The 50940-nt window shown below is 32.2% G+C and overlaps 4 protein-coding genes and 1 long non-coding RNA gene across 5 annotated transcripts; 2 read left to right on the plus strand and 3 right to left on the minus strand.

The window, feature by feature from the left end:
* The first annotated feature begins 17482 nt into the window (after nt 1-17482).
* On the plus strand, nt 17483-19359 carry LOC133834581 (large ribosomal subunit protein P2B-like). Its single transcript, XM_062264247.1, has 4 exons — nt 17483-17638; nt 17745-17833; nt 18804-19033; nt 19130-19359. The coding sequence occupies exons 2-4, from the start codon at nt 17746-17748 to the stop codon at nt 19154-19156; spliced, it is 345 nt and encodes a 114-aa protein (XP_062120231.1). The 5' UTR covers nt 17483-17638; nt 17745; the 3' UTR covers nt 19157-19359.
* Nucleotides 19360-20229: 870 nt separating this feature from the next.
* On the plus strand, nt 20230-21766 carry LOC133834582 (uncharacterized). Its single transcript, XR_009893375.1, has 2 exons — nt 20230-21060; nt 21456-21766. It is a non-coding gene; the product is annotated as an uncharacterized LOC133834582 (long non-coding RNA).
* A 5934-nt stretch (nt 21767-27700) lies between these two features.
* On the minus strand, nt 27701-32559 carry LOC133834583 (polypyrimidine tract-binding protein homolog 2). Its single transcript, XM_062264248.1, has 11 exons — nt 32410-32559; nt 31912-32116; nt 31264-31473; nt 30428-30490; nt 30271-30344; nt 29823-29918; nt 29561-29618; nt 29070-29174; nt 28856-28937; nt 28459-28571; nt 27701-28380 (listed from the first exon to the last, which is right to left on the minus strand). Exons 2-11 carry the CDS (start codon nt 32095-32097, stop codon nt 28012-28014), a joined length of 1356 nt encoding a protein of 451 aa, XP_062120232.1. The 5' UTR covers nt 32098-32116; nt 32410-32559; the 3' UTR covers nt 27701-28011.
* Nucleotides 32560-42605: 10046 nt separating this feature from the next.
* Nucleotides 42606-44538, minus strand: LOC133834584 (uncharacterized). Its single transcript, XM_062264249.1, has 3 exons — nt 44051-44538; nt 43129-43380; nt 42606-43027 (listed from the first exon to the last, which is right to left on the minus strand). Exons 1-3 carry the CDS (start codon nt 44405-44407, stop codon nt 42689-42691), a joined length of 948 nt encoding a protein of 315 aa, XP_062120233.1. The 5' UTR covers nt 44408-44538; the 3' UTR covers nt 42606-42688.
* Nucleotides 44539-49035: 4497 nt separating this feature from the next.
* On the minus strand, nt 49036-50193 carry LOC133778918 (uncharacterized). The gene is made up of 4 exons (XM_062218929.1): nt 50158-50193; nt 49486-50100; nt 49261-49337; nt 49036-49177 (listed from the first exon to the last, which is right to left on the minus strand). The coding sequence occupies exons 1-4, from the start codon at nt 50191-50193 to the stop codon at nt 49036-49038; spliced, it is 870 nt and encodes a 289-aa protein (XP_062074913.1).
* Between the last annotated feature and the right edge of the window lie 747 nt (nt 50194-50940).

Genomic DNA, 50940 nt, shown 5'->3' on the forward strand with positions numbered 1-50940 from the left:
AATCCAATTGTAATTGGATATCTAATTTTTTGTAATTGGATTGGTTCAGAGGAATTTGATTAGTTTGGATCCTCAGCACCCCTAGATGTAGGTAATTCTTTCAGGCGAACCACTATAATTGTTATTTTTTTCTACTTCATTTGATCAACAACCAATTACAATTCATGGTCTTACTCCTTAGTTTAAGATTATTTATAAATATTTTAATTGACTTTTGTCCTTTTAAAAATCATAATAAGAGAAACGTGGCAGCATCATATTGGTAAAAAAATAGTTTAATTTAATAATTATTATAAAAATAAATGAAAATATATTTTAAAATATTAAATAATTTTAAAATGAACTATTTTTTTAAAATTAAATAAGAAATCTCATTATTTTAATGTGGGATCTGAAATTTTGGAAATAAAAATTAAACCAAATTTTTATAAATAATTTTAAAAATAGAATAAAACTTAAATTAATTTAAAAGTAATTAAAATAATCCTCAACGTTGATAAGTGATTTATATATATATATATATATTCAATATTATTTATTTTTTTATTGTTTTTGAAATCATATTAAGTTTAATTCTATGTTTAAGATTATTTATAAATATTTTAATTGACTTTTGTCCTTTTAAAAATTATATGTAGAGTTTTATTCCTCAAATTCCAAATCTCACGTTAAAAAGAATATGGTATTTTGTTTAATTTTTAATAATATTTTAGTTGTTTTTTTATTATTTAATATTTTAAATATATTTTTATAATAATTATCAAATTAAGCTATTTTTGGACTAATATGATGCTGTCAGGTGTCACGGGCTGACATTTTGACAGCGGAAATGCCCGTGCGGCACCTTGACTCCTCTGAGCCAAGGTCAGCCTTCCAACCAACCGAATAACAATGGGCACATTTTTCGCGCTACCGTGTGCCTCTGCACATTTCCGTCTCTCGAACAACTTTCGCTGAGTCATGCTCTCAAGCATCTATAAGTGCAATCATGCATCAAGGCTATCTAGCCAAGACACTCACACTGCCCATAGGTTTTCACTATGGCAAGGCAAATCCCAACGCTCACCCAGACATTCGCAAGTCTAGGTAGCATGTGTGGCTAAGAGCCAACACCAAGCTGACGTACCAACACCTCCTATCATGTCCCATTCGATACTATCCGATTAGCTCACGTCACAGACCAAGGACTCCCATACGTCCATGGTCCAATCCTCAAGGCACCATACCATCATGCATGTTGGCAAGCCCTTGAGACTGGCTGCCAGACTAGTAGCACACACTGGACCTCTGTCCTACTCAAGCATAGTGCACCCTCCAATGCTTGCATGCTAACAAGTCCCACGAATGACTTCCCGTGCCATCTCGTGTCGAGATTCATGGCCATGGCACACCACGACATCTCTCGAAGGTTTGGGCCACGTCCCATGCAAGCAGCATCTCGGCAAGCCAAGGGAACCGTACCCTTAAACCTCTGGCAGCACACTTCGACGCACTACCGGGGCGGCCCGGTAATGTCCATAAGTACTCCTACTCATGGAGACATATGAGTCCCCTCGTGGTCCTCATATGCCCGCCCTACTAGTCCTCCCAACTAGTAGTAGCTCACTTGACGCACCAGCGCCAGGGGGTGGTGGAGAGCTGACACCAGGTGCTCCCCCTACAAAGAGCCTTCTGAGCTTTTAGCCTTCTACTAGGAACATATATAATTTTTGCTTGGGAGACATATTTGGCTTCCAGCTCGCCAATTCTCTGAATCTCCCAAATCTGATTGTACCATTGCGTTCATTGACCCTTCAATATGAAACCTACCAAGTCCCGTCCATTTCCGGGAAATATTGAAGATATTTATGAAAATGCCACTGCCGTACAAACTAGGCATCAGCATGCTCACCAGCCTGCACCCTCGCGTGCGCATCTGACCGAGCGCCATCCTAGCTTTTAACATGCCCTCAAGGCCGGCATGTTACACTCTCCCCCACTTCAATTGTCAATGCCCTCATCGACAGACCGCTGGCCAATCTTCCTGCCTCAACTCCTAAGCTCACTCCATGCTTCTTCTGAATCTTGAGTCTGCACTAGTCCCTCTACCACTGTAGAACCACTAACTTGGTGATGATCTCCCACGTCCACCCTTGGACTCGATCAAGGACCCCATGAACTAATTAAGGAGTTTCACCGTAACTATTCATTTTTTAAATATATACATTGATGAAAAAGGAGAGGTTGTGATAGAAGAAGATGTGAATGCGAATGAAGACGAGTGGCGAAGCTAGGGTGACTCAAAGGTAGGGTTTAGGGTTGTAGCATAAGAATTGGTTGATGATGTATTGAAGGGGAAGAGAAGGTAGAATTTTGCAAAAGAGATAGGAGAAGATGTGAAAGAAGAGGGAGTGGGATTGTATGATCAGAATGCAAACGAGGAGTTTGTTAAAGAGGAGAAAGAAGGGTTTGAGAATGAGAAACATGAAGACCATTGAGTAGTGGTAGAAAATGAAGATTTGAGCAAGAAACCTCATATGTTCTCTATTTGTTCTTTGTTTGAGCTCTTTGCTTTTGCTATGGAGTTTTAGTTACAGAGAGAAAAAGGGAGAGGAAGCGATGCAAATAGGGAGTTTGATGAGGAGGAAGAAGGGTTTAAGAATGAGAAATCTGGAGACCATTGAGTATCGACGGTGGGCACTTTCTCTGTTTATTCTTTGGTCTGAGCTCTCTGTTTTTGCTTTAGAGTTTTAGTTTAAGAGAGATAGCAGCAAGAGAGAGGGGATATATAAGGAGAAACAAACAAATAAATAAATATTCTTTTAATTGAAGGGTGTCACAAATATTTTGATCAAATTTCAGTAGATGGGGTTATTTTTAGTTATTTGACAAAATGAAGACTCCAAAAGAATTGAGCCTAAAAAAATGATAATTTAGCTCGAACTGACAAACCGAAATAGCACAATCCTAAATTTTATTTCATTTATTATTTTTATATCAATTATAATTTTATATTTCCATTTTACAAGAATACATAACATATCTTTCTTTTTTTCCTTAAATTATTTTACTTTAAATGAATGTAAATAGGCAGAAAAAACATCACATCATGTGTAAAAAATAATTGCTCTATTTTGTATAAACGAAGAAAATGGTGCATTATGTTATTACTCTAATTTTTTTATTAAGAGTGATTTGAAGCTACCTCATAATTAGAATTAAGTGTAATTCGATATAATTATTAGATTTGGCATGACTTTTATGAGAATGAGAATTGGGTGTAATTTTGTTATGATTTATTTAGTCTTAGTAAATTATTGTCGAGTTGATAATAATTAGTCAGTGATAAGATTTTTTGTTATAATTGATATAATTTTAAAATAATGATATATTTTACATGAATTATGTGCTTGATTTTTGTTTTGATTACTGTGTAGACTTGATTCTTAATTTTGAACTTACACACACGATTGAATTTAGCTAGTTGCTAGTACTTAGAGTGATTCATGCAAGCTAAGATAATATTTTTATTTAGTCTCTAGCACTCCAGAACTTATTTTATGATTATTTAGGCGAAATTATAAGTTACACATGATTAAAGATATAATTTAGGTAATTTCTTTGAATCGATTGAGTCTTTCAAGCTAACCTTAATTATTCCCTAATTCCAATTTTAAGCCTTATTCATATATCCTTTCGTTTTTTTTTTAATTTAACTCTTATACATGAGCCTGGTGAACGAAAAAAAGAGAGAAAAATATCTCTATCTTTAAATTCATCACACCATAAGTATTTAGTGATTGATTATTTGTTTGTTGTGAGCGAGATGTAAAGTTGAAAATATTGTAATTAAGGGTTATGTATTAGGTTGTGCTTGAAATGTATAAAATCTCTTATTTATCTAAAAAAAAAATTGCAAGTTCAAAAAAGAAAAAAGTGAAAAAAGAAAAATATTTGCAACAATTCAAGTGTGGGGAAATAATGAAATATATCTTTGAAAAAAGAAAATAAAAAAAGGAATATTTTGGAATCTTTTGGGGAATATTTGTAAGGATCTAGTAGAAGAACGTGTATCCTATGATATGAGTTGAGCTTAAAAATTGTCTTTCTTATCTACATTTAACCTTAGCCATACATTACAAGCCTATAAAGTCCTATTGATCTTTGATTGTATGTACTTATATTAGTGGAGAATGATTTGATAATGGGCATATAGAATGGATGTTCATGAAAATAAATATTTTTATAAGAGATAATTTTAAATTAATTTTGGCATGTATAAATTGATTTGGGTGCGAGTGAAATAGTGAATTTAATTGTGCACACATACGAGAATTGAGTTTAGGAGGTGATCATACTTAAGTTGATATTCTAAGGAGTATGAATCTAGATACTTCTTAGAATTATATATTTGTGCAATCTTTGAGACACATATTATGTAACGTCCCAAACTACCTAATAAGGCTTAGGGCCTTGATTTGGGTAATGGGAATGATTATTTGATGATTTATTGGGAGTTAGTGAGATCAGGAGAAAATTCTGGGAATTTTGACTATTTGGTCCACAGGGACGTTTTTGAGACCCCAAGAATTGAGTCTTACTTAAGGTTACTTAAGCTCGAAGTAACCTGACAGAAAAAGATATACGTTCAAAACATTATTTCTCTCTCTCTCCTGTTATCCATTTTTACCGTTTGTCGCATTTTCGAAAGAAACTCAAGTTTTAGGACTCGAATTCAAGCAAGGATCAAGTCATAAAGATTCTAGGAAAGATGAAGCTTATTACCTGGGGGATTTAGCGAGAAACGACCTAATCAGAGGTAATTTAAGCTTTGAATTTTCGAGTTTCTGTTTCCTAAAATTTCTTAAGTTTTGAATTTGGATTTTACGTTTTGAGGAGTTTTTGAATAATTTGAAGTTTTGGGTTTTGAGGATTTTGTGCCATTGAGATGATTGGGAACTTTGTTTTTGAGATTTGGGTATGTTTGGATAGGCTTTTGGAAGGATTTCAAATGGGAAAAATGGAGTTTTTGGCTGTGTTCGTGGTTGGGTCGCGGCCCTTTTCTTGTGAGTCGCGACCTAGGATTGAAGAAGGAGAATTCGGTTGTTGGGGGCACCTTGGGCCGTGACACCTTTTAGGTACGCCGCGACCCGCGGTGCAGACAGAGAAAGGGTTAGCCCCTGTTCTTGAGCAGGTCGCGGCTCGGGTTTTTGGGGCCGTAGCCCAAAAGGGGAAAAATGACCAAAGTGGGTTTTTAGTGATGGGAATTAAAACCTAAGGGCTCGGGATCTGTCCTACTACTCGGTTTGGTAGGATTCGATGTCCCGGAGGCTAGAACTCGGTCCAAAAGCATTTATTTACTCATTATTGACGGGATTCTATAATTTATTGTGACTAGGTTATCGCTAGGGGCTCAGGATTAGGATTGTGTTTGAGGGTCGTTCTTATTTTTCATTACACCTGGTCTTGAGGTAAGAAAACTGCACCTATTATGTGACATACGTAATTAGGGCTTGGCCTGAATCCTGAATATGGTTTTGATTGGGCATTGGCCCTATAAATTCGCATGATTATGATTATGCCTGTGATTGTTGATGAAGCATGTTTAGTACTATATATATGGATATTTGTTATATGATGAATACTTGTTTGCATAATATATTTGAGAAAAGCACTGACTTATTAGTCAAGGACGGCTAGCTCTGAGCGCTAGTCGTAAAGCATTGACTTATGATTCAAGGGCGACAATAGCGTGTTGAGTGCTGGTCAATATGATTAGATCTAATCAGGAGTACACACTCGTTTGACCCAATGGTTGTAGAAAACTAAAGCGCTTGGCTAGCTCTATGGCTAGCTACTCAAAGCTAGGGCAAAGGACCCAGGTTGGCCCTATGGTCACATAGCTAGGGCAAAGGGCCCCAGGTTGACTCTATGGTCATCTATTCAAGGAAAAGGGCTCCAGGTTGACTCTATGGTCTTCTATTCTGGGCAAAGGACCCCGGGTTGGCTCTATGGTCATCAGATTAGGGCTGTGAGCCCCAGAATGATTCCATAATCATTTATTTGTACCTGTATGCGTGCATGAGTAGGTTATTACTGCTGGACATGTTAGATATATATATATATCTGAATCTGTATATATTGTTCATGCACTTGTATTACGTTTTCTTGCTGGGTCTTGGCTCACGGGTGCTACGTGGTGCAGGTAAAGGGAAAGGAAAGTTGGACCAGCCATAAGTTGGAGAGCTTAGGTGGTGATGTGTACATATGTGGCCGCTTGACCACCACGGCCAAGGTTTCTCAAAGGAACTAGGGTGTAATTCTATTTTTGCCGCTTAGGTCGGCGGGTTGTAACTTTTGAATTGTAATGACATTTTTGGAACTGTAAACAACTTTGTAAATGTTACTATGGGATCCCATGTACAATTTAATGTTTTTAACGAAACATCCATTCCTTTTAATCGAAATTTTTAACCCTAGACTAGTAATCACACTTAGATGCACGTTTATGGCCTAATGACTCGTTTTGCGAGTTAAGCACTATTTAAAATACACAGTGTAATGGTATTTGCTAACAAGGGTGTTACATATTATTTTTGACAATACCATGGCTTTGTTGCTTCATTGTTTTTGTGTTTAGTTAATTTTAACTTTTGTGTTTGCTAAGGGACTAGCAAAATCTAAGTGTTGAGAATTTGATAAATGCAATTTTAATTATATACTCTTAATTTCCTCCGACTTAGAAATTGATATTTTTTATTTATTTTATTGATTTTAATTTAGTTTGTGATATTTGGTGTTTTTTAGGGTATAAAGAAGTTTTGATAGTTAAAATCCACATTAACATAGATTTAGTTTTAATTAATATTTCCATGAATTTAGTTAGATGTATTTTTAATTTGGAAATATTCATTTTAATTTGATTTATTTGGTTTTATATGAAAGTGTGGTATTTTTTAAGAATAAAATAAAAGAGTTGGAGTCTGAATCCGAGCCAGAGTTAAAGCTGAAACTTCATGTGCAATTTTTGACATTGTTGCAACCATATTTTGAGAATTTTGGCAGAAATAAAAATTGTAGATCTTTTTCTAGCTTTCTATACCATGTTGAATCGTTCAAATCCAAGTTATATCAAGAGCTTTATGGCTAAAATACGATGAGTTGCGTTGGAAAAATCAATTTCTTGGGGATCACAAAAATACCAGATTTTAACTCAAATTTTGCAACAAATTACCAAATATTTTTATACCAAATTCAAAAATTGGAGATATGACATAAATATCAAAAACTAAAATTAATATTTATTAGTTTTTAAATAGTTTGTAACTAGTTTTAGTATTCTATAAATAGAGTGTTAACTCTGTTTTTAGAGACACTTTTTTCACAGAGAAAACTTAGTACTATTTTGAGTTAATTTTAGAGAGTTTTTGTGTTTAAATTTTATTATTCTTCATCACCTTCTCTATTTTATATGAAATCCTTGTGCTTATTTTTTTTATGTCTAGCTAAGTTTTATTTAGTTAAGGGTGATTTCAAAGTCTTGAATATGATTTCTTGTTTTTAATAAATTTCATTGTTATTATATTCCCGTATGTCAAATTACTTATATTCTTCTATATGCTTAATTTCATGATTGTTGTTTTAATCTTATTTAGATGGTCACTAAATAGGGATTTGCTATAGTCTATTATCATCTTAGGGTTTCTATTCACCTAATCGTTTAGAATTCTAAATTTTTGTGATAATTTGCAATTAAGGGTAATGTCAAAGGTGTCTTTAACTGTGAAGAAGAATATAACCTAGGTTAAATGAACCGCAGGCTTGTTGAGTTTGTTGCTTAGATTAACTCATCTCTATAAAAATTAATACTTTTGCTAGATTAAATCTAATGTATTTTTCCACTAGGTTGTTTAGTAAAAATAATTTATTAAGAGCGCTTTGCCTTATTGAAGTACATTAGGGATATTTGGGATAATGACTGCTTACGTGTTATTTGCGGGGTTAATAATTTGATAGGGAATATAAATCAATGTTATTATTAAAATGCTTGAATGAATTTAGTGGTGGAGATTGACCACTTAACTATTTTAATCATTAAATTTATTTTTAATTATTTTTATTGTTATTTTTATTCTCAATTCATCTATTTTATAAAAAAAATTATTAACTTTTTTTTAATAATAAATTGAATTAATAGCCTTCGTGGGATCGACCATTACTACAACTTTACTAATAATTTAGTGAGTAATAAAGAAATTATTAATTAAATTTTGTACAGCTAACACGCATCAAGTTTTTGGTGTCGTTGCCATAGACTATTTTATTTAATATGTTATTCTTTTTTTAAAATTTTACTAATTTGGTCTATTAGTTGTAGTTCTTGCTTTTTCAGGGCCTTTGTAGAACTTGTTTGAAGACATGACGATGTATTATCAACAATTTTATGATCCAATAATCAATATCTTGCCACTACTAAATAGATATAATCCCTATGTTGAAAATTATGATTCACAATGGAGGAATTATTCTAATGCTTTATATGGTGGAAATCAATATGTTGAGCAGAATTACTACTCGTCATCGTAATATAATAAGTTTGTGCCACAATGTCCAGTTCCATCAGTTGGAAATCTCATGAGTGCCTTGAATACCAACAATCTCTAACTTGAACAGATATCTCAGCAGGCTTATGAGTCTTGTCCTCAACAACCTATTCCTGCAGCCCCATAAGATCAAGAGCCATTTCTTGCTAAGATGCTTAAAACTTTGCTTGCCACTAGTATTCAGACTCAAACTATTCTTCAAAACACTCAGGCATATTTTTAGAATATAGAGAGTACAATAGGACAAATTGCTACATCTCTGAGCAATCTTGAAGTTCATAATTTTGGAGAATTACCCACAAAACTGTAGAGTAATCCACTAGAGAATGATAGTGCCCTAACTCTCCAAAGTGGTACACAAATTGGCTCACAACCTCACCCAGAAACAACACCTTATATAATTTCAACTTAAGGAGTCAACAATTCAATCCCAGAAGGATCCTCTCAACAGGAGGTTGAAACTTCCACTTCAGTTGGGCCATCATCACAGAAAAGGTCATACAAATCAATTGTCACAACTTATGAAAATCATCTGCCTTTTCCAAGTAGACTAAAGAAATCTAAGAAAGAGGAGGTTAACAATGAGATCCTTGAAACATTTTGCAAAGTAGATGTTAACATTTCACTCATTGATGCAATCAAACAAGTACCTCACTATGCTAAATTCTTGGGAGAGTTGTGTACTACCAGAAGGAAGCTGAGAGATGATCAAAAAAATAACTATGGGGGAGAACGTTTCTCTTGTCCTTCAAAGGAAATTTCCACCCAAGTGTCAGTATGAGAGAATTTATGAGAATATGATATTGTATTAGTACGAGAAAATTAAGGTCATATATAATGAATAAAATAGTCAGTAGCACATGAAAGTATGAAATCTTTAATGAATGGCTACTAGTACGGTTTGATAAGCATACGAGATGCAAGTAATCTAGATTCAGATTACTGATGTGGATAGACATCTTAGTAAATGTGTTGTATATAATAGAGATTATATATGACAGGACCGATGAGAATTAATTATCTTTATAAACTTGTCGTTTGACATAAAGATTTAATTTTTATCATAATAGATGATCATTTGTAGATCAGTCTAAACCCAGAGTATTCACGAACTCCTGTTTTTGTTTATTGGATCTTTTGATTTACTCATTAAGGTCTCTTAGAATAATGAGGCTAATGAATTTTGTTTTGGAGATTCAATATCATGGATGGCTGGGAACATGAATTACAATATTGGAATCCATGCTTTCCTAACAGGTCGAATATTGGTTCCATTGAGGGTTTATTCTGGAACTGAATAGTTATTGAACTCAAATCTATAATTAGATTATACATTAATTATTTGCTAGTGAATTAATGGTACTTAAGGATCAAGAGGTAATTGTTGGGGTTTTATGCCCTAATTAAAACTCAATTTCTTTGTAACCTCATTTTATTATCAATAAAAGAATAGAAATCATTTTTTGACTTGGTCAATCACTTTGCTCACATGTTTTATTTTCATGATTATTTGTTTAATGTAAACTTCTATTAAATCTCGAGCATATAGCTAATCGTATTTATAGTGACGTAATCACAGTGGAATATAAATATGATTATATGTTCAAAATAAGTTAGTCCTAAGATTAGTCAGTTCACAAGATTTAACTGACTTGCCAATCTACGATATGATCTATTTACACATTGCAGTGTTATGTTCTTTCCTGAACATTAGCAAAATAGATAAGATCGAATGTATTTGTTACATCAGACTGAACCAATATTGACAGTAGATAAGATAAGTAAACATACCGTTATTATCTATTCTAGTCATATCATATAGTTGACCATAGGTCAATTCAATCTCAATTCTGAGTGGCTAGTATTCTAACTGATTATATTATTTGAGTTCTTTGACTTGTTTGTTACCAGCTTACCATACGAACTAGCCCATACTTACATCTTGGGAATTCGGTAGTATAATTGAGTTGAAGTGTTAATCATAGATATGAACATCTATAACTTCTAATGAATAAGTAAAACGATGGTTTCCTTTTAGTTTGGTTCAAGATGCTAAATGATAGAGATCTCATTTCAGTAATTAATATTAGTTTACTGAAATATCATTTACAATGAACTAAGTGTTTTAAGGATAAAATACAATGAGTTGTAAGACGGTATTTTAGTCCCATCTTGTTGTAGACTGTCTATAGAGGATTGAGTGACAATTATGGTTGTAACAATAGATAATTAATAATGTATCTATATTGCTTATAGAGCGTTCTATGAATTCAAGAGTGCAATTTTAAGTCTTTAGTGGAGTCACGAGGAATTAATAAGTTAGTAAATTTATGATAACTTATTGGAGCTTAATTTCATAGGCCCATGGTCCCCACTGTACCTTGGATAAAATCATCTAAGATAGTCTCAATTAATTGATTTGATTATCAATTAGAATTATCAAAGTTGACCAGGTCAAATTTGGATAGTTTCACATAGTTATACAATTTGGAGAAGAAAAGAGATTTTAGGGCAGATTTATTAATTAAGACAAATTGGTGTCTAAATTAATAAATAATTTAAAATCAATGTTCAAATTATAAATAATTAATTTGATAAAGGATTTAAATAATTATTTAATTAATTAAATCAATAAAAAATAATACATGCCTTGATTTTAAGTCCAATGGGCTTATAATTAAATGGGAAATTTCACGGGCCTAAAGTCCATGAGAATTTTGACCTAATGGCTGATATTATCTATTATTTTATTGATTTTTTAATTAAAATAAATGACATAATTTGAGTCTATAAAAGAATGCTAAGTGAGAGTTGAAATCATATTTTTAAATCACTTGTTTTGAAAAGATCTAAAGATCTATTCTTGATGCTCTAGGTTTTAGATTCTCTCTACAACATAAGTCATTTTCTAAGCCTCAATATTCTCTTCTATTCTTCTTCTCTTTGTATCTATCTCATGTGTTGAGAATTTCTCACTCTAGTCTAGGTGATTCTAAGGATACTTTGGAAGACTGTTAAGAAATTTGAAGATCGGTTTAGTTTCTTGGTGATACCCTACGACAAAAAGGATTCAAGGGTTAGAGAAACTGAAGGAATGACTGATACATTTCACTACGTATACTGTAAGTGTTCTTATCATTATCTCTATTTAAATTCAATTGTAGAAACATGTTCTAGGTTGTCTTATATTAATGTGTTTAATATATGATTTACATGAAAATAATTAAGCTCATGTATAAGTTTTCCCAACAGTAATTAGAAGGGTAAACCAGTAATTTCGACCAGCTCTAATTTAAAAATCAATAATAGAGGACAAAACTACATATATTGATTATATCAATGGACTATAAGAGAAAACTCTATAAATACAATTCTATAAATACTTAGAGTGCAACTCCATATTTATAGTGGAGTAATCATGGAATTAATAAATAAGATTATTAGATTAAAAATTTTAATTAATAATCTGGTTTATTGGAGCTTTGTACTATAGGTCCATGGTCCCCAGATTACCTCAGTCCTACACATTCAAGGTAAGGATATCAATAGAAAGATTTGTAGAGAGAATGACTAAATTGCAAATGAATTAATTTTCTAGGGTAAGGAAATAATTATGTGATAATTATGGGTAATTGATTAATTGTGAATTAATTAATTATTTAACTATATAGTTTTTATTTTGAAAAACTATAGGTTAAAATTAATATTAATCTTGTTTGGATTAATATAAAGAGAGAATAATAAATATCTTATTTAGAATATGATATTTATTTATTTATTTTAAAATTGATATTTTAAGATAAAGTTAATTTTGAATTAACTGATATTTATGTTGGGATAAATATATTGTCTTAAAAGTTGATTAAACAAACAAATGAGAAAATTAGGAAAACCCTAATAGGGTTGGCGACACACGTTGTACAACATAGTGTGTGGCGCATAACTCAGGGATTTTTATCCGTGAGATTTGAATTTTGAATTTCAAATAGATTTGTTTAACCAATTATTTAATTATTCTTTTAAAATATGATTTAAATAATTAATTAAATATAAATATCAGATAAGTTTTAATTTGAATTTTATTTTTAATAAAATAAAGATTATTTAATTAGATTAAATATTTTTATATGTCTGATAGTATGTGACTTTCAGAAGAAGCTTTTCATTATTTTTATGAGATTAAAAATATAGACTCTCTCTAAAAAGCGATACTTTTCTCTAAGCCTGAAAACTATTCTAAATCTCTTCTCTCAGTCAAACTTCTCTAGATCTCATGTGTTGAGTACATCTAGATCTAGAGAGTCACATAAATCAACATTTTGAATCCTACGTGCCCACACATGTCATTGTGTGTTTGAGGATTGGTCTAGAAGATCAATGTGTGAGCTTTTAGATTATTGGATAGGAAGATCGTTGATTTTATACAAAAAGATTCAATGACACTTGATAGGCTACAAGAGGTAATCACTAATCTGTTTTGTATGTGATTTAATGTTTATATATGTATATGATTATGGCTGATATTAATATTTATTAAAATGGGTCCATATATTCCGTTGCGCACCTTTGATTTAATCATTTAATATGACCCCAACTGTGTAATCATTTAATATGACCCCAATTCAGACCTTACCTCAACTGTGTAATTATGACCCCAAGCTGCACCTAACCCAATTCCTAGCACCAAGATTCAAGTTTCCCAGCCTTTCTCCTCAAAAATTAAAAAATCTCTAAGTGCCTCAAGAGAGAGAGAAGGTGAGCTGTAACGACCCAAAATCACTAATAAGGCTTAAGGGCCTTGATTAGTGTGTCAGGAGGGCATAATTAGTTTACGTGTGATTTAAATGATTTAATGCATGATTATGTGATAAGCATGCTTGTATGATTATATGGATATGTGAAATGCATGACTACGAGTATTAGTATGCATACATGCCCTGTTTAGCTTATAGGGGCATATTTGTAATTTTGGCCCGTTGAGGGCATAAATATGATTATTTGTGATAAATTGTTGAGACCACATTATTATGTGGATATATTTGCAGCTTATGGCTCGAGACGATCCTAGTGAGTAGTTTAGCGTAGTAGTCACAGCGGGGATTTATACCCGGCTCGGGGGAAAGCCTGGGGGTATTTCTGGGAATTTGGGAAATGTATTGGAGATTTTTAAACGTTGGGGAAAATAATTAGTGATTAATTAGATGACGGGATTTAAGTGGTAAATGTTAGAGACACTTGAGGAATTAGCGGGAATTGGGAGCAAATGACCAAAATACCTTTGGATTAATTAAAAGACTTGAATTTGGATTGATTAAAATACCTTTGGGTTGATTAATTGGGAGGGAAAAATGCTCTTTTGGGTTATTAAGGGATATACTTGATTTGTTTGATGTTTTTTTAGAACATAAGGGGAAAGTGGTAGAAATTGAAGGAAAGAAAATGGAAAAAGAAATAAAGAAGAAAAACAGAGCTCTCTCCCTCTTCCTCACGATATCTTCCCCTCTCACTCTTCCTTGAGGATTTTGAAGCTGTGAACTCAGAGGAAGTCTAGGCTTGGTTTGGGGTGTTGATCCTTAGAGTAGCTAAGGGATTCAATTGGGGTTAGTTTCTAATTAAGGTAAGGTTTATGGTTTTTTCTAAGTTTACTGAATTTTGTTAAGATTGATTTTTGAATTTGAATATTGGATGGGAATTTAAGGACTTGAGCTTGGGGATTTGATGAACTAAAGTTTGGAAGGGCATTGAAGGCAACCTAGGGTCGAATTCACTCAACTGAGGTAACAATTTCTGACTTTGTTTGTCTGGGTTTTCTGGTTTAGATGGTGTTCTTGAGCTTCTGAGCTCAAGTTTAGTTTCTGTGTTTGATGATGCTTGTAGCCAAGTCTTTGATGTTGTTAGGTTGTTTTATCTGAGGTATAGTGAGTTATAAGGTCAATTTTGAGATTAGTTGAAGTTTGGAGTGGGTTTTTGGAGCTTTGGCTCGGGAAAGTTCGAAGGAAAAACCCAGAAATTTTGCATGTGCTGGTTGTAGCACTGTAGCGCTAGGATAAGAGTGCTACAGCGCTATGCTTCATTTTCTGGGGGGGTCTGGCTTTTTGACTGTAGCGTTGTAGCGCCCCTCTTGTGGCGCTGTAGCGCTACCCTACCTCCAGAACTTGGTTTTTGAGATTTCTTTTAGGGTTTTTGCTTGGGGGCTCGGGGGTCGATTCCACCACCCCATTTGGTGGAATTGGGCTTCTCGAGGGCTTGGGATTGGTTCCGAGGTTGGGCTACGAAATTGAATGTTAATGAGGGTTCCATTTTACGGTTGTGACTAGGTGTACGCTAGGGCTCAGATGGGATCGTGCTCGAGGGTCGTCTCAATTAGCCAAAGCGCTCGAAATCAAAGGTAAGAAAACTGCACCCAGTTATGTGGTTATGTTGAGACTAAGAGTTCCCTATACTTGTATGTAATGTTGTATGATGATATTATGCCATGTGAACATGAAATAAATGGTCTAAGAGTGCCGGAATTAATATTGGCACACAAGGACGCGACTCGAACACTGGTAGTTGAGGTTAAGTATATAATCACTGAGCTTGGCCTAAGCCAGCCGGAGTCAGTGGGATAAACAGAAGGTGCGGCCTAAGGGCGTTGACCCTGGATATTGTGTGATATGTTTATTGTTATTAATTTGATGATTATGGCATGTTTATTACCTTGATGATTGGTTATTGGTTTGCAGATTGATAACACTGATTATGTGAACAATGTGGTCTGCTGAGTATCTGATTGATGATTTGTGAATTATCTGACTATTGATTATTGATTATGCTTTGTAATATGGTTTTCTTGCTGGGCCTTGGCTTACGGGTGCTACGTGGTGCAGGTAAATGCAAGGGTAAGCTGGACCAACCCTGAATTGGAGAGCTCTGGGGGCGGAATGTACATAGTCAACTGATCGGCCGCCACGGCCGAGGGATGGTACAGGGACAGGAGAACCTAAAGTGTCTATTTTGCCATTAGAGTGGCTTGTGGTTGTACATAAACTTTGAAATTTTGTAAACTGTCCTTTAAAACCTATTTTGGGATCCCATGTATTAAACGTTTAATTTAATGAGAAATTTCATGTTTATGACCAAAATCTTTTAACCATAACCTAATTACGACTTTAGGGTCACGTTTTTCAACTATATGACTTGATTTGCACCTTTATAATCACACAGTGTAACGACCTTGGTTATCCAGGGTGTTACATGAGCTGGGTTTTTTCTTTGTTTCTAATTTCATTCTTAGTTTCTACAGAACTCTAGTGACTAAGTCACTTCCTTGGCATGAAAAGACCAAAATACCCTTTGGTCAAGCCTTACTCCTTTAATGCCCTCAAGGGCAAAATCGTCATTTGCCACATTTACCACTAAACCTCAAATAATACTATAAATTCCCAATTAATCTTGAAATACCCAAATAATCACCAAATAAATTCTCATTACCCGATAAACCTCGACAATGTACTAAATTACAAAAATACCCCTAAGCTCATCCCGAGCTGGGTATTTAATCCCATTGTCACTTTTCCGCTAACTTGCTCACTAGGATCGTCTCGTGCCGAATATCGCAAATGTTTCCACATAATAATGTAGTCTCAATCACATAACACATATAATTACAATTAAACCATCAACATGTCAGAATTATAAAAATGCAATTTTTAACGAAAATGGGCCCACATGCATATTTAATACACATAAAAATGCATAAGTAGTCATATCACAATATAACTCATATATTCCACATAATCACACATATATTCAATTAAATTTATATAATTTGCATATAAATCTAATTAGGCCCTCCTGGCACGCTAATCCAGACACTAAGTCTTATTAGCGAAATTTGGAACGTTACACCCAACAAGCGTGCGATTCATTTAACCTAGGTTATATTCTTCATCACAATTAAAGACACCTTTGACATCACCTTTAATTGCAAATTATCATAAAAACTTATAATTATAAACGATTAGGTGAATATAAACCCTAAGATGATAATAGACTATTACAAAATCCTATTTAGTGGCCATCTAAATAAGATTAAAATAATAATTATGAAATTAACCATAGAAGAATATATGTAATTTGACATACGGGAATATTAGGACAATAAAAATTATTAAAAACAAAAAATCATATTAAGGGCTTTGAAATCACCCTTAATTAAATAAAAACTTAGCTAAACATAAAATAATAAGCACAAGAATTTCATATAATGTAGAGAAAGAGACAAAGAATAATGAAATTGAAACACGATAACTATCTAAAAAATTATCTCTAAAATTCACTCACAATAGTATTAAGTTTTCTCTTTGAAAAAATGTCTCGAGTTAACACTCTATTTATAGAATACTGCCAATAATTAAAAACTATTTAAAAACTAATAAAAATTAATTTTAGTGTTTGATATTTTTGTGATATCTACAATTTTCGAATTTGGTATAAAAATATTTGTCAATTTGTTGCAAAATTTGAGTTAAATTATGGTATTTTCGTGGTCACCAAAAAACGGATTTTTCCAGTACAACTAATTGTATTTTAGCCATAAATCTGCTGATATAACTTGGATTCGAACAATTTAACATGGTATAGAAAGCTAGGAAAAAGATCTAGAACTTATATTTCTGCCAAAATTCCCAAAATATAATTGTAACAATGTCAAAATTGTACATAAATTTTTTACTTTATTATTAACTATCTTTCCAAACATTATTAAATAACACAATTAATTACTAAAAATTATCCGCTATGAATAATAATTATTACTATATAAAATTATATTTTATTATGTAATTATTAATAGTCTTAACAAAAATTAAGAATTTACATCTAATTACCACTCCACGTCCAAAACAAACTACATGCCTAATTAAAAACCTAAAACGACATAATTTTGGCTATGGTTTTTGTAGCTTGAAAACCCTAGCATTCTCTCTGTTCACTCTCTTTTTAGGCAGTCGTCTCTCTCGCATTCTCATCCGCACTGCCTCTCTCGCGAGTTCGTCTTCCCTCTTGTTCCTCAGGTTTCTCTTCTCTCTAAACTCTTTTTAGATTTCTTTTGTTTCGTTCTATCTCATACAAGAGATTACCACCGACCTTCATTTGAGAACTGTTTTTTTTGTTGGACAGAATGAAGATTATTGCTGCTTACTTGTTGGCTGTTTTGGGAGGAAATGCTTCTCCTTCCGCTGCTGATTTGAAGGCTATTCTCTCTTCAGGTATGCTATTTCTTGCAATTAGTTTTTTTTTCTTTCTAAAATTCATTCAGCATTTCTTTATTTTTCTTCTCGATTGATTAAGTATGAATTTTTTGCCATTTTTTGATTGGGTTGAAGTTGTGCTTATGGCGGGGAAATATATTAAATTTATGGCTGTGCTTTAAAGCACTTCAAATGATGTTTGAGAAACACCAGAGCTAGGAAAAACTGCAGTAGATAACTAATATTACCCCTGTTAATATTGAGTGTAATTTGTTTTTAGCTTTTTATATATTAGATTATGTCATTTCATATCTATATTCTAATGTAAATTGTGCATATGATATTTGATAACTAGTATAGGAGGGGAAGTGCTTGTTTTAGTTCACTTGAAAAAGTTGTATAAAGAGAGAAAATGTATTGAGAATGTTATTGGAAAGTTGGGAATTTTTTTTCTTGAATGGTTAAGTTTTTTGGATATTGCTGTTGAAATCAAGCACTTCAATTTTTGGTGGGAAGGCTTGTCTAGATGTAATTTTTGAACAGAATTCATTGAAGAAGTATTAATCTTTGTTTGATTAAGATTCTTGGCTAGTGTTAAAAAAAAATCAGATTTTTTCCTTAATATGAAGGAATGAAAATTGGAATAATGTTGAAAGGTTGGATAAAGAGAGAAATATATGGAGAAGGTTCTTTGAAAATTTAGGGATCTTTTTATTTGTCATTTTAATTAAGTATTTTGGATTTGTTGAAATGAAATGCTTTAGTTTTTCTAGTCATTATATTTTTGTTTATAATTTTTGGTGGGAAGTCTTGCCTTGATTTAATATAGAATTTAAATCATTGGAGATGTAGAGTGAGATTATTTTGTAGTGTTAAATTTTTTTGCATATTCTTTCCCTGCAATGAATGAATGAATATTGTTTATTCTTTTAGTTATATTAGAAACCTCGTGACATGTGAATTGAAAAAATATATTGTTTGGTTACAGTTGGAATTGAGGCAGAGGATGAGAAGGTTAACTTTCTTTTGACTGAGGTCAAGGGTAAAGATCTCACTGAGCTAATTGCTTCTGGAAGGGAGAAGCTAGCATCAGTGCCATCGGGTGGTGGTGCAATAGCTTACGCTGCTCCAGCAGGTGGAGCAGCCGCTGCCCCAGCTGCTGCTGCTGCTGAGTCAAAGAAGGAAGAGAAAGTGGAAGAGAAAGAAGAGTCAGATGATGTAAGTTTAATTCATTTATTAAGTTATCTGGTTTTGGCTGTCTTAACTATTTGCATTTTTTCTAATGGTTAGTTGTTTCTTTATACTTTGTTTCAGGATATGGGTTTCAGTCTCTTCGACTAGTTGCTTAAGCTTTTATACGGTGATTTTCATGTTTTGAAGGCCATTAAGTTTTTGGTCTGTATTTGGATCTGTTTTTGTTTAGATGTTTAGAGGAGGAAGCAAAATTTGAGACATTTCAGAGATAATTTTTTGTCAGTGTTTGGAATTTCGTTTCACATGTACCAATATCTGTTTCAAATATTAGAACAGGAACGGCACACTCACTTGCAGGTATTCCCTACAAAGTTAAAAGCTTCACACACACAAATTTAGTTAAAACAATCATGAAACAAATCTTTAGCATCATGTAAAATAAAATAAAAAGCTTCAAAACCAGAAGCTGAATCTAAAGTTTCTATTGTATGAAAGCACTTTAAATAGATATGGAACCTAGCATCGATTGAACTTGCGATTAAATAGATATGGAGTCATTAGGTGTACTATCGGGGAAGACGGATCAAATGGAGAGGATCAACTCGACCAGAATAAGAATATTCTACGACAGGATCATTTTGACCGTTTGACCTGAATGGATGGAGTTAAGAGGAGAAAACGTATTAGAAAATACTGATCTGATTGAATTAGGTGGGACGCCTTGCTATTTGATATCTCAATTGTATTATTTAATTATGATTTTATACTTTTTTTTGGACCGTGTTCTGTCTCATTACCTGTGTGGATCTTATGTTTTGAAAAGTTACTTTTTTGACTTTATATTTTGTAAAATGGTTAAATTAGAATTTTAAACTCAATTTTGATAAAGAAATAATTGAATATAATAACATAGTTTTTAAGTAGAATGATTTTTTTTTTTTTTTGAATTGTTAGTTTAGTAAATTATTTGTGATTTTAGTAGAGAAATAACCAAAATCAGATTTAGGGTTCTATTTTAACCATTTTATAAAATATAAGGTACAAAAAATAATTTATTAAAATACAAAGTCTAAACAGGTAATATGACAAAATACAGGCCTAAAAAAGTATAAACACTTTAATTATAATTATTGTTGATGTAAAAATATTTTTATTGTTTGAAAATGTAATTGATATCTACTTGTTTATTAGCATTTTGATGTTCACGTAATATTTTATAGTAGATATTTATTTCCTATATCATTAGTTGAGTATCATTAGCAAATAGATAGTTCAAGTTAGATATTTATATTTTGCCACTTTAGTGTAGTAATCTTTGACTTTCATTATATGTTCTTGTCCATTTTATTGAAGAAAAAAAAAGAGTAATGCTATCAAAATTTATAAATTACATAGTAATATTAGCTATTTTATATTTATGTATATGTTAAGAAGTGTGCTCGATAAGACATGAGATATCATCATATGGTTAGTTAGCGATAATCTATAATACTTATTAAATTAAAATGTGTGGGACCTGATATTTATATCAATAACAATATGTCATCTTTTTGTGGTAATGGACACCTCTGATGCATCTTAGCATTACTCTTGTGGAAATATTGTGGAAAGAGGTCTCTTTTTGTTTTCCGCACATGGATGAGTTGTAACTCCAACGATGTACATTCTAGTTTTAGGAGACTTTCCACAAATTATTGGAAAATTATGGATAATTTGGTATGATTGGTATAGAATTTAGGTATAACTTTATGAATTAGAAAACTGAAAATCTGTAGGGCCATGAAAATAATTGATTGGTAGCTAGTTTTTCAAAACCAGATCCAAATCTATATTTGGACTTTATGTTGTAAAATAGAAAACGAATAAATCCCGTTTTCTTCGTTTTGTGAAATTTCTTCCTAAAAACCCTAAAAACAAAATCCATCTCTTCTCCCCTCCAATATTTGCAAAAGACAGAGCTTCTTCATCTCTCTCCCATCAATGGTGATTCGTTGCCCCTCCTAGCAGCGCCTGATCCACTCCAACTCCACATCTACCATCAGCCACATAAGGTATCTCTAAAACTGGTTTGAATGTTTATATATATATATATTTATGTTTGAGAGTTTATCGTTTTAGTGATGTGAAATTTGTTCTAAAGCCTAGAAGCTCAGTCAGAACAGGTACAATAATTCTTTCATTGTTTTCACAAGCTTTTATTCTTTTTATACTGTATGTTTCTTGTTTTTCAGTTAGTAGTTTACATTTTCGATACCCATCGACCATTAGTACATCAAAATTTTCAATTGCTTATTCTCTTGTGATATGGTCATAGGAACTTATACCTGGTGTAATATGCTTAATTTAATTAGACTTGATTTCTAGCCTCTTTTTCTTTATAAGATTGTAGAGTTTGGCATGGTCATGGTCAATGCTAGCTAATTGATTCTGTTTACTATGTATTAAGGTTTTCCTCTTCCCTGAAGAGTTTAAAAGAAGAAGTCATCAACCATTGACAAACCTTAAGCACCTGAAGGTCAAGACTTTCGAAAGCTTGGAAGACGAATCCAAGTTGAAAGACTCTTTATATTGGGCTTCACCTCATTTGGACACACCACTAATTGAAGAAGGAACAGAGAGTGAGTTAATGTTATTATAGTTTGCTTTTCTTTATGTCTTGAAAGATGTATAATTAGAAGATTGTAGTATGTGTTGCATCAAATGCTGAGTTTTCTTCTTATTTTTTATATTTTGGAATAATGTCAATTGGATTCTACATTTAGTACTGCTCATTATAGTTGGAATTTTTTTGGAGTAATTTTATGCAACAATGCTTCTGGTTTAAGAAGAAAGAAACAGTGCATTCCACATGTTTGGGAAAATGCCTTAGAGACATAATGTATAGTATATAGAATAGAAATTTATATGCTTTAAATCACTATGGCTCAATATCAACTTGAGTAATTTTAATGTTACACTTTAATCCAAAAGCTCTAGTGCTTTTTTGTTTCTTTTGATTCTATACTTTTCTCTAATTTTCTCTTGCTGAAAGTCTTTCATTTCATTGTAGGCTTAATGTTTAATAATCAGTTGAATAAAGTTTTCTTCACCATTTTTGTATACATATGTGCATATCTTAATTCTCAGTTAAAACATTAATATCTTCTCTTCTTTTTTTTGAAGAAAAAAAATATTTATAATCATACACTTTGTGGTGATCAAACTATTACCAAACAAGAACAGTCACAAAACAAGAAAACTTCATAGATAAATTGCAGAAAACTGAACAACTACCTTTGGAGATTACAATGGCAGTAGAGACTTAACTTTACAACTGTGTGAACAGAGATCTTGATGACAGAAAATGAGAGAATTTACAACTGCTTATTGCAAATGTTGAGACGTTTCAAGAAACTAAAAAACAATAAAGGAGTCATTATACACGCAAAAGAGAATCAGAAGCAATATATATAATATTGTTTGATTCTATTTTTATATTTCTATATCTTTATTCAATTCTCTTGCTTGCATATTTGGTTAATGGACTTGAATTATGGTTTGTGCTCTTATTTGGTCAAATTTGACAATCAGGTGAAATTTTTAAATGCAAGTCTAAAAGCTCTCTCTTGCCTTTAATTCTGATTTGGCAATCTTGGTTTTTATTGTGGGCTTTCACCAAATAAGCATCTTAGGAATAGGATTTTTATTCAGTTGCAATTCTAGAGTAAGAAGTTTTTCAGAAATTAATTTTGAGTCCTTCAATGGTTGCTTTCTTGTAAAATTGGAATGTCATTGTAGATAGATAAAATGCCAAATTCCACCTAAAAGTGGCATGGTATTCCATAGAGATAAACTTACATGTATTAGAATGGAGGGGTCCCTCTATATGTGTATTCTGTTGTTGTTGTTGCAGATATACTTTCTTGATGTACTCTTGTGTTGATGTAATAATCAATAACCATGCATCAACTACTATTGCTGATATGAATAACTATTCTTTTAATGACCTTTACTAAATATGCTTGTGTGTATACATATATTTATGCACTTATGTCACGCATCACTAAAGCCATGAAATAAAGAAATAATTCCTAATCATATATGTATATCCAAATATCCAAATTTTGACATTAGATTATAGATCCACCAAAATTGTGATAAGACATATTCAAGTGTTTGAATCACTGCTTATCAATATAATTAAATTTTACTTAATTAAATTTATTGATAAATCAAAATTTAATATTATACATAAATTAAAATAATGTTCAGATTCAGCTGAACCAATCACATATTTAGTTTCTGTTATATTTTCAAATTTAATACCAATCACAGATTCAGTTTTTCAAAACTCAAAAACAGTTTACTGATATTGAACCAATCACATTTTCAGAAGCATGTTTTTAGTTACTAAATTCAGATTTTCATTTCAGAATCTCAATTTTAAAAAATACAGATTTCTAATCTCGAACCAATCAGACCCTATCGAAATCAAGATTCAAAGAGTCTGTTGCATATATATTGTTTTTAGTTTTTATACACGTCTGCAGTTTGAATCCTAATTTTGACACTTTAAATTATTTAAAAAGATCCATATAACTACAATATATACCATCATATAAAAAAAAATCAAGGTTATAACTTATCCATGTGTCGTAAACAGAAACCGACAAGTCTATTGTAGTCTTTTCACATATATATATATTTAGAATAAATATCATTTTGTCCCCCGAACTATGATCATTATATGATCGTTCTCCCGAATGATTCGCGATGTTAAAACCTCCTCCTAAACTATACATGTTGCTGAAATATGAGATTTCTGCTAGATTTTGTTCTAGATAGTTAGCAGATTGATGATGTGACATTTGTCTGTTGATGTAGTAGTGTCATGTGTAGAATAATTAACAATTTTGCCCCCGAACTTTGACCACTACCAAATTGTGCCATTTTTATTAAAAAAAATTATTATTATTTCTTAAAAATATTAATTAAATCCTTAAAAAATTAAAAATATAATTAAAAACAAATAACTCTTTTTTAAATTTTCCTTTCCTTTTTATTTTACAACATAAAATAAATCTATTTTAGAATGAAAATTTAAAATAAATACTAAAACAAAGTAAACAAATTTAATTAAAAAGGAGGACAAAAGCAAAGGGCTTAAATAAATAAATAAAAATTTAATTTAAAAGAGGAGGACGAATGGGGAAAAGCTTTGTTTTAGGATTTATTTTTTATTTTTATTTTAAGATATATTTATTTTAGAATTGTAAAAGAAAAAAAAATTAAAAAAAGTTATTTGTTATTAATTAGATTTTTTTATTTTTAAATATTTGAAAATTTATTTAATTAATTTGAAATTTTTAGTATTTTTTATATTAAAATATTTTTTAAGGATTTAATTATTATTTTTTAAGAAAAAAATTAAATTTTCTTAAAAATATTTAAATTAGTTTTAATAAAAAATGCACAATTTGGTAGTGGTCAAAGTTTGGGGAGGAAAATTACTAATTATTCTATACATGACATTACCATATCAACATATAAAATGCCACATTGATAAGGTTATTTTTATATTAATATTTGATAAGTTTTTCCATGCTTTGATGGTGTTATGATAGCATTTTTTGTAATTTTAACTTAATTTCATGACTCTACAACATATCTTCTACGTTGCATTTTATGATGATAAATCTGACATTTTGATGGCAAGTGTAGTTTATAAATCATAGGTTGAAAAAAAGACTTGCTGAGATGAGGTTAAAATGAAGTTTTAGGAGCATTCCATGCTTTTGTGATTGAAATGTTGAAGTGGCGACAGCGTACAAGCTATCTAAGGTCGAGAATTGAAGAAATTGAAGATAGGCCGCAACCCTTTAATTGGAATTGACCTTTCAGATTTTCTGTTCCAAACAGGCCGCTGCCCAGATTTTTCAGGTCGCTCCCTACTGTGAAGAAAAGTGAGTTAGGCCGCGGCATGCATTTTCCAGGCCGCAGCCTGCGACGTTGTTTTCAGATTTTTAATTACATTTTAATTAGAATTGAAAGGACACTATAAAAGATTTATTAGGGTTAATTTGAGAGAAGTTTTTATTATGGTTTAGGAGAGAAAAAGACTCAGAAAGGACTGGAGAGAAGACTACAACACTACAACACTATTGCTCATCAATCTAGTTCCTTTTTTTCCCTTAATCTCTTTAATTTTAATTATAATTATGTTTGTGATTATGATTACTATTATGGAGTAGGTTCTTTTTAGGTTAAGGGTTAATTCAAAACCCAAGACATGAATTCTTGATTGTTGATAATGAATATTGTTCTTTAATTTCTCTCAATATTAAATTGTTTATATTTTTCCAATTGAATGCTATGAATTTTGTGATTTCTTGTTAGGTGGCCAACTAATTAAGGTTTTACATCATTCAATTGTCATCTTAGAAGTACTACTCACTTAATAGTTTAGGATTCTAAGTGTATGTGATAAATTATAATTGATAGTGATGTCAAAAGAATTGTTGATTGTAATGACAAATAGAACCTAGGTTAAATGAATTATATGCTTCATTAATTTAATGTCTAGATTAACTTGTCTCCATAGGACTTAATGCTTTATCTAAGTTAAATAGATTGTATGTTTCATAGATTTATTGCTTAGCTAAAAGAGCTAATTATTGAGTGCTTCGCCTTGATTACTTATAATAGGGAGATTGATATAATTGACTGCTTCAGCGTTATCTGCGGGGTTAATAGTTTAATTGAGAAATTAGAATAATATTTATATTTAGTGATTATGAATGATTGTTGAGGGTGGATATTAACCTTTAATTGTTTTTTAATATCGTAATATCAATCTTTATTTGTTTTCTAGTTTATGTTATTTAATTTTGAGTTCAAAATCTAAATCCATCTTTTAAGTCTTATTGCTAATTATTAAATAATAAATTGAATGATAGTCCTCGTGGGTTCGACATGTGCTTGCTATTATACTAAAATAATTAGAAGTATTGAGAGAAAAATAATTATTAAATTTGTTGTGGTATACGACACGCATCACACATCATCAATCTCTTAGTCACCTATGATGAAATCTAACCGAATTCTCATATTTCAATAACGTGTATAGTTCGAAAGAACTTTTAACATCGCAAATCATTCGGGGGCACGATCATATAGTAGTCGTAGTTTGGGAACAAATGTTATTTATTCATATATTTATTGTAATTTATGGTATGTTTATATATATGAAAAATAATAGTTTTTGAAAATAACATTTGAATGTCTTGAAACGGTCAAACAATATGGAAGAAGTCTAACGAAGTAACTTGATATATTAATCAAAACGTGATGGGAAGATAGAAGTCCACACAATGAATTTTACGTTTTACAACCCCAAACGTGTATTTTGAGCTATATTGGTCGATTAGTAGTGACAGGTTAGTAATTCGTTGTTGGATTCGACTTGGTATGGATTGAAGATATTTATACACAATAAATATCTTCAATCCATACCAAGTCCAAGTCCATACATGTTGGATTCGACTACTCAATACTCAGCAGAGTCAGGCCATGATTTTATTAGTCAATCTCATCTTATTTATAGATTCTTGTTGACCCTATTTGTACTTGGTATTCATTCTATCCTATCCCAGTTCGGTTTCAATTTTGACCACTTTTCTATGCAAACAAAAGGAAAAGGAAAAGGAAAAGGGAAGGGAAGGCTTCTAAATCAAATCATTATGTTGATGTTTATGAGCTATTAACTAAGACAAGACAAAAGATGTGGTTACCTAATCACTGTCTTAAGTCACAAGGAATCGTTTTTGGTAAAACTCTAATTTATGTCAACCAATTTCAGATATGGCGTGAGAAAATCAGTTGAAATATAAAAGAATTATAAATTATAATTTAAAAATATTAATCTTATAATTTTAATAAAACTCTAGAATGAAAGAAAATTACTAAAATAAATAATATTTTGAACTATTTCATAAATATAAATTACAAAAACAATTGTTTAGAACAAAATAAATATATTCAAATCATTTTTTTAATAATTTTTTTACATTCACATTAATTGTTGACAGGGAGTTCTCATCAATCACCATGTGTGAATGATTCCAAGAGATTAAATAGAACAAAGAAAGAAGACAAGGATTATAGTGGTTCACTAATGTATGTATAAGATTCTTACCTTATGATTCCAAATGAACTACAAAACCCATGGCATATGAAATCCAAAATTGTTTGGATACCTATGTGTTTGATATGTCTAGCCCATTACGACCACCACACATTAAAAAAAACGATGCTTGAAGCAGTTGAAGATTTTTCAAATGTTTTTATTTCAAACAGTTTTATGTAATAATCAACAATTAAATATGTAACATATCAAGATAAATTTTATTGCAAGGAAAAATCTAAAATTGAGTTGTACCAATTTTAGCTATAAGCTTTTGCGCAATTTTTTTTTAAACGAGTTATGATTTACCTTTTGGCCAAACAAGTTTTTTTTTTTTTAAAAAGGAAAAACTATACTGCCCTAGATTAGACTCTACTTTTTTTCTTAACCTTTTTCAGGTGGATTTTTTAAATGGTCGGAGCCAAGCCTTTGATGGCTTCATCACCCTAAATCTTAAATATACATATATTTATACATATTTACATAACACTGCGGGGCACACAAATTTTTTTGCATAAATGTACATAGTATAAGGGAAATCAAGCTCTTTTTGCCCTGAAATTAGTAACCTCTAAAAAGGGAAAAATTTCCAGCCAGGATAGCAAAATAACAATATCTTAACAAGTCATTAGGAAGAGGGCTGAGCAACACAATTTGAGACATCAGTTCTCAAGCCCACTGTGCTTATAGAATCTCATAAGCAAACTTGGGAAAAAAAACAAAGTTGAAATGATGATTCTATTATTTCCACATATTCCTTGTACTAGTGTTGTGGGCTTGCTTTACTGAACAAAAGACTACGGGAATTCAAACACATGGAATCTGTTTGAGAGGGTGGAAGCTATTGAATATGATCAGGGCGGTATACTGTTGTCTGCGAAAGGCCACCCTGGTTTGGCATGTGCATCGTTCCTGGGTGAGAAGGCATGGTCCCGTGTCTAGGCGGCATGTAGGGATGATTAGACATAGGCATAGGCATAGACATGGACTGAGGCGCAGGTGGAGGAGCAGCAGCACCCCATCCAGCCGAAGGCTGTGGCATCCCAACCTGCTCAGTTGGAGCATATTGAGCCCCAGAATACTGGGGAGGATTGGAAGTCATCAATGGAGCATTAGATGGCTGTTGGCCTAAAATCGATGGCTGGGAATTCACCATGGTAACAGGAGAAACATTTGAGAGTGTATAATCTCTGCTGCGATCATTATTGACCTGTAAACAGCAAACATATCAAGGTAAGAACACATAATTCTGTAAACAACCTGAAATTGATGGAGAAATCTTAGTCACCTTTATACTGAGATCAGTATGCCTTGAATACGATAAATGGAGTTTGCAAAACCCTCCATCGTAAATGCAATGTCCTTCCAAGGCTTCCTTGGCAACTACTGCAGTCTGAATTTCTGCACCCGTGGCATCACAAAGCAGCTCTTAAAACTTTAATCAACTCATACTATAGATATTAGAATGACAGGTCAAAAAATGTTTATTTCAAAGCAACAACTCGTTCACTGTTGGGACAAAAGGGTGAAGTCTTTAAATCAATAAGTCTATGTAACATTAACGCATAAGCTTCAGTCAATTATATTTTACATAGCTGCCTAGAATACCATGTAGCCATCACTTTGGCACACAAGGATTTTAATATAAAAAAATTTACGAGTAAAACTGAGGATAAGGAAACTACCAGGATACTGAATCAAAGCCTGAACTCCCCCATTCTTATCAAACATAGCAATCTTTTGAACGGGCCCAAAAGAAGAAAAAACCTACCAAAGGGAGGGCAAAGTCAGTCCAAGTTTCAATAAAAACATGCTCCCTAAAATTCTGAATATATATACACATAAAATAGAAAAGGCATGCTACAATAAGAAAGCTTTTCCGATTGCTTGGAGACATACCATGTGTAACACATCCAAGGTGACAGCATACTGCATGTTTTCAATGGAAGCAAGCAGCACATTACTTTCAGGTTCAAGTTTCTTTCCATCCAAACCCACAGTGAACTGCACGCATGGTTAATGAATACCATCAAAACAACTAAAATGAGGAAATTTCAAAAACACAATTGCATGCGATTATAAAAAATCCAAAGCATCTAAAAGATGAAGTAATACTACCATCAGCCACTCTTTAAGAAAAGAAAACAACAAAAACCAATTGCACAGTTTTAATTTGGTAAAAAATGCAGCCAAACTATGTTTGCCAAGTTTGGCACAACCATACAATCACATTTTTAGTCCACTTTTTGACAGGTACACAATCATTGAGAGGACCTCTAGCAGAATATTCAAGTGTCATAGTGCACAACATTCTCTCTTATAGGTTCTGTATCCAATTATTAATGCCTCCAACGAGAAATAGAACCAAGAGTATACATTCATTATGATACCTGACCACTTCCATCTATAGCTGAGGGAGCAACTGGAAGATAAGGATTAGTGTAGTCCCTGAGACAGATATATTTCCAACAGTGTGAGAATTAAGGCAAAATGATAGCAATGGGAAAGAACCACATCCACAAGAATCTAGCAAACTGTATGATCATATCCAGAGAAACATTGGATCACATCATCCAGAATAACACATGGTCACATCCCAAAATGTAGGACATTAACACCAGGCACAAGATATGACATAAAAATCTTAAGTACCTGCTTCTGTGGGACTGAAATTTCACACTCAGATCTGTGTGTCCAGAATATGTGATCCTCAGGGTACATGGTCCCACATTCTCTGGCAGCAGGTAACTGACACCAAAAAACAGTGATAGTAGCCAGATCATTAAGCGTGCATATTCCATAACAATCAAGCACAAGAATTTCATAACAAACAAAAAATATACAAGAATGCTATTTAATGATCCAATAAAAAGATATTTCTTTAGGATTGGATCCCTTGGTAAGTTACAGTTACAAGAAAGGAATGATTAACTAGGATGGCATAATAGTTATAGTACTTAAAAAACAAATATGCCTTATAAGTGTCGAGGCAAAGTGGGAGAAAGTGAGCATAAAAGGACAGATGCCCACAATCTTTATAATTACATGGTCCACAATAGTTGGACATAATACCATGTCAAACAAGTAATACAACTGTCACCTAGGAATGCTTCTTCCATCAAGAGCATTTTTTGCTGAAGTAGCAGTTTCTGCATCTGAGAATTGTACTAGTGCCTAAACATAGAAATATGAAATTAGCTTGGGAAAGGGTTTAACTATAAGAAAGCACATTTAGGATGCAGGTAACTAATATAGACCTGAAATCCAGCAGTCTTCTCAAAAGTAGTAATCTTATGCACAAATCCAAAAGCTGAAAACACCTGCATAGCTTTAAAGTTTCAGAAATATATGAAGTCTAAAATATCAAAATATTGCCAAGACTTAAAACAGGCTACTGCAGTAACATATTCTATTGTACGGACATAAATATGTCATCATACGAAGAATGAAAAAGAACCGCAAGTTAACTTCAAAAACAAAGAATGATACAACATCCTTCAATTAAACCACAAGAGACAACAAGAAGTAGATCGGATAAACATATGGTTCATCATTCTAAAGAAAAATTCATTGTATCTTTATCTTCTATAACAGTAGTTAGGCGTGACTAGTGTTTAATATACAGACCTTCTGCAATAATGGCAATGACATCTTTAACGTGGGAAAATTTTGAAAAAAAAAAAAACTATTTCAAACACAATGAACAAAAGAAAAGCAAAAAGTTGTAATGTAGCACAGCATGCGATATATGAAAGGGAGAGTGATGCAAAAGAGAGAAGAAACTCAACCATCCTAGACTAATAGAATGGAAGGAGTAGGATGTTGAAAAGGAGGAGTAGGGAAGAAAGAGGCACTGTTAAGGAAAGGAGAAAAGAGACAAACACACATGCGCTCTTTCTCCCGAAGCACTAAGCTGCCATCGAATATATTGCCTTCACATGGGCCTGCTGATCCATTCACATTCATGTCAAACAAACCAAATTTTCAAAACACTGGCAAATTACAACCCAAACACAATATGTCAACACCAGCATCCTCATAGTTACAAGCATATTCCAAATAAATGTACAAAGAAATCAAACAACTTTCTTACCAAATGCAAAACATCAATGCTGACAAGGCGTGCATCAGCACCTTCTATTGTTACCAAAAGTACATTCCCAGCTACATCTGCAGCAGTTTTGTTGTTTACTATTTCCTGCCTATTGGAATACTGTAAGTAGACAGTTTTCCCCCGGACTTGAGCTGGCTCCGAAGATGAGGCATAATATGATATCATTGCAATTGCTTGATTTAAATCTGCCTAAAAATAATTAAAAGAAATGCAACTGGTAAATATTGTAGATTTTCTATGTGCGAGTATACGCGATCAATCCTAGACAAGTAATAATAATGAAAGTGAAGTATTGTGCCCAACTTCACACAAGGATTGCTTATTAACGACCAATTTCTTTAATTATGATTCTATTTGATAAACAAGAATTGGTTTCAAGAATTAAAAGAAAGTGAAGAAACTAATCTAACACAATTTAAATGCTTAAAACTTATATTATTAAAACTAGGGCATTTGATTTCACCAAGACATTCTATTAAAATATCACTATTCCAATTTCTCCTTAAGTTGATAGTAGTCTTCTAACGCATTCTCTAAAACTAAATAAAAAATGCACAAGTCACAGATGCTAATAGAATAGTTTGATTTCGACGTTAAGTAGAACTAGAACTATAACTACACACTCACGAATTCAATAAAAGCCTGGTTTCTATTTGCACCAACATTGCACTTGGTGTTCACCACTTTACCAAAGGGCTTCCCCAGTTCAATCAATTCCTCTTCTGTGCACTCCCATGGCAAGTTTCTTAAATGGAGGACCTTAGATGGTGGCTGGGTGTACCGAAACTGGGGCTGGCTAGATACAGATGCCATTGTACAAAGAGCAAAATACCTATAAATAACAACATCATCATGGTTAGCGTATTACCTCTGGAAGAAAGTACATAGTTTAAACCCAAGAAAGCTACATGGGCATACTACATTAATCCAATAATAACATAAATGAACCCAAAACCATACCAAACCAATAAAAATCAACAGCAAAAAAGGTTCAATTCAATTATGCTAATTCATATAAACTCACAATGCAATAAAAACATAGATTACAGAAAATTAAAGAAACCATAATACCTTAAAGACTAAAAGGAAAAAAATCAGAATTAATTAGGTTTCCGAATCAAATACCTGAAACTTGAACGATTGATAGCAAGAAAAAAGAGGAATTTTGTAGGGTAGTCACAAAATTAGGGTTCGGTGGAGGGTGCCAGAGACGAGCCACCTGCTCGCTCTTATTTGTGTCTGGGCTTGTGGGCTTCGAATGTCACCTTGTAATGGACTCTTTTACGGATTTTGGGCTTTGGGCAAAGCTGATATTATTTAGGGAAAATTACATTTTACACGGTAATTTAAAAAAAAATTCGTTTTATACGGCAGATTAAATAAATTACAAAATTACGGTGTTCACCGTGTACGAAACTTTTTGTTCTCCTTAATTGATATCATTTTGTGTAGTGTATTTATAACTTTGAGTCAGCATTTTACTTTAGTCAAATTAACCTTTTATAGATATATAAATATATTTATTGTCAAATCACTTGAGATTCTATATTAAATATTTTTTTAATATTTTTTGTCAAACTTTTATTTTTTATTGAGAAAAATATAATTAATCTAAAAATTTCAAAATTATTACCTACTTTATTTAATTTATCTATTTTCGATATACATTGACATCATTAATTAGACACATTACTTATATGAATAAAGACAAAATTTTAAAATATGCCTTGAATTGTAAAAATGAAATGGTTTTGTGCTTATTTGATGACGCCATGAACTTTTGTAACATATATTAATAGTAGAAAAAAAATAGTAATAAAAATTATTATATTTTTTTGAAAATCATAGCTAGTTAAATCTCAACCCTCAATATTAAACCAAAATCATAATCTAGTACAAGTTTCAAGCTTTGTTAGAAAAATATATTTTAAAGGTAAAAAAATTTGTTTTGTAAATATTTGTAACAATCATGTTAAATAAATTTATAAATATTTATGTAAATGTTAGTTACAAAAATAAACTTTGTGGTTGTAAAATTAATTTTGTAAATTATTGTTACAAAAATGTAAAACTTGTTTTAAAAAATATTGTATTTCACCACTCTGTAACAACATTTTTCATATAAATATATATTTAATAAAGTATTTTATAAATAATGAATATCCTAAATTTATATTTTTAAGTTATATATAGTATAAATATGATGGTTCCTATAATTTTTTGGTACAATATTGTAACAATATGAAAAAGTATAATATTTTTATTTATATTTTGGTTATGATTTCTTAATTATAAAATATTTTGGTAAATATCTCTCTTAGTTGAAAAATTAGATTTGTAAACTATTGTTACAAAAAAAAAAATTAGTTACGAATTTGTTTGTAAGTTTTATCTACAAAAAAACAAAAACAAAAAGTCTACAATTCTATAACTGATTTTATAAATATTATTTACAAACACATAACAGATATTTACAAGTTCGTAACATATATTTACTAGTTTGTAAACGTTGATTACAAAAAATTGTATTTTACAGTTTTTATTTATGATTTTGCCACTCCGTATTTACAATTTTGCCATTCCGTGTTTTTATCCAAAAATTCCGTATTTTTGTAATGTACCGTATTTTTCAGATTTTTTTTAACTTTTAGTGTATTTTTGTAGATTTCCCTATTATTTACGAGGAAGTTACATTTTATATGATACTTTTAATAGTGTACTTTTTTTTCAAAAAAGTTTATAGTTTTTTACTTATTTTTTGATATTTTTGTATAAAAGTTGATTTATATCGTAGTTTTACTCTTATTCGAGTTTTATTGATTTGGAAGGGTATGTTTATAATTTGATTATTATTTTTTAGCTTATTTTTTTTTTATATTATTAATTTTATATTAAATTTTTCTTTGGTTGCTTTGCAATTTTTTTTATAATATGAATTGTGTTTATTAATTTTTTATTTATTATAAACATTATTTTTTTTAGATTGTACCTTTCTTTTTTTCAAATCCTGGGTAAGGTAGCTAGTTACTTGATTGATATTTGACAGTTATTTAAAAATAAAATCTTAGAGCTTGGTTACTAAGAGGGGTAACTAGTTATCCTGAAATGAGTAATCTTATATCATAAGAGGGGTAACCAGTTACCCTAAAAGGAGTAACTTTCTGTCATAAGAAGGGTAACTAATTACCATAAGAGGGGTGATGAGTTACTCATTTTAAATATGAAAAAAAAACATCGAATTTGAAGGAAAAAGAGGAATAACACTTCATTAAAAAATGAAGGAGAAGTAATTATAATTTTAGTAACATATGTAACCAGTTAGCCCTATGTTGGCTGATGTGTTTTGGTTTAAATTTAGTTTTCATATTTTAGTTAGCTACTAATTGTGTTTCCTATATTTTAATTTTTTCTTTAATAAAATTTTCCATACAAATTAAGAAAAATATAATTATCATATTTTTGCACATTGATGGCATAAAAGCCATATTTTTAAAAAATTTCCAACATTTATTGAGAAGTTTACGAAAATACCTAAGATTTAAAATAAATACGAAAAAATTATGGAATCAGAAAAAAAAAATACAAAAATATGGAGATGCATAATCATAAGTACGAAGTTTTTTTTAAATAAAATTTACAAATTATAATAACACAGTTTTTTTGTAACTAAAATTTACAAGTTTATAACTATATGTTACAATTTAATAAACAACATTTACAGAATAAATAAAAAATTATAACAAGAAGGAATAGAACTATTATCTGTATTTTTGTAATATTTGTAAAATTTCATATTTTTCAATTTTTTTTTAAATTTACAGTATTATATATGTATGTTGACGAAAACCTTATTTATATATTGATTAGGATACAACTTTCTCTATTTTGTATTTGAAAGAATAAAATATTTGTTGTGCTTAACATGGAAAACTGGATATAATCGTTATTAATTTGAGTATGTAATTGATGATTTAAAAATCTGGCTAAAACTTAATGAACACTCTAAAAGTGGGTATACAACTTAATTTGTACTTGGGGATTTTCCTCCTTCCTGGGTTTCTTACATGATAATGAATCACAATGATAAAATGACATGTATTCTGTTCAATTACGTTGATAAAACAAGTATTATTTTCTCAATTCGGTTGGTCATACATAACAATGACAAATTTTCATACAACATCTACACATATATTAATGGAATTTTTTCATAAGTATACCTAAAACAATAAAAAAATTACAAAAAATATTGGACTTAAAAATAATTGAAAAAAAAATTACACAAATACCAACATTTAAAAAATTACTTGCAAAAATATATATAAAAAGGAGATAAGTTTCGAAAAATTATATGTTGCAGAGTGGTAAGTATCAAATTATATTGTGTGTGATTAATTAATTAATTGCTGTGAAATTATTTGTACATGCTTTGGTGTTATTTTAACAACAAGAAGGTTAGCATATTTTAAGAAAAAATTCGACAAAAATTTCAGTAGAATTGAGGGGGTACATAAAATTTTTGATAGAATTTAAGGGCACATTGTAACGCCTTGGTTACTCCAAGACCGTTACTGCGAACTTTAAATAGTGCTTAACTCGCTAAACGAATCATTATGTTAATAACGTGCATCTAGGTGTTATTAATAGGCCTGTGTGAAAATCTCTATTAAAAGGAATGAATAAATTTTATTTAAAACAAAAAACTATACATTGGCCCATAAAAACGTTTATAAAGTTATTTACAATCCAAAATTGTCATTACAGTATAAAAATTACAACTTGCCGACTTAAGCGGCAAAAATAGGGTTAACCCCTAGTTACTCTGAGAAACATCTTAGCCGTGGTGGTAAGCACCTGCATATGTACACATCGTCATCTAAGCTCTCCACTCAAAAGTGGGTAAGCTTTTCTTTCCCTTTACCTACATAGCACCCGTGAGCCAATGCTCAGCAAGAAAACTTATTAATGCATATATACAATATCAATACATGATTATGATAATCATACTAGGGCTTGTAGCCCTAATCAGATAAGGGAAGATCAATAAATGATTCTGGTAATCATTCTGAGGCTTGCAGCCCAATCAAATAAGTGATTAATGAATCACACGCTGTTTAAGTGACTAATGAGTCACACACTTGATAGGTGACTAATAAGTTTACCTCCAAGGACCTGATCCCTGTATAGATGATTAATGAGTCCATCTCTAGGGTTTTGATCCTTGAATAGATGGCTAATGAGTCCATCTCTGGGGATCCGCTCCCTAAGCCATGTGACATGTAGGTCACCTTAACCTTTTGGCTCTGGCTCTAAATAACTAGCCTTTATACTAGACAAGCGCTTTTTGTTTTCATTGAACTTAAGGTCGGTCAAGCATTTCATGCTTATGTTGATAATGCTTATGTCGATTAGATCTAATCTTTTAAACACGCTAATACCGTTCTTGACTCATAAGCCAATACCATACGACCAGTGCTCAGTACTACTGCCGAACTTGACTAATAAACCACAACTTCACAATCAATACTGACACTATTGTCGTTTCTGACTAATAAGTCAGTACCATTCACAGATAAGCAAAACTGCTAAGCATTTAATATGCAATCAATGTCCACATATAGAGCACTCAACATGCCTCATCAATAACTATGAATGTCATATACTGGGTGCAGTTTTCTTGCCTCTGGTTCGAGCGTGGAATAATAAAAGAACGACCATTGAGAACGATCGGTCCTTAAGTCCCTTAGTGGTCACCTAGTCATAACCAAATATAAACTCCCATCAATAAAAAAAAAGAGTAATGAAAGGTTCCCAGATCAAGACCTAGCCTTTGGGACGTCGAATCCTATTAAACCGGGTAGTAGGAACGATCCCGAGACCTAAGGTTTGAGTTCCCACGATTAAAACACCATTCTGGCCACAAATGCCCTTAAGCGTCGCGGCCCCACTCTACTGAGTCGTGGCCCACCTCCCAAACAGAGGCGCCAGCCACAAGCACCTGTACCACGCGCCGCAGCCTACCTCCTAGGCGCCGCATCCCCAAGGCCTTTCAGCTCTACCTCTCTTCTTCACTAAGCTCGGGCCGCGGCGCCCAAGAACAGGGCTATGGCCCCACCTGGAACCCAGCCAAAAACCTTCATTTTCCTCTTTTAAATCCTTCCAAAAGCCTCCTTAAACATTCCAAAATCCAAAAATCAAAGTTCTCAAATATCCCAATGGCCGAAAACTATCAAAACCCAAGGCTCAAACAAATCAAAAACTCATCAACACATAAAATTCAATTCAAAGCTTAGAAACTCGAAAACTAAAAACTTAAAGCTTGAATTATCTCAAATTGAGTTGTTTCTCACTAAATCCTCTGGTTAATAAGCTTCTAATCTTCCCCATAATTGCTATAACTCGATCCTCACAAGAATCCGAGTCCTAGAACTCAGGTTCCCTTCAAAAATGTGACGAATAGTAAAAATGGATAACGAGAGAAAGAGAAAAGGTGTTTGAACGTAGTTTTCCTTCTGACGGGTTACTTCAAGCTCAAGTAACCTCAAGTAAATCCTAATACTCGAGGTCCCAAAAACATCCCCCGGAGTAAAATAGTCAAAATTCCCAGAATTTTCTCTTGATCTCACTAACTCCCAATATATCATCAAATAATCATTCTCATTATCCAATATCCCAATAATTGATACCGTTATGACAAAACTGCTAACTTGCATTCTAGGATCGTCTCATGCCGAATAGCTTGAACATATCCACATAATAATGTGGTCTCATCCATACCACACCAACATGCATAAAAATATACAGATATGCCATCAATGGGCCAAATTACCAAAATGCCCTTACAATGAAAAGTTGACCCACATGCATGCAGTTATCATCATATAATCATGCATTTAATCACATAATGACATAATAAATCAATTATGACCCTCCTGGCCCCCTAATCCAGGCTCTAAACCACATTAGGGAATTTAGGTCGTTACACACATAGAAACTATTTTTGTGTGCTAACATAAACTCTTTAATTATGATTTATCTAAATTTTATGCCATAATAACTTACAAGAATATATGCTTGAAATCTTAGTTTTTAAAACAAGAGTTATTTGAGGCAAACTTTTTTTTTTTTTTTTATAAAAGTTGCGATAAACTAGGGGTGTGCAAAAATTATTCAATCCAATTAGAATTGATCGATCCAATTACAACCGATCGCCAAAAATTGGATATCCAATTATGATTGGATTGGATTAGATCAGATCAGATTTTGAAGATCTAAATTGGATTGGATCGGTTGTTAGATGATATATGCAAAAATCCAATAAAACCGAACAGATCCAATTGTATATATATTTTAAAAATATATTTATTCATTTAGGATTATGCTTATAATTTATGTTGTATTTGTATGGTGTTGTATCATTTTGAATAAATTAGTTTTTCTATTTATAATATTATGAATTATTTGAACAAATTAAGCTAAATAAATATTCAAAAATATTGTATGGATCCAATCCCATCAAATACACAACCAATGGGACACATCCAATGGATAAAACCGATCCAATCCAATAGATAATTGGATCAGATCGGATCGATTGATACAAGTTAATTGGATTGGATCAGTTGTAAAAATTCAACTTCTAATGAATAATTGGATTGGATCGGATAGACCTAAAAATATTGGATGTGATCCAGTGAACACCCATATGACAAACCACTCAATAAAAAAATTTGGTGGCAAAATTCTCTTTCGTTAATGGTTTGTTGCAAGTTACCCATTTTAGGTGTTAAATGTCATGTAAGCAAGTCAAGTACCAACTAAGATACACGTGGTAACAATTTATAGTGGCACATGTCAAAAAAATAATTAAAACACTAAAACAAAACTTAAAATACAAAAAATAAATTTAAAAGCTTTTTCAAAACTTAAATTTATTTGAAAAAAGTTTTTAAATTTACTCCCTTCAAAATAAATTTTAATTTTAATTATTTTTATAATATTTTAATGTTTTAAAATAATAATTCATAATTAAAATTAAATTGAAAAAAATTAAAATTTATTTTTTCTATTTTTTTATTAATTAAATTTATTATTTAAAAAATAATTAATTATTTTTTGATATATGACCCTATAAAGTGTTGCTTCGTGTATCTTAGTTGACACTTAACTTGCTTAAATAGCATTTAATACCTAAAATGAGTAACTTGTAATAAACCATTAATGGAAAGGGGTTTTGCAACCAAAATTTTTAATTGAGAGGGGGGGGGGGGGGGGGGGGGGAGGGGGAGGGTTGTCGCTACTTTTGTAAAAAATAAGGGGTTTTGACGCAAATATCCCTTAAAACAATAACAAAATGTAGATTGGGATATTATGCGATGCATTATATGGAAGAACTTATAATCATAAATCACTAGAATTAACTTTTTGAATCAAATATAAGTGCTCTAAGATATATATTATAATATTTAAGTAAATACATGACTTTGTTTGGATCTTGGATTTTAGTAAGAAAAAATTTTATGATGGAAAATAGAAAAAAAAAATGGAGGAAAAATGTTTATTACAATTTTGATAAGAGACTCTTTTTTTTAATATTTTCTTTTTTTTTTGTAGATATTTACAATTATTGTAAATTTTAAAAAATTAGACTACATTTAAATTTTAATTTTTCTAGAAAAAGAATTCTTAATTTATTGATTCAATCCTAACATAAGAAAATAAAATAAAATCATATGCATTTCATTTTTTTTTCTCTTTTAAAATACAAGGACAAACAATGGCTTAGCTATAAACTTTGTTTATTTGTAGTTTAATGGGAACAGAGATAACATTTGGATGAAATCAAAATAGTCTGAAACCTTTACAAAATTCATGGAGTAAGAGAGGGTTTGACATATGTAATTTTCAATTATAAAACTTACTTTGATATATTAGGTAAGAATATTGCGATGGGACATCTTAAGGTTAGACATCTTTGGTGCCCCTAATAAGTATTCTAGTTTTAATTAGAATGTAACAATTATAATTTATGTTAATACAATTTAATTTCAGAGAATTTTACCTAAAGTACCAAAATTGACATTATTTTAACAAATTTAATGTCATATAACATTTTAACATTTTTACTGCTCACATTTTACTTTTATACAGTATTAGATTTTTAAATATTACATTTGTACGCCCTGGTTTTCCCACGGGCTGATTAGAAGGTCGTGCCTCGGATTAGTCAAGTTTAGTCCGAGGCGCCACAGACCGAGGATATTAGCTCGCCCAAATTTCCCAGAATCAGAAGGCCGAAGGTCAGATCAGGGGAGAAGCTCGTATTACGAGCTTCTCATGGCACGGGCTGCCCACGAAGCTCTGGCCCTCTACGAAGTCAACACACGCAAGATAAACGTGCATATATCTGACATCACGTGTCCGATATCCCCCTGACTTCTCGAATACGCAGCAAGAACGTGCGTATCAGACACCCACAGCTGGATTGGGCCGTGCGGCCCATTCTCTCCTTCCATGCTGATTAGACCACACTTATGTGTCAGGTTTAGGAATTAATCATGAATGTCACAGAGTTGATATGACAAATGGTAAGGTCACGGGATGACCTCCCTACCAACTTCCAGGTGCCTTCTCCTATAAATATGGAGACCCTGGGAGTTGATAGGGGTTGGGAAAAATAGTCTTTGAAGAACTATATACTGTGTAAACCAAATACCCAGAAGATATCAATAATATTGACTAGTGGAGTAGGAGGATTTTAACCTTCGAACCACTTAAAAAAAGTGTCTCGAGTCACCTAGTTCATCCTATAAGATTTCATATCTGTGACGGTTCTACTTTCAGTACTAATCCCTTTCTCTTCTCTTAATTACCTGTTGGCGAAGAGCCGCGTCAACAACATTTATATTACAAATATTGTCTATCCATGTACTTTGTAATCATTTTTTTTTTATTATTTTAATAATTTAAACTTAACCTGACACTCTTTCCCAATTTTCTTCTACACACGTTAAGTAGTGAAGTAGGTATAAATTATTATTTATTCTTTTTAATGCAATAAAAACAACAACAGCATAAAAAGTTGTGAAATATTTATGAGTCTTTGACTTGTAGGTCATTTTTTACTTTATTATTATTTCTCTTTTATTTTATGATGTTCAGAAGTTATTACTTTCTTCTCTTCTTTTTTTGTGTCCAACAACTCTTTTTCCATTTCTTTCTTTCATTTTTTATTCTTTTTATTAAATAATTAGAGCAACAACACCATCACCATTAAAGACTGTTGTTGGCTTGATGCTGATTTTGCATTGTCTTTACAACTTGTATGCTAGGATCATTGACAACAATGTCAACACAACATGTCAACAACCCGACAACAACAATGTTTTAGATTGAAATTAAAAAATAGTCTATTTGTTCTCATTATACTACCCAAAATTTATATTCGAAACTAACCCGAAAGCAACCATATAACAACAAAATTTGATGAATAAATTAGACTATCAACAAACTTTCACTCGATTTGAATTTTTTTTTTTCAGCTGTTGCCTTTATATCTTGCTGTAGTTTTAGGTACTATTACTTTTGCAAAGCTTGATTGTCAGCATCCATAAAGATTTTTCGTTGCTTTGAGGTTCTTTGCCATAGGTGATCAATGATCAACAAATGAGAAGCTCCCTATTCACTACCAGCCATTTTTGTCCGACCAATTTTTCTAAGATTGAATGGTGGTTTTTAGTTTTTTGTATGTAAATTTTATTGTTGTTGTTGTCAGTTCCAGATCGCCGCCGGCAGCTATGTTGGTTTGATGTTACTGCTTTTCAGATCGAGATTGTAGTTGTGTTGTTGCTTTTCAGATTGAGATTGACTGTAATTGTGGTTTGTAGTTTTGTTATTTACGATCGAGATTGGTTGTTGTTTCAGGTCGAAATCACCTGAGAGAAGAGTGGTCTTGCCGTTTGCCAATGAAAAAGCAAGTAGTTTGCACCGGCATCCATGGAGGTTTCTCGTCGGCGTCATAGAGTCCCGTGAAGGAGAGAGCAAGTAGTTTAAAAAAACTGTTGTGCCGTGCAAAAGTTATTATTACTGGTATTTGGTTATTTCAGAAAAAATCCCTTAATTTTATGATTAAATTATTGCACAATACCTTTTTCTCATGTAGTTTTTTTTTTTCATTAGAGAAAATTGTATTTTGTTATCATGGAAGCGATCTGCTATAGATGATGTACTTCCTATAAAATTGGTGTCTATAGTTATGGTTGACATCGATGGTGGGAATCCATGATTCTATAGCAGGAAATAAACTTACCAGGCCAAATAAATAAATTGATTTATTAGTAAATGCATGCTATGAATAAAAGATCGTTCAGAAAGAAATAAAAACCAGAAAAATCCACAGGCTTAATTAAGTAGGACCAGGAGCAGGAGCAGGAGCGACTAGAACATCCTTGTAAGGACTAGTTGGGACTGGGGATGGTGGGAATATTATTTTGGGTTGGTCATGGGGACTAGTAGGCCTTCTCCTCCTCCTCCTCTGATGATGTTCTTCTTCTTCTAAGATGAGTGGGACTTGTCCTTCTCTTTCTTGGAGCAACCTCTCTTGTGCTCCTCCTCTTAGTTTCTCCAGTCTCATACGACCACCATCACTACTACTTTGCATATGGAACACTTTGACCACGTTCATAAACCCCCCAAGCACAAGAAACATGCTCCCAAATATGCTCACCCAAATCCACCTCCTCCCCTGAAATTTATGTGATTATTAAATACCTCATCATCACCATCATTCAACCATTTTTGATCCATATAAAATAATATAAATGGGGAGAGTAGTAGAGGGCTGACCAGTAGTTGGAGACCATGGAAGAGTTGTCCAGCAAGCTCACGAGCATTGAGAATAGAGGCAACTGTGAGTAGAAGGCTGCCTATCAAGAAGGGAATGTGAACACTTTGTTGCAAGATTTGGACATGACCATCGGCTCTCTCGTACACTTGGCATGAGTTGTGGATTGACCCCACTACCCATAAAACTGGCCCTGCTATTACCATGTTCACTGCATGTTTTTCCACCTTCAAGTACCCATAACCTTTCTCTTCCTATACATTTTAAATATACATATAGTTATAAAAAAAATGATTGTATTCGATTTTTCTATTAGATAAAACCATAATTTGGAAGTTATTGTGAATTTTCGTATTTTGTCTTCTTCTCTGCTCCTTATTGTATTGGTTGGACAATGATATATGACATGACCACATATACTTCTTGTTCCTTGACTTTCTTGTATTTCATTACAAAAAATGAATTTTGCATAAAAACATTAATTATAATAATCAAAGAATTAATATCTAAACCTTTAAAGCTAATGCTAAGCGAAACAAAAGGAATCTAAAATGATCAAGAAGCATATATTAATGTCGTCTAGATCAAATCTTCATAACGAAATAAACTGATCAACATACATACATATATATATCAGACATTTTTTATTGATTAACTCAAAAGACAAATCTTTCTATATTCCATTGAATAAATGATGAATTCACTTGTCAAATCTAATGGTTGTGTATGCTATAGGACTCTCTCTTAATTGTCACTGAGGAGTGGATCATCTTAAACATTAATCAACATATATAAAAGTAACATAATAAACCAAAATAAAGGTATACTAAACACAGCACACATCCACAAATAGTAATAAAACTGCATATTAATTAATTTATAGTATAAAATAAAATTAATATTAATGTAAATGTAAATATGCACCTGAAGAAAAAGAAAGAGAATTGCCAAGAAGAAAACAATGGAACCCAATGCTTGAACCACCGGGACTAAGAACTCCACGAGAAAGAGCTGTACATCGTACTCCATCAACGAAAACCGGTAATCGTAGCCAGCAAGGTGCGCCACCGCGTCATGGAGGTTGATCACGGCGATTAGCACCAACGCAATAAGCAATAAGACAAGGCCCGACTTGGGTTCGCCCGAAAGCTGAGCCACGAACCCACCCAGAAGAACCACTGTCGCGAACAGGTACAGCCCCGCGTTTATGTACTCTGCTCTGTTTCTAGATATCCGCGGTCCGTACAGTCGGCTTTCGCGAGCCGAGGCTAGCTTTACCATTTTTGGTAACTTGGAGATCCAAGTTCGATTGAGAAATTAAAGAATGGAGAGATTTGGTCAAGTAGAAGGAGAAGGAAGAGGAGAGAGAAATGGAGTTAGCTGCTTTATGGGTACGTGTCGTTTTGCATGGAGTTGAAGTTCGGATTTGCTGGGTTTTTTACATGTGGCATTTCCTATATATATGTACGTTTTTTTTAAAACAGAAGGGAAAATGCTATTATATTTTTTAATGGGTTTTATTAAATTCTAAAATTTTGTATTTTATAAAATAGATAAAATAGGTACTAAAGACTCAATTTTGATCATAATATTTTCAATTATAAGATTAATACTCGAATCGTTAGTGATGCAGTTGGTTCATATAAATGAAGAAAGTGGTCGATGAGCTAAAAATGAAATATTATATTTGAATTTTTTTTTACCAAAATCAGAGTTAAAATACTATTTTAATTCATTTTGTAAAAGATATAATTCGAATGGTTATTTATAAAAAAGACCCATTAAGTATTTGAGAAAAAAATAGTAGTCAAACTAATATTTTCTCTTTAAATAAACAAAAAAAATTGTTTGGCTGTTGTTTAACAGAGACAAAAAAAAATTGTATAGCATGAGGAGTAAGCAATTTGGATAATGATTTTCCTCTTATTTACAGCAGTTGTTTTTTAGAGACACACCCCACAAGATAATTTTGATTCACTTAGTTACGCGTATTTCATGTTCTTTAAATATATCATTTTTTTTTGTCAAAAAAAAAATTATTTAAGTTACAAAAGGTAAAAAAATCACTTATATTGGAAGTTAATAGATTTAAATAAAAGAATTTAGTTCTTATTATTTGATTATTAAGATAGGATATAAGCTCAAACACATATCTGTCAAAAACTTGAGATTTTAAGTTAAAAAATTCTTTAGCCTACGGATATTTTCAAGTTTAAATAATAATGATATATACTAAGAGCACTCCCATCCAGTGAGGTATAACACCAAAAATTGTAAAAAATAGCTCAAACTAAGAAAAAAGAGTGTCTATCGGATGATGTATTTTACAAATATTTTTAGATAAATCAACAGTAAAAAGCTATATGTAAGATATACTATTCATCTTTCAACCAAATATATTATTAATTTTTCTCTTCTTCCCATTTTCTCAATCTTTTCCCACGTTTTCTTCCAAGATTGGCCCCAAAACTGTTTTAGCACTTCTGATTTGGGTAAGTTTTTCTGGTTCGTGCTCCTCATTCCCCTCCCCTCCTCGCAGTGATCATCTTCTCTCCTCATTATACCCACACCAACCACTTTAGCATCTCAGACTTTTTAGACACGCCCACTCTCTCTCAATCAGGTAACAAAATGGCACACTCAAGTTCTTATTTTTTGGTACTGCAAGTCTTGCATATATATAATATATATATTGATAATTTGACTATGGAACTGGCACACTCAAGTTCTTATTTTGGTACTGCAAGTCTTGCATATATAATATAGGGACTTTCTTCAGTCCCTCGGTTCATTTTCAGGACTTAGCCCTGTGTTTGATTTTCAACCTTTAGATTTATTGTTTTAGAAAATGGATGGTGTGATTTAGTTGTTGAGTTTATTGGGTGTGAAAGTACTGTTATGGCCTTAGGGACCCCTTAGTAACCGGTGACCTTTTCTTTGTGTTTGATCGGTGATTTTGCCCGTTTAGCCATTCTTCTCCTTTGAAAAGCTAAAGTCCCTCCTAAACCAAATCATAAGTTTGGAAGGAAAATTTCCTCTCATTTAGTCCATTATTCTCCTTGACGAATTCGGGCTAGGTTTTTTTGTTTGGAGTAGTGAGGATTTGGATTGAGTTTGGTAAAATTTGCTACTAATTTAGAGGTGTTTGATTCTACATGCACTGTTGTTTGCGTTGAGTTTGAAGGACCGAGTGGCCAAGCATAAATCCTTGCATCTTTGTGTCGAGTTCTTCGGGTAAGTTCTTATATCACATTTACGTGATAAGTTTTGGGGATTAGCTAATTAGGCAAAAATTATGTTTGGCTTCTTTGAATTCTGGGTAATGGTGCACTCGATTATTCAGTGGCCGAGCATATATAATGGTGACCACCTTATGTTTGAATTTTAGTTTGAGAGAAATTATAATAGCAATCATATGATTGTGAAATATAACAATGCGTGATCAAATTGATATTATCAAAGTTTTTAATGCATTTGTTTCATCAAATTCTAAATTCTATTTTTATTTGTATCAGTTTTAAAAGTGCTTGCATATTGTTTGATAAAATGTCTCAGTGAAGAATTTATTCGAAAAGTTATGAATTTCCGATTGCTATATGGTCAATTAAAGATGCAGTTGGCACTCGTCAAATTGGCATATGAATTTAAGTAGAGGGTTTGGAAAAGAATTAAAAAAATTTACGGAAATAGACAAGGTAAGAGAATCAGTGTACTGAATAAGAGACTCGTAGAATACTCAAGTAATTTCTGACTTTGGGTGTGCTTCAATTGATAGTTTGCTAATTTCAGCATTGTTATGTTTAACAAGATTATGTTCACAGTTGTCACTAGATGGAAGAGATATAGTCATGGTGTACTATGAATGTGTCATCATTGGAAGGTAATTGATGATAAACTGAAATAGATAACTCTGTGAAAATGAGTACAAAAAATAAAATAAAACACCATTGTGGAAAACTAAGGGCCATGCATCAGGTCCTAATCACAAGAAAATCAGTTATTGACACTTTATTTGAAAATATTGGATGCCACTTGAGATTAGCTCTAGTGGTGTGTGTGAGATTAAGGGGCAGAGTTGAAGTCTGTAAAGATATATGTTATTGAAAAAATGAGAATAAAAAATTGTTAACCTGTTTTCTGTGACCAACCAAAATGTTAGAAGTAACATATAATTGGCTTAATTGGTTTTGGCAACATAACTCACTAGTAGTTTCAGCAGTGATTGAATCATTGATAGTTTATTTTGTCACTTCTTCGATAGCTTTTAGACAAATGTAATTAGTTGACCGAAGTATTATTTTTTTCATGTTAAACAACTGATTTTGGAGGAAAATATAATCAACTAAAATGTGTTTACACCTTACTTATTGTGTTCAAGTTTTTGAGAAATTGGAGTAGATTATATTTATTTGTCAGGGGGTTGTTGTACTGAAATCTATTTTGTCTAATGCACTACCATTCCATTAACATCTTTGTTTAGAAGTATTTAAAATATAAACAAATCTAAATGTTAAAGCATGACAAGTATTGTTGTAGCATGGAGTATATTAATTATAATACAAGGTATAATTTATTCTAATCAAATAGTTTGGTTTTTTATGTGTGGTGCATATCTAGTTAAACTATGTGATAACTTGAAAGGAGTCGGGAGTTCCCAAGAGTTGTTTCATTTTAATTACAGAGATGGCTAGGTTGTTGACGTAAGTGCATAGGAATGTTTACTTAGCGTAATTATTATTATTTTTTTTGATAAGAAGAAAAATATATTCCACTAAAAAATCAACTTACAAAACCCCCTGTACCAGAAACGAATATACAGTTACAGCTTTACAAAAGTTGAATAAAATCAACCATACTCTTCTCAACAGCCTTTAGTTTAATGCTCCTAATATCAAGTAATTTGGCTTTAAGACCCATAAGAATCAAAGAATTCAATTTCAAAATAGTACAAGAATAAGACTCAAAGATACACCAATTCCTATTAGACCAGATGATGTACACTGTAGCAGCAAGAACAACAGCACTAATCCTTTGATGAAGCCCCCTAGGTCTCCCATCCATCCACTTCATCCACTCTGAGTATTTAGGAGGCCACATCAGATGACCCAGCCAAGATCGAACCTGATACAACACCTGCTGAGAGAATGGACAACTAAAAAACAGATGATCATGCGACTCCATATCCAACTCACAAACAGGACATAAGCAAGACTCAATTTGAATATGGCATTTAATCAAGTTGTCTCGAGTAAGAAGGTGACCTAAAACCACTTGCCAAAGAATAAATATATGCTTAGGAATAGATAGCTTGCACCAAACCACCTTATCATAATGAACCTTCTCTTTGTGAACCAGATGCATATAAAGACTAAAAAGATTCAACTTGCCTTTGGAAACCGAAGGCTTTAATGAATCATGAGAGAAATGATCTCTCAGCTTAATAAGCTTCCTCCAGTACCAACTAACATCAGATTGTAGATTATAAGACCAGAAACTATGCCCTTTGAGATAGATATTAGCTACCCATTTGACCCATAAAGAGTCCTGTTTAGATGAAATAGCCCAAATATATTTGGCCATCAATAAAATATTCCATTTAGATCCTTCTTTAAAACCAATCCCACCCAAACTTTTAGGCAAACACACCTGATCCGATAATGATAAATGCACTCTGCTACGGATGCCTTTAACTCCCCAAAGAAAATTCCTGCATAACCTATCAATCTCCTTAATAACTCTTTGAGGGAGCAAAAATATACTCATCCAATAAGTCCTAATACCCAACAAAATAGAATGTATGAGTTGAGATCTTCCTGCAAAAGAAAGATGTCTACTAGACCAAGTATGTAATCTATTTTGGATTTTTTTAAGAATTAAACCACAATCCTTAGCCTTCCATTTAGTTGGTCTTAGACACAATCCCAGATATTTAAAGGGAAGGATCCCTCCTCAATATTCAAGCTATCCATGATTTTTTTCCTTTCATCCAAATGAACACCACCAAAGTAGATGTGAGACTTAGATAAGTTCACTGCAAGACCAGAAACCTGACTGAATTTTCAAAAACCATAATACAGAATCTGAACTGAAATATAGGAACCCTCACAAAAGAGAATGAGATATTATGGGCCAACGATCTTTGCTTAATGAAAGCACCCTGATTCTGATGAGTAAGAAAAGGAAGAACAGTAGACAATCTCACACACATCATCTTCGAAATACACTTGTATAAGGTGTTACAACAAGCTATTGGTTTATAATCTATTGCTGTGGAAGGAGTATCTTTTTTAGGGATAAGGGTAATAATTGATATGTTAAGGGAATTAGGTAAGCAGCCAGAATAAAAAAAAATGCAGCACAGCAGTGGCTATCTCATCCCCCAAATCTTTCCACATATACTTGAAAAACCCCGAACCAAACCCCTCAGGACCAGGACTTTTAACAGCATGAATACTAAACATGGCCATTTTTACATCCTTCTTCGAAAAAGGCCTAATCAAACTGAGTTGCTGGTCTAAACTCAAAATGTTGCCAACCTTAAAACAATCCAGCTGAATCCTAGAAGTAGCAGAGCTAGGACTGCCCAGAAAACCTTTAAAATGGTTAATAAAATGATTAACCACATCATCATAACAATCAACAATCTTGCCATGTTCATCCAAATAAGCAGTGATTCTATTAAAAGCTGACCTCTGTTTTAAAGTAGCATAAAAGTAAGATGTATTGTCATCTCCAAATCGCAACCAAGTAACTTTGCTCCTTTGCCTAAGAAAACTGTCATGCATCTTTGAATAGTGATTAAACTCTGAACATGCTACTTGTTCTACTTGTTGTAACTCTATAGATTGAGGTTGCTGTTGCAGCAAATATTGTGGTTGTTGAAATTTTTCCTTGGCTTCTAAATATCTATCTATGACATCTCCAACTTTCCTCTTATTAAACTGAATCAACACTGACTTCAATCTGTTTAGTTTCTGAATAATTCCCAGCAGATCAGATCAGAACCCCTTAATACACCAACTTTTAAGAACAATCTCTCTGAATTCCTCATTTTTGTCCTTTGTCATTGGTAAATTTTATGATAGGCGAATGGTGTATTTATTTTTATGAGTTTGTAAATCTTAAGTCGTGTTTGACTAATAAATTTCCGTTTTTTATTTGACAGGTTAGTTTGGACTGATTAAAATAATTAAAAAATGGCTGAAGCAAAGAAGTTAGATTATAGATGCTCACCTCGTACGGTATTTTCTGTTATTTCCAAACTCAATGGGGATCAAAAGGAGGTAGTGAAACAAATGGGATTTGGGGCACTTTTGGGGATGAAAGATTGTGTCGTAAGAAGGAATCTAGTGACATGGTTTTCTCGGTTCAACACCCAGGACGGGTCTTTGGAGGTTCATGGGAAACAATTTAAATTGAACAGTCAAATATTTGGTGCTACAATTGGTGTTAAGGATGGTGTTGAAAATTTATTTCATGGTAGCAGGAAGAAGCATTCGAAAAAGAAGGTTGAAAGCACTGTTGTGCAAGTTCTAGAGGAGAAATTGATAACAGGTCAATCGGCGGACATGTCCTTCGTTCGAGACTTCTTGCTCTTTATTGTCTCTGTATTCTTGATGCCTAATACGTCTGTAAATGTTGCTCGCAAAGTGGAGGATCCTATAAAGGCCATAAATGACATTGCAGCGGTTTGTCATGTTAACTGGGCATCACTGTCGTACAATTATCTATGGAAGGCCCTTCGACGGCATCAGAAAAACAAAGGCATGTTTGTAGGAGGATGCATATATTTTTTACAGGTACATGTTCTTTAC

Source organism: Humulus lupulus, chromosome 5 (genome assembly GCF_963169125.1).
Source record: "Humulus lupulus chromosome 5, drHumLupu1.1, whole genome shotgun sequence".
Taxonomy (NCBI): Eukaryota; Viridiplantae; Streptophyta; class Magnoliopsida; order Rosales; family Cannabaceae; genus Humulus; species Humulus lupulus.

Coding starts and splice junctions, on each gene's coding strand:
- LOC133834581 (XM_062264247.1), top strand. CDS start 17,746: ATGAAGATTATTGCTGCTTACTTGTTGGCTGTTTTGGGAGGAAATGCT. Junction 17,834..18,803: donor GAAGGCTATTCTCTCTTCAG/GTATGCTATTTC, acceptor GTTTGGTTACAG/TTGGAATTGAGGCAGAGGAT. Junction 19,034..19,129: donor AGAAAGAAGAGTCAGATGAT/GTAAGTTTAATT, acceptor ACTTTGTTTCAG/GATATGGGTTTCAGTCTCTT.
- LOC133834583 (XM_062264248.1), bottom strand. CDS start 32,097: ATGGCATCTGTATCTAGCCAGCCCCAGTTTCGGTACACCCAGCCACCA. Junction 30,491..31,263: donor GCATTGATGTTTTGCATTTG/GTAAGAAAGTTG, acceptor AAAGCTATGCAG/GTGTTTTCAGCTTTTGGATT. Junction 29,619..29,822: donor TTTCAGTCCCACAGAAGCAG/GTACTTAAGATT, acceptor TATCTGTCTCAG/GGACTACACTAATCCTTATC.
- LOC133834584 (XM_062264249.1), bottom strand. CDS start 44,407: ATGGTAAAGCTAGCCTCGGCTCGCGAAAGCCGACTGTACGGACCGCGG. Junction 43,381..44,050: donor TTCTCTTTCTTTTTCTTCAG/GTGCATATTTAC, acceptor TAAAATGTATAG/GAAGAGAAAGGTTATGGGTA. Junction 43,028..43,128: donor TCCATGGTCTCCAACTACTG/GTCAGCCCTCTA, acceptor CATAAATTTCAG/GGGAGGAGGTGGATTTGGGT.
- LOC133778918 (XM_062218929.1), bottom strand. CDS start 50,193: ATGACAAAGGACAAAAATGAGGAATTCAGAGAGATT. Junction 49,338..49,485: donor GGGATGAGATAGCCACTGCT/GTGCTGCATTTT, acceptor TGTATTTCGAAG/ATGATGTGTGTGAGATTGTC. Junction 49,178..49,260: donor GCTTTCATTAAGCAAAGATC/GTTGGCCCATAA, acceptor TTGAAAATTCAG/TCAGGTTTCTGGTCTTGCAG.